Genomic DNA, 60,948 nt, shown 5'->3' with positions numbered 1-60,948 from the left:
TATGTTAAATAATGGCTTATCCATAGCAAATTTTCTTTTGGTCTTTATATACAATATTATTTTTTATTGTTTTTTTGTATTCATTTTATTGTTATTTTGTAGTCATTCTTTTTTTATTCAGATCCTCTCCTATTCTTCTTCCAATCTCTCATTCAAAACACTGTATAGTTGATATGGTATACTGAACCCTAGCAACCAGATAGCTGGTGAAATTCCAGACTAGAAAGCTACTGAACTAAAAGCTAAATAATTAAAAAAACATAAAAGATAAAAATCAATTGCAAATAGTCTTTAAATATGGACGTCTATGTTAGTGATATGCGATAGAGTCCTGCACGGGTCCATTTTTCGGGACCCATATCCGCAACCCCAATCCTTACCCGCTTGGAACCGCTACCCGACCCTACACGCAAGTACCTTATCCACAACCCGCGACCTGCTGACCATCAAGAATCAGGAAGTGCTGTCGTAAACCAGAAGTGACATCATCGGAAGTAGCTGTGACCAGAAAAAAGGAGTAAATATCGCAATTGAGAAGACCCGCGGGCCAACCCGCAAGCCCTCAGAACCACCGACCCGCGTCTTTACCTGCACCCAGAACTTCTCCCCGCAAGGTACCGTAGGTTTTTGCGGGTACCCGACCCGCTGCAGGACCCTGTGTGGGACTATAAATACAGAGGCTTGCTGGGTTAGGGTCAGGTGAGGTTAATAAATGGGTAGGTTAGGGTGCAGGTGGACATTTCACTAGTCTATATCATACCAATAGTTTATTTAAAGGTGTATCACTCCTTGTACTATATGACAAATATTTCCTATTTGATGAAGATTTCTAGTTACGTCAGGGCACAACCATGGGAAGTAGTGTTGCACCTACTTTTGCTAGAGTGGCTGATTTTACATAAACTTGTATATGTCAATATTTGCAGGATATTACTTATTTTATAATCACTATATCAACAATGTGACTTTGGTATGGAATGTGACATTCTAGGTATATGAACATCGCACTACTCTAGTATTGCAGTTTGCTTTATGTTACCTATGTAAAGATACAGAAAAAGGTCACTGCTTGGTATAGGAACAATTTGCTTAATTTTATCTCTTGGGTACTTCCTTGGTTAGGGTAAAAACAATTGTAACTCTTACTTGTCTACGTATAAAAGAAAAATGTACTTGTATAAGTCCCTAAGTGCGCTAGTACTATTTACTATTCCTGTTGTATTGCTAGTTTGTGACTTTGTTCCTTACTATTCTGCACAGTCAGTCTTCCTCTTTATTCCTGACTTCTAGCTAAAAAAGGCCTTTTGGCTTTGACACATGGGACTTGATAGGGACTATACACCTACAGTGGTGTGAAAAACTATTTGCCCCCTTCCAGATTTCTTATTCTTTTGCATGTTTGTCACACAAAATGTTTCTGATCATCAAACACATTTAACTATTAGTCAAAGATAACACAAGTAAACACAAAATGCAGTTTTTAAATGAGGGTTTTTATTATTTAGGGAGAAAAGAAATCCAAACCTGTGTGAAAAAGTAATTGCCCCCTGAACCTAATAACTGGTTGGGCCACCCTTAGCAGCAATAACTGCAATCAAGCGTTTGCGATAACTTGCTTTTACAGCGCTCTGGAGGAATTTTGGCCCACTCATCTTTGCAGAATTGTTGTAATTCAGCTTTATTTGAGGGTTTTCTAGCATGAACCGCCTTTTTAAGGTCATGCCACAACATCTCAATAGGATTCAGGTCAGGACTTTGACTAGGCCACTCCAAAGTCTTCATTTTGTTTTTCTTCAGCCATTCAGAGGTGGATTTGCTGGTGTGTTTTGGGTCATTGTCCTGCTGCAGCACCCAAGATCGCTTCAGCTTGAGTTGACGAACAGATGTCCGGACATTCTCCTTCAGGATTTTTTGGGAGACAGTAGAATTCATGGTTCCATCTATCACAGCAAGTCTTCCAGGTCCTGAAGCAGCAAAACAACCCCAGACCATCACACTACCACCACCATATTTTACTGTTGGTATGATGTTCTTTTTCTGAAATGCTGTGTTACTTTTATGCCAGATGTAACGGGACGCGCACCTTCCAAAAAGTTCAACTTTTGTCTCATCGGTCCACAAGGTATTTTCCCAAAAGTCTTGGCAATCATTGAGATGTTTTTTAGCAAAACTGAGACAAGCCTTAATGTTCTTTTTGCTTAAAAGTGGTTTGCGCCTTGGAAATCTGCCATGCAGGCCGTTTTTGCCCAGTCTCTTTCTTATGGTGGAGTCGTGAACACTGACCTTAATTGAGGCAAGTGAGGCCTGCAGTTCTTTAGATGTTGTCCTGGGGTCTTTTGTGGCCTCTCGGATGAGTTGTCTCTGCGCTCTTGGGGTGATTTTGGTCGGCCGGCCACTCCTGGGAAGGTTCACCACTGTTCAATGTTTTTGCCATTTGTGGATAATGGCTCTCACTGTGGTTCGCTGGAGTCCCAAAGCTTTAGAAATGGCTTTATAACCTTTGAAATTGAACTCAGGTGTGATAAACCACAGTTAAGTTATTTTTTAACAAGGGGGGCAATCACTTTTTCACACAGGCCCATGTAAATTTGGAGTTTTTTTTCTCCCTTAATAACGTAAACCTTCATTTAAAAACTGCATTTTGTGTTCAATTATGTTATCTTTGACTAATAGTTAACGGTTTTCGATGAGCAGAAACATTTTAGTGTGACAAACATGCAAAAGAATAAGAAATCAGGAAGGGGGCAAATAGTTTTTCACACCACTGTATTGTAGACAATGCCTATGATTAAGGGATTGAATCCCAACACGCATAGGGCGTGAGATCCCTGTGGGATTTGTAATAAACCTGCCTTTTTCTTGAACGGAGTGCCGTCTCCCTTTTTTGGTTCTGGTGTGATAAAAGCGGTGGGGATGCTGCGGACAGACCATCCAACAAGGAACACACGGAGCAGCAAATGGAGGGTAAGCTTTAGCTATTTCATGTGAGAGAAATATCAATGCTGGCTTTTATTTATACAGGTATCTGAGGGCCATCTGCTCAAGCTGCCTTTGGAGGCCTATATAGAAAATACTACCCTAGTTCTCACGATGCTTCTTCAGTGGTACTCTAGTTTTCTCCCATACTCAAAACCAGGTTTATTTTCTCCTATATGTAATAGGGACTTTAGATTGTAAACTGGGGAAGGGTCTGATGTAAATGATATATAATCTCTTTAAAGCACTGTGCAATATATTGGTTAAATATGAGTAGAAATATTAAAACAACAGTCCTAGTATTTATAAAGGTGCACACTTTTTGACTATCTGATCCAGAAGTTTGTTACAGTTGTGTGAAGGTGACCATAGATTTTACAATTGCGATCTTTCCTGGAAAATATCTTTTCAGGAAAGATCATTTGTTTCAATACACATGCGTAGAGCTAAATTGTCAGATAATCAGGTAGAAACAATAGAATTCTACCTGTATCTGACGATTCAGCAATGTCCGACGCTGGTCTCCCGCCATACATGCACCGAATATTGTACGAAAATTTGTTTCATACAATGTTATCAGTTATCAGTGCATCTATGGGCACCTTGAGATCCTTCTCAAGGTGCCCATAGACAGGATTGTACACAAAATACAAAAAAAAAGCCTTCTCTATGCCACCATATTTTTGTGGCATTAAATAAAGCAATAAATATGCTGTCTAATAAAAAAACAAGAGACATTTTAACATGGGGCCATTATGCATCAAGGTTGTGAATACTATAGGCCTCCCGATATTGTACTATTCTGCCTTCCGTATGCTCCCTGTGTGTGCCCTTTGTGCTATGCTCTGCTGGTGTGTGACATACTCTGCCTGTGGAACATAAGCCTGGTATTTGTTCTGGGGGTTTGTTAGCATTTGAAAATAAATGATTGTTAGGGGCCCCTAAGGTGTTTAATCATGTGCTAGGGGTGCTGTGTTATCCAAGGGGAAGAGGAGGCATATGAATTTAAGGGTATGTCTTAATATGACAACTTTTTTCACATATAAGTGATATCCAAGCAGTGAGCACCAACCATTTGGTTTTTTGGTGTACTACCACAATTAATGTGGACATGATCTTGTGGTAACATGGGTGTGGTTTAAAAACAGGGAGTGGTCAACACCGGCCGACGCAGTCGGGTTGTGACAGGTGTCGGGGCTATGACTCGCCGATTGACCGATCGTCCTGTCATGCATGGAGAATCCTGCCGGTTTTCCTAATTTGGAAAACCAGACAGGTGGCAAATGGGAGGTCCAGAAAAGCAATTTGTGCAGGGTAAGGGTCTGCAGAGTTTATACCCAATTTTGTGTGGCTGACAAGTGAAAGTGCAGGTAACAAATGTCTGCTTGATCCTGAGGAAAAATTCCATGTAGGAGCCAGTGGTATATTCATCTCTCCTGATACCCCCCCTGTATATTACACTGTGGGACAGGATACAACCAGTGACTTAACTAGTTATTTATTTCTCAATACACTCCTCCATAAAACATTTCCCTTTGTTATTTTCTCATTTTGCATAGAGTGCTAACCCTAGGGTTGCCACCTGGCCGGTATTTTAACGGCCTGCCCGGTAAAAATGATGGTTGATCCCAATGTTATTATAGGGAAAAAAGATAAATATATAGGAAGGCTGGTATTTTTTTCCAGAAAAGGTGGATGTCAGTGCTTATATACATATTGTGTGATAGAATAGTAGTTCATGTGCAGGTTGTGTGGCAGCTTTAGTATTTAAGACACTGTGTTTTACAGTCCACATAGAAACATGAACAGGGGGCTGTTTCTGTAAATGTACAGGAACCACAAATATTACACGTTCTTTGAGGCACAGCATTTTATTTATATCACTGCACCTTTAAGATAAACTCCTCCCTTTATGACTAATAGCAGACAATGTATAAGCACACTGTATCAGGCTCCACGCCCCCTCAGTTACGTCACCACTAGGAAACAGTATATCAGCCCTGAGACGGGAGACGCCACAGTGTGAGATCCCTGGAAGCTGAATCGGAGCTGTGAAGAGGCACAAACTGAAATCACAAGAAGCACAAACTGAAATCACAAGAAGCACAAACTGAAATCACAAGAAGCACAAACTGAAATCACAAAAACCACAGACATGACTTTCCTCCCAGACTTCTCTATGGAAACATGGACCCTGCTTGTCCTGCTGCTGACACTCCTTGCTTAGTAAGTGAATTGTTGTTGTTGGGTGAATGCCAGCTTTCTGTGGCCCAGCCCTGTATGAGTATGGGATCCTGGAAACATATTCTCTGTGTACATTCTCTGTAGAACACTGCCGATACTTTTATCCTACTTATCCTACTTACAGATTCATAAAGAGGGGTTCTTGAGTTGTTTTTAGTAATAACAATGTGTTATGTAGCAGTACCTTTATTTAGTATAAATAAATATGGGTAGCGAATACCATGTGCCGCATAGGGTTAACAGAATATCCAGCCATCAGTAGGTTTTTATTAGCAATCAACTCTCCTGCCAACATATTGTAAAATGGCTGTATTAATATATGGTATTTTACATCCAAGTTCAAATGACCAGATGTGTTAAAAGAACAGCACCCATAAAATCATACACACCCACTTTTATTAGGCGTTATATATCAATAACATGTTACACAGCTCTACATCATTTACATCAGTCCTTGCCCCACTGGAACTTACAATCTAAAGCTGGCCATAGATGCAAAGATCCGATCGTTCGAATCCTCGAACGATCGGACTTCCCCATCTCCCGACCTGCCACTAACCATTCAGATAAAATAAAGTAGTAAAAGAACAGATCAGCCGATGTTCTGCCCCTGACAGCAATCGTACGAAAGTACACAGACCATGCAGTCCATGTCCCCCGGGCCACGGAGTCTGCTTATATCAGTTACACCACTGTCTCCCAGTATTTTCTTGAAACTTGACATGTCAATGTATTATCTACTTGAATTTATGACGTCTTGCTGTTTCTTCAACAGTTATGCAATCTGGCCATATAGATTATTCAAAAGACATGGGATTCCTGGCCCTACCCCCATTCCATTTATTGGAACTTTCCTTGGAAACAGAAATGTAAGTATTTTACTTGTATATATGGTAACTCCCCTGGCCTGGGATTCGTCTTGGGGGCACAATGGCGCAATCCTCTTCTTCTGCTTCTTCTTTCTTCAAAATCCCAGATCAACGCATGCACAGTAGAGTGAAAAAGGAGGCTTTTTTGGGGTTTTTTCTCTACTGTGTATGTCCCCCCCCACCTTCACAAAGGAAGAAGAAGCAGGGAGATGATTGCTCCATGTGCTCCCTAAAGGTGGCCATACCCTGAGAGATCCGCTCGTTTGGCAATGTCACCAAACGAGCGGATCGCTCCCCAATATGCCCACCTTGAGGTGGGCAATATCGGGTTGATCCGGGCCCAACAATCACATCATAGCGAAGATTAATGGGTGGTCGGATCGTGGGACCACATCAACTAACAGATGCGCCCACAATCCGACGGGATTTTTAGTCCTGTCCGATCTACATCTGGCCGACTTTCGGCAAGATATCGATCAGGGAAGCCCATCTGAGGGCCCCATACGCGGGCCAGTAAGCTGCCAAGTCGGTCTGTTGGCAGCTTTTATTGGCCCGTGTATGGCCACCTTAAGAAGAACCCTGAACCTTTGCCGTTTTCTGCTAACATAAGCAGCAGCCTGGGGTATCAGGTAAGTATCAGATTACAATCACTGGGGGGTGACTAACATTTGGTGATTAACCCTTTCCTTCTCTTTTAAAAATATAACTGCAGCTTCATAGCTGTGTACTCAACAGACCACTTAATCTGGCCATACGTGGTCAGTAGCGTATTGGAGTATGAGGGCGCCAAAGTGATGGCCAACCCGCATATTATATGGCCAAGGATCAGTCTGGAGATGTGGCCCTCTCTTGAGAAGGCCTGAAACAAGGGCTAAATGATTGGCTCCATTTTCCCAGCATGTGGGTGGCAAAAACAGACAAAGCTCCAGTGCAGATCTTGCTATGTATGGCTAGCTTTACACTCAGAGGCATGGCATACACACATATGCACCAAGCCAAGAAACTAAGCACACCTTCCAGTTCTCCCAATATTTGTCAATACATCCAGACCAGTGTAAACAGAACAAAATAGTACTGAACGCTACCTTTTACGCTAGACTTCCTTCGCCACCTCAGACCAGGCGAAGCGCAATAGAGTTGATAGGGATTGCTCCAAAAAAAGTTCAAATTTTTTCTAAATCCCAAAAAACGCTGGAGTTTTTTCTATATTATGGGTGATAGGCTGAAAAAGATCGAAACATTTTTTGGGGCTCCCCTCCTTCCCCCCTACATTTCCTAAGTCAAATGTCAAAGGCATCTGTGGATAAACTATATATCAACTGTACTTCATTTTGAAACAATTACCTTTTTCAGGGCATTATGGAATTTGACATGGAGTGCTTCAAGAAATATGGAAATGTTTGGGGGTGAGTTTATTACCTGTCTCTTGTTTAATCACCATATAATGGTATTGCTGTTATGCCATTTCATAGACCTAATATGTTTAAATCAAAAATCCAGGGGATCATTAGGGCACATCAATGGATTTCTAGGACCCCTACCTAGGCCCTATGGTATGGTTTATGTCATGTATTTTAATAATAGACTGGCTCCAACCATGTGGTATGTTGGAGTATTCCAGTGTTGTACAATGGGTACAAACCAAAGGCATGCATTTAATAGGGAAGCACTGAATCCTTTGTGGAAGATTTAGACTAATACTGAACTCTGAAGCCTAATTTGCATATGTAAATTAGAGAAAAGAGAAGGAAAGAGAACTGTGCACTCAGCACGCGGTTAAAAACACTTTCATGTTTCTGTGATGCAAAGTCACGTGATTCAGTTTTGCCAGGCGCTTGGATTTGGCTGAATCCGAATCCTGCTGAAAAAAGGCCAGTCTTGCCCGAATCCCAAACCGAATCCTGGATTCGGTGCATACCTAGTATAAACATAAAAAAGAACATGTATATGCCAAATGGGTTGGAATGTACAGTTATTAGGCAGTGCTCTGTGCCACTGTAAGTGGGAAACTGTACAGTTCAACTGCAATGACATTTGTACATTGTAGTCTTATGGGAAAAGCCATTATGTAGGAGTATAGGAGCTGTTCTCTTCAACTGCACAATATAGTGTACATTTCTTAAAGTTTGAAGGAAAATGGGGAAAAAAAATATTTACAGAATCACAAATACTTTCAAAACAGAAGCTAGCGTAAATCTGCTCTACCACAGGCAACTAGCCTCCTGAAAATGCTGTGAACCAATAGTGGGAAAACAAATGCACTGCATAGTAGCCCGAAGTTGATTACACAAAGCATAGGTGGCTCCGTATGTTTTCCCACTGGTGTCCCTTGCAAAGAATTAGACTTGTACATGTGCAGGAGTGTAAAAACAGATGTCAGATCTACTGCACAAGTGCAAGTCCAAGTCTAGATAGGGACACCAAGAGGAGAGACACAGCAAAGATGGTGGTGTCTCTGTGTATTTTTTACCAAATGGCTCACTGGCCTGGTAGAAAAGCTTAAAAGGATTTTTATGGTTTATTTCTAAATTAAACTATTTACATTGCAAATAATGTACTCTACCATTTAAAATGTTATTCTTGGACCAACATGTATTTTTTTAGCTGTAATATTGGTGTGTCGGCAGCCATCTCAGTGCATTGTGTCTGATTCTGAGCTTTGAGAAGGAGCTAGCACTTCAGGATGCAACTGCTTTGAGACAGCTATTTTTTCTCCACTTCCCATTGTCTTTTACCACAACCTAGGTTGTGATATAGCCATATGAGAATAGCACCCAAGCAGAATAAAGAGGTTTTTTCCTGCATTGGTGCTTTTTTCCTTTAGCAGTGTAAACAAATCCTTCAGATGTCAGGTGGCTTCTATCTTATTAGCTGCCCATTGTTCTGATTATAGGCTGCTGATCGGCTGCTGTGGAGGGAAGGAGGGGTGATATCACTCCAACTTGTAGTGTAGCAGTAAAAAGTGACTGAAGTTTATCAGAGCACAAGTCACATGACATGAGGGCACCTAGGAAACTGACAATATGTCTAGCCCCATACAAATTACAAAATTAAATTAAAAAACTGTGTTCTTTTAAAATAAAGGATTTCAGTGCTGAATTCTGCTGATGCATTTTAAACAAAAAATATGTTTTCCCGCAACAGTATCCCTTTAACTATTTCATTTACTGAGGTAGCTAACATTTTGACACCCCTTCCATAGTAAGTGAGGTAAATTAGTTTAAAATTGCAGAGATCTATATAGAAAAATGAGGAAATAACAGTGTTACGCAGCTAACTAGGTTAGAAACAGAATTTTAATTGGTTTAAGCAATAAACTGGTTTAAGGATAAGCAGAAGCTTTCCGCGTTAGAATTTAAACTGAAAATTAATTTCACCTGTGACTGCACCTTATGGCAGGAAGGTGCAGTCATAAGGAAAGAAGGAGTTGAGTACCTGTGTCTTGTGTACGGATGGATGTGATATTGAGATGGATGTGGCAGGACAGTAATGGTACCAAAATATAAAGTCTTGGCACTGATATATATATATATCTAGTGTCTTGGCACTGACAGTTTAACTTTATAAAGGAAACATGTCCATGCAGTAGGTGTGTAAAAGAACCATAAATGACATTGTGACTCTTGCTTATCACTGCTTGTTGAAACTATTGTATATTCCCATACAACTTACCTGTTATCTGCTGTGCGAATGTTGGCCGTAGCCTGATTGGAGCTTGAATAGCAGACTACATAACAGTTTGTTTAAATATCCTATATTAGACATTCTTAAGCAAAGACACCATTTTAGTACTGTTTACTACTTTGGTTCACTTTTATGGTTACTGTTAAAACAGAAAATGGTTCAGTACCATTTTGCCTCCTGGATTCTGTTTATTCTGATAAATTGGCATGGAATGCAGGTGCCCATTCATAACACCATACAAACATAACACAAGTATGAAAGAGAGAACGAACGGGAAACATACATATTAAACATTCATTTTGGTTTTTACACACGTTTTTTGGCTGAAATGTTTTATACGTGTTATTACTCCTACAATGTTCACCTCTCTTATCTGTACATGTGCACTGTTACTTATTTTGGGAAACAATCCAAGAAATAAAGATAAGTGTGGCCCAGCATAAATCCAAGGTACATGACACATGGTGACCCAGATTAGCTACCTTGTTACATAGCGTGTTAAACATTTCTGCAGCGGTAGCAATATATTTGTCAAAGTGCATAAAATGATAGAGGAAGGCCGGAATTTGAACAAGGCCATTTAACATAGAATGAATGCCAGCAAAATTTAAATGGCATCTTAGTTTTTGCTGAAAGTGCTAAATTGCATCTTAGTATTTGCTGAATGTGCTACTTTGGATGCATTGATGCTAAATAAAGTATGTCTGAAGACTCTCTACAGAGAGTTATATGTTTTCCCTCAATCTGCGTAGGTTTCCTCCAACCTCACCAAAACTTACAGACAGATAATTGTGTAAATGTGATAGGGAACCTAGATTGTAAATTCCACTGGGGCATAAGCAAATGTAATTGATAAACATTCTCTTAGGCTACGGCCAGATGAGTTGGATCTCGGCCTGTGGAGAAACACAAGCCAAGAATCTGCTCTTCCGCTGCTGCCCTTCTGCACGCTGTGCTTGCACCCGGAAACATTACCTCTGCTCGGTGCAGGCAGACGCCAAGGATTTTGGCACAAAATGCAAAATCTTGAGTTATGACGCCAAAATCCACTGTGTCTGCCTGCATTTATTTCTGGGTACAGGCACAATGGGCAGAAGGGCAGCAACTTCTCCGCAAGTCCTCCGTCACACACGTGCCTCCTTTATTTCTACCGGAGCAGCTCTGGAATCAAGGAAATTATTCGTGCAGCATGGGGCCTTTGAGGCCTTGCCCAAATCTAGGCCTGTAAACAGCAAGGCATTGTAGGGGAGATTTGTCGCTGTAGTAGCAATTTTTCTAGGAGGGCAACAAATCTCCCTGCGTGTCATTGCCCTTAAAGTGCTGTGTAAACATGTCAGCACAATATAAACACAGGATAATAATAATATTTCTTTTTGTTTTATTCATCAGGTTACTGAATTTTCTGAGTGCCTGGGGGAGCCATTACCGGGGAAAGTCTAAGCGTCTCAGTAAGTTCCTGAGTGCCTAGTTCCGGGTTTGGACCCCACGAAGCATCTCAGTAGCTTCTACAATATCATCATAAATCTTTCTCTTATTACAGTTTGAGTGAGGCAAGAAATGTGTGCAACGTTCCTTGCATGTAAATGATGTATATGGTTCAGTAAGCAAGTAAGTTCCTGAGAGTCTGAAATACTGAAACTGAGTGGGCCAAACAGAGAAGGCCATTGTGAAAAGGCAGATAAGAAGTGAGGACTGAAGGCTTTTGTGGAATGAGAGGTAGAAGATGAGTTTTAGGAAAGAAGAGACTAGAGCAATAATTTGGCAATTTAAATGGGATAAATGTTCAAGGGCATCAGAAAGCAAAGAAACCTGGCACAGCAGAGGGCACTGAACACACGGGACAAATGGATGAAGGCAGAGACGGAAAATAACATATAGTTTGATTTTTAAAAGAGTAAATCAATTCCTTAAGTTTACATCAGACTTGTTTCAAGACATTATCCTAAATGTCCTTTGTGCTAATGTATTCCGCACTGTATCATCTTCTAGAGTTCATGGGAGTTTTGATTAGCGGACTATCTTTCTGGTCTCTTTCTTCAGGTTTTATGATGGGCCTAAGCCTTTACTTGCTATAGTGGATCCTGTGATAATTAAAAACATCATGATCAAGGAATGCTACACCAATTTCACCAATAGAAGGGTATGTTTCATCACATCAGGGTTGTTTATTTTATTCAAATGTATACCTATCTAGAATGCTACACAGTATAAATTAAACTTTTGCAATTTATTTGTGAATTTGTTAATAGTGCACTAGCTGTGGTTATGAAACAGGATGTTAAATCATTTTCTCACTGAGATCAAGGAAGCTGCCTTGTCATGAGCCCCCCCATAACACCTGAGCTATTACTTTTCCATGGCACTTAGGATTTTGGTTTAAGCGGGCCCTTGAAGTCTTCTGTCCTTATTTCCAAAGATGAGCAGTGGAAAAGGATCCGCACAGTGCTTTCACCTACTTTTACCAGTGGAAAATTAAAACAGGTACGATCCTTTATCATGTTAAGAAATGGTTTATTTGAATAATATTTTTTTTAAATTCCCATCAATTCAAAATATAGGTAGTTAGCTAACACTCCAAGGATGACCCAGTGTGAAAGCTAAAGTCCCATTTGTGGTGTTGTATAGGGGACCATTTTGCATTACTTTGAAGGAGGCTATAGACAGACGGATCCTATACAAGATCCACCTGTCTGAGAGATTGAACATGGGTTCATACATGGTATCTCCCTTCACTTCTTCATTGTTCAATGCACCATGCACCAAGGTGCATCAGCAGTCTAACTTTATGAAGTATGGCGGATTGAACCGCCCAATATTTATAGTACATGGATTTTGGCCGGTATCATTAAGCCAGCATACAGGTACCTAAAACTGTATGAAACTATTGATACTTTTATAGCCAACTTAAGCCAAGGTCTCTAAGCCCGACCCGCACATCACTAGTCACTATTTGTAAGTAATACGTTTTTTTCATGTATATCCTCTTTTGATGAACAATGGGTAAGCTAAAAAAACATTCTTGGGATTCTTATAAACATATTTTTTTGTAAAATTTGCTGTACTGAGGCTTTAAAAGAGTCTAATATAGGGCTAACTAATTTTATATTTCAGCACCTTTAAAAACAAAAATAATTCTCACATTACCCAATATTTCCATCTGCTTATGACATTTTTGGTTTCTTTCATATTTTGTGTTTGAGTTACCTACACTAAATAATTTGCCCATTTTTAGATGTTCCCTGTAATGAAACACTATGGAGAGCTTTTGGTGAAGAATATCCAAAAGAAAATAGATAACAAGGAGCCTCTAGACATGAAGTAGTAAGTTTCAGTTACCCCTTCTCGTGGGTCATTTATTTCTAATACTGCCTTTACTGTTCTTGGTGCAAACTCCAATGATCCACTTAATAGAAAAGGTGTGACTATTTCAGTGCCCAATGAAAAGGATATTGGGAAATACTTTGCTTCAGTTACTGCAGGCTTTAAGTCTGTGCCACTGCACTGCCACTACTAATGTCTGTATAGGGAGGCAGCAGCCAGACATTAGTAATGGGGTGAGTTTAAGACTATGCTAATGACTTTCTGGGAGTTGGTACCCTCTGGTTTCTGCTTGTGAGTTGTACAAATACATATATGGACTGAGTATCAATCATGTCAATGAGAACAGAAGAGAAAACTAGAAGTTATAGGGCTCCATGTGAACATGGTTTTAACCTTGCTCCTTCCAAAAGTTAAACATACATTGACTTTGCTCATTAGTGAAGGCTCTGCTGGGTCCTCTACACTACCGAGCCATGTAGCAGTTGCAGGGTCTGCTTCTGCTATTTTCATGCCCTTAACTGAGCAAACTTAAGTATAAACAGTTTTTTATAAAAGGCACAAAACTTCTTACCACTGATGTTTTATATTTGTGCAGTATTTTTGGAAGTTACAGCATGGACACGATCCTAAGCACATCATTCAGCGTCAATGTGGATTCCATGAATAACCCCAACGATCCATTTGTCACCAACGCCAGGAATCTCTTCACATTCTCTTTCTTCAATCCCCTGTTTCTGCTTACAAGTGAGCTTTATTTGTTTCTTACTGTGTTAATCAGCGTTTTGGAATTAAATGCACATAAGAAAATAAAAAGATAATTATTCCTTACAGTCAGAGACGTGTCCCTCACTGCTTGCTAATAATACAGTAGTGATCTATGCTGATGAATTCTAATGTCTTTCAGATCAGCTTTGCACTAACTTGTGTTTTCATTTTACTTCCAGTTTTATGTCCCTTCCTTGTTCCTGTTTTGGACAAAATGAACTTTTGTTTTCTCTCTTTGAAAATCCTAAACTTTTTCAAAGACGCAGTCGCAAGCATCAAGAAAAAAAGGCAAAAGGATATTCATGAGGTACAAACTAACAACTGGGTACTGGGAGACTTGGTCATGTATCTTTTTAAAATAGATTGCTTCGCCATTGATTTATGATTTTGGGAACTACATCCACATCTGCTGATGATGGAGGACGTTTTACTTGCTTTTGTAGTGGAATGTTTTCCACTATAAATTTACATGGCTTGCATTCTTTTCACTCCATATTAAAGGAGAAGGAAAGCTACAGAGGCATTTTATTGCCAATAGATAATCTGCAACAGTGCAAGCTAGAATGCTATATTTATGCTGTAGAATATTTTACCATATCTGAGTAAAAAGCTCTAGAAGCTCTCTGTTTGTTTAGGATAGCAGCTGCAGTATTAGCTTGGTGTGACATCACTTCCTGCTGGAGTCTCTCCCTGCTCACTTATAGCTCTGGGCTCAGATTACAGCAAAGAAAAGTAGGGGGAGAGGAACAAACTGAGCATGCTCACGCCCGGGGCTTGGAGGTTTAAGCTGAAGCTGATACAGAAACCCATGTATACGCAATAGAAGGAAAGAAATGCAGAGGACTCAGAGCAGCACTACTTTGAGGGTTTACTGGTATATTTAGGTGGGCCTTTCTGATAAGGTTTACTTAGTTTTAACCTTTCCTTCTCCTTTAAGCTGAAATTTGCTATGTAAATTGATGGGTGCAGGAACCTGAAGTGCTGTATAAGAAACACTTGTTTAGAGATAAGCCACACATGGGTGTATACTTCCACATTAGTCAATCCTGCAGCTCATCTAAAAACACTGGGCAAATTTGCACCTGGGCAGTAACCCACAGCAGCCAATTTGTGACTGGCTTTTTTTCAAGCAGCTGCAGGTCAACAATAAAATCAAACATTTGATAGGTTGCCCTGGGTTACTGCTCTGATGCAAACATGGACAGTGTTTATAAATGAGGAAAGAGCCAAACCCCATATGTAATAAAAGGCTCTAAATGTGCCCAGGTATTTGTATTGTAGACAAATGATATTTGTATTGTAGACAAATGATATTTGTATTGTAGACAGATGACCAGTAAATGATTACTGCTAATCGGTGGCTATTAGTGAAAATACACAAATGATGTGTATTTAGGACACAATATAAATATTGTGGATACAAACAATATGTGTGGTTTAGAATTCATTTGCTTTTAAGGATCAGCAACAAATGAGATGTTAAGAAGACTGAGATACCATTTATAATTTAATGCATTTCTTTAACTTAGTAAATGTTGTATCAAGATGACAGCCAGAGGTCTTACCCTGCTAAAGCTTTTCAATTATTTTTACAGGATAGAGTGGATTTCCTTCAGCTTATGGTTGATGCACAAAACAATGAAGGCGATTCAGTACCAGAAGGAGAAAAACAGAGATATAAAGGTAATAAATTGCAGTTTACAGTCCAAAGTACAGTTCAGATCGCAAATTCTGATATTGTTTGTTCCATTTGCTGATTACAATGACTTGCTGTACTAGATTAGAGTCTATTAGTCAAACTTACAGAGTAAACAGCAGCGCCGGAGCTGGCTACACCCATTTCCGATATTATATACTCAATTTCTCATCTGTTTGTTTAGTTCCCCTAAGAGAAAAAACTTCTCCTGTGCACGTCTTCACTTTGAGAGATATTCTCTGGGTATTTGGTTCAAGAAACCAAAGAATAAGACATAATGGTGTATTGGTACACATGATTGTATTGCAGAATGGTTTCCTTTACTGATATTCAATCTGGCAAAAAATATTTACCAGATCTGTCCCCGACATTTCTTTAATGCCACATCTTTATTCACCCATGTTCAAGAAACCCACGCATTTGGGACTGTGCATTAATGCCCTTTTAGCTGCTGTTCGTGGATGTTTCAGTCTGAGCAACTACTATAATAATTTATTTGCTCTCATGTAACCAGTTTTAGTGTACCAAATGCAAAAGGAGTAGTTCACCCACTGCAGCGCATTTCTTCTAGACAATATATAGGTTAAATATATGTGAATAATCTATTGAGATGTTCCCATGTTTATGCACTTGCAGAGTTGTCAGATGATGAGATTCTCGCACAATCACTTATCTTCATAATGGCTGGATATGAAACTACAAGCACAACCCTCATGTTTCTGGCATATAACATAGCAATGCATCCGGATGTACAGAGCAGACTTGAAGAAGAGATTGATACTTTATTGCCTAACAAGGTAAACAATCAGAGAGTAATTATTGGCAGACTATTTATGACCTAATTGGTGTAAAGGATATACAGAGATCTGTCTGCAGAAATTATACCTTTGTCAATGATTCATTTTTAACATGTCAAAAAGTATGTTCTCAGATGTGTAAATTATACCCTACAATACAGTTTAGACAACACTCAATTACAAAATTAGAAAAGAGAAACCAATAATTAGCCCTGTAGGCACATTATAGCTGTTCAATACTACTATTTTGTAAAGATAAACATAAAGCCGGGGCTTTCCGTTAGTTTGTTATGGGCAATTAAAACCGTAAGTCAGATATAAAGTGGAAATTTAACATGATGATGATGATAAATTCTCTACAGGCACCACCAACCTATGAAGCACTTATGAAAATGGAATATATGGATATGGTGATTAATGAGACCATGAGATTGTTCCCGTCTGCTATACGAATTGACAGAGTATGTAAGAAAACAATGGAGATTAATGGAGTAACAATCCCAGCTGGAGTTGTCATTGTGGTGCCATTATTTGTTTTGCACCTCAATCCCGAGGTCTGGCCAGAACCAGAAAAATTCCAACCAGAAAGGTATCATAAATGAATGTAATGAAATGTGCATAGGGAATGAAATAATAAATAAAATAATATTTGTAACAACTGGTTATTAAAGGGACATTACCATCTAAAAAAAATTATAATCCATTATCGGGAAACCTGTTATCCAGAAAGCTTCGAATTATAGACTCCATTTTATCCAAATAATCCACATTTTAATAAAATGATTTCCCTTTTTTCTGTAATAATAAATCAGTAGCTTGTACTTGATCCCAACTAAGATATAATTAATTCTTATTTTAGGCAACCCCAGCCTATTGGGTTTATTTAATGTTTAAATGATTTCTAGTAGACTTAAAGGAGAAACAAACCCTTAATAAAAATAAAAAAACCTTACCCCCTACCCTACATAGACCCCCCTCCCTCCTCCTCCCAGCCTAGCTGCCCCCCCAGGGAAATGCCCTTAACTCTTTGCTTAACCCTCCGTGCAGATTTTATCCAGCAGAGTTCACGGGTGTCATCTTCAGACGCTTTGGTAATCTTCGGAATGGGACCGGCGAGTTTTGATGCATGCGCAGTTGTCGCAAAATGGAAAATATCTCCCAACTGCGCATGCACAGCTTCGCAGGTCTCATTCAGAAGGTTACCGAAGAGAAGAAGATGGCTGCCATGAACTCTGCTGGACAGAATCTGCATGGAGGGGTAAGTAAAGCGTTAGGGGCATTTACCGGGGGGGGGGGAAACTAGGCTGGGGGGGAGGAGGGGGGTCTATGTAGGGTAGGGTTTTTTTTATTAAGGTTTTGTTTCTCCTTTAAGGTTTGAAAATCCAAATGATAGAAAGATCCCTTTTCTGAAAAACCTCAGGTCCTGAGCATTCTAGATAACAGGTCCCATACCTGTACCATTTAGTAATTGTTGTGTAGACTAAAGAGATTGGAAAAGGTAAATGTTTTTGTTTACTTTGCAGCATGTTGTCCCCTGCAAGTTATATAGCATGTACTTCTCACAAACTGATGCCATCCCTCCCCTCACCAAGATACATATATTGGCATATCTTCTTAAGTACTTATATGTTATACATGGGTTTATATAAATATGAATACGTTTAGGGGTTCTGCCACTGATGGCTTAGTATTGACCACTCCCCGAGACACAGGACAAGCTGCCCAAACACATTTTAACAGCACTCTTATTTCTAAACAGTAGGTGGGAATATTTTGCCTGACCAAGAAATATTATACTTGCGCCCAGATTAGTGTTATTTAGCAATACATTAAGTGTTCACAGGGCGTGAGGGAACCCTGGTGCTACAGCCTGGTTCAGAAGTAGCAGTAGATCCAGGGTTCCTCTGCATCAATAAGGGTAACAATGCTCGGTTTGGAACAGGTAGGCAACAGTTGTGAGCTCAAGTATACAGAAGTGAAAGGGGTGCATTTTTCTGCAAGTACCTTTAAAGAATGGGGTTTATGTGCAGCTGACTGCGGGAAAATTCATACAAATGGAACTGCGATTATGGTCATAAATGAGCCCTGGAGTACTATAAATATTCCCACATCGCTTGTACTATTGTAAGGGGGGGATTAAGCCTCTTGTCATATTTCTTTCTGTATTTTTAGATTTAGTAAAGAGAATCAAAAGAACCAGGACCCCTACAGCTTTCTGCCTTTTGGAACTGGTCCCAGAAACTGCATTGGAATGAGATTTGCCTTAGTAAATATGAAACTGGCCCTCACCCTCTTGTTGCAGAATTTCAGATTTGAGAAATGCGAAGACACCCCAGTAAGTAGCAGCCAAAATCCACATACACCTTCTCTACTGAATTTGATACAAACATTAATCCAAATAAATCTATTTACAATGTTTCATGTATGTAATTAAAAGGTGCAAGAATATAAATTGTGTTGCTGAGCATTTGCTGTTAAAAGTCAGATATAGTCAGATATAATCAGATATTAGTGCAGTTTCACCAGACAGGTGAGTGGCCAAATTGCATCAGTTCATCACATCATACAATTATGATTGCGCCAAAGTTTTATTGGCCAAATCATTTCCAGTGGAAACCAACACATGCTATGAGAATCACAGAATAGAAACTGTTGCTAAAATCAGTACTTGTAGCTTGAGATAACATCACCAAATTACTTGAAATGTCAGAACTAGTTTTCATATTTGAAATGTTCTCTGTGTTTATAGAATATCACCAGAGAAAGCTGTAGCTTCACATTAAATACCTGAAATTAAATATTAGTATGGTTGTGCTATAGGATATTCAACTAGAGGCCTACTAGCTGGCTTATCTACATGAGGACAGGAGTTTTTTAAACCTTTTCTTCTTCTAGATATGAAGCTCTACCTTGGTTTGGAATGCTATGCTTAAAGGACCAGTAACATAATTGTTTTAAAAAAAATTGATGTTACTGGTCCATTAATGATTTTGTTGGTCTGACATAATGAATGTGCAGCTACACAAACATGTCCCAACCTCTTGTAATCAAACAATATCTATACATTTAAGATGTTACCTTGTTAAAAACAATGTTTATTTTTTTTATTTTTTAGGATCCACTGAACATTTGTACCAAGGGATACCTGAAGCCCACGAAACCTATTATTCTGAAACTCGTTCCTAAAACTGCGCAAACAATGAAAGAATAGAGACCGGAAAACCCAGATCTTACTCTTTTTAGATGTAATGGTTGAAAAAAAAAGTGTAAATATGGATCACATCTCTTTTTTTGCTTATATTTTTGGAAAAATGCTCAAAATAAAGCAGCAGTGATGATGAAACCGAGTATAGAGTTTTTCTGGTGGGATATATTATTGTGATCACTAACAATATAGGCATACAGTATATCAAACCATAGAAATAGAACATACTGAAGCTTCTTTTTCATACTGCAGTGATTGTAAGTAGCAGGCATTAGTAGGCTTTCGCACTGAATCCGGGATTAGTTATTGGACAAATCCAAGTGACTGGCCCTGGCCATACTGAATCCGAAGCATTAAAATCACATGACTTTTTGTCACACAAACAATGAAATAGCATGTTTTTCACCTGCGTATGTGGTTATTTTCAACTCTTCCTTGGGTTTGGATTTGGTTCAGGATTCAGCCAAATCCCAAAGCAGTGGATTCAATGCAGGGGTGTAACTACAGAGGAAGCAGACCCTGCAGTTGCGGGGGGGGGGGGGTAGTGAAGGGGGTACAGTGAAGTCCTAACTACCAAACAATTTTAACTTATTTTGGTAAAATAGGTCAACTTATCAATATTTTGAGGCCCTAAATTGAATTTGCTGTGGGGCCCAGTGACATCTAGTTACTCCACTGATTCAGTGAATCCCTATTACACAGGCTTCAGTTCCCCAGTTGTAAAAGAACTACAGGTTCCAGCATACACTTTTGCTTTCAGATCTGGACGTGTGATGCTGATTTTGTAACTCATGCCGGGTTCATAATAAAGTACCAAAAGTTTACTATAGACTGAAAAATGAAAAATAAAGTAGTGCTGTGGTGCTGGTACTGTGTGTCCCTGATATTATTTGTTTACAATGGATGTAGAAGAGATATCTAACTGCTGCCTCGTTAAAGGGGTTGTTCACCTTTAAGTCAACTTTTATTATGATTTAGAGAATGATATTCTAAGACAATTTGCACTTTATTTTGTATAATTTATTAAGTAGCTCTCTAGACTGCAATTTCAGCAATCTGATTGCTGAGGTTCAAATTACCATAGAAACCATGCATTGATTTGAATAAGAGACTGGAATATGAATAGGTGAGGCCTGAATAGAAACATGAGTAATAAAAGGTAGCAATAACAATAAAATTTGTAGCCTTACAGAGCATTTGTTTTGTTTTTTTTAATGGGGTCAGTGACACCTATTTGAAAGCTGAATAATTAAAGGCAAATAATTAAAAAACTATAAAAAAGAAAATAAAAAAAAACCACTTCAAAAGTTGCTTAGAATTGGCCATTTATAACATACTAAAAGTTAACTGAAAGGTGAACCATCCATTTAATGATTTGCACATCCCTTTAGAATTACTGACACAGATTAAAGCCAGGTATGTGAAAAGCTGCACCTCTTGTTGTTATTTGACAAAAACATTGACACTATTAGGGCAAAAATATTACTAAATATGTCAGTCACTTTTTAGGAAAAGCATCAGAGAGAAAGGGCCCATGATATTTTGAAAATCAGTAAGATATCAAAACAGATGTAGGTCCATAGACTTTATTTCGCACACATTCTTTTTCTTCCACCAGCACACTGGTTAGATTTGAAAAATCTTTGTATAAAATCAGCATGTTCTGGTGCATACTGGGACATTTCCAATCAACTTTTATTTACTGTCAACTGTACATGAAAGACTTGACTGAAATCCATTGCTAACATTGCGGTAAGTTGTTTTGTCTGAATAGTATCACAGCAGTGGTGGCACAAATTTGGCTCAGTAGTTCCATCCTACAGGAATAATGTGACTATTCTTTTATACTTTTCCGTTCTCTCTGCCTTTTCAGTTTGAGTCTCCTTTTTTCTGATGACATTGACTTTTTCATTTTCTCATCCGTTGTTGCGCTCTGCCTTCTCTTATTTTCTGCTCTCTTCAGAGCATTTTTCTCATGTCTTCCTTTTCTTACACCTCATCTATAATTGTCTCTTGTGCACTCTCCTTTGACTGATTTCTGTACTGCTTCTTCATATATTGGGAATTTCGTCACGTTTTGCACTGAGAAAACGAAATTCCAGTGTAACATTTGTTAGTAATTGAGGATATTGGTGAAGGGTCTGAATATTTTTACAATGAAAACTCCTCCCCGTGGAGGTCAAACTATTTTGCATTTGTTACTTGAATGTGTGACTTTTGTATCATATAATTTTTTAAATTTCCCCTTTGGATTTGCACAATGTGGAATTAAGACACCATGGGGTATATTTATCAAAAAGTGAAGTTAGAGATGGCCACAGTCATCTAGAGTGAAATTCCGCTGCTCTCCATTAATTTTTATGGGATTTTGAAAGGCGTATTTATAAGGATAAACTTTCATTTTCACCCATTGATAAATACTCTTTTAAAAATACTATAGAAATGAATGCAGAGTGGTGGAATTTCACTGTGGAGGACTGTGGCAACCTCTAACTTCACCATGGCCGCCATCAGGGGGTACAACTGTCCCGGGCATGAAAGGGGGCCGGCAGTGCTGCACTTTTGAAAGAGCTGGGCCCCCCTTGAGAGCAGCAAAACTTTGTGCCCATTTTTGAAGTCACGAACAGCAGAAATGCGGAAGTACCGAACAGCCGAAGTTGTGAAAAGACCCGTAGCCGCGGAAACAGCCGAAGTCCCGAAGCGGCAAAAAGACCTGAAGCCACGAAAATAGCGATGCTGAAGAGCTGAAAATTGTTGTACGGGGCCCCGTGATTTCTAATGGCGGCCCTGAACTGCGTTCTTTGATAAATATAACCCCATGAGTCCACTGGAGACTCTGATGTCAAGGACCATCAATCATAGCAGGACCACCAATTATATATCCTATTTATCTATCCCAACAAGATTGCTTTGCATTACTGGCAGATTTTCAATATGCATGGAGCTCTGCAATAGATCTACTGGGAAAACTCTAAAGTTCCGTACATTGGGTATTTTATAGCCAATACAATGAGAACTGGTCTGGCATCTTTATCTGTGCCTATCAGGTTCCATAAATGTACATAACCCCCATAAATCGTGGTTGATGTTTTGCAAAGTGACAGTCAACATTAAATGGCACCAATACTAAAATGTCACAGAGACTCCCAGCCTGTTTATTGGCCAGGGGCAGTATACACATATATACATAACATTTCAATATGAGCAATAATAAAAAAGTAGACCTTATGCAAACAACACATTCTGCCTATTTTCATTTAAAAAATAGGATTTTTCAATTACATTAGTGCTGCAGAATTGCTTTGGTTTTTGACACTTACTACGTCCCCTGTAATTAACTGAATTATGTATATAATGTGTTCTGTTTTAAAAAGAAAAAAAACCACTGCTTTGCTGTGACGACTTGGGTTAGTCTTTTGGGATGAACTTCATCCACCTGCAAATGTGTATTTTCAGGCCAAAATCAGCCCTGTGTGAGTCCTCAGAATGAGACGCAGTTCCTATTAATGCCCCCACAACACTGGTGAGATGGAGGCAGACTGAAGTTTTTACCAGAGGGGAAACAGTTACCAGTGGCATTAGCTTTACAGATAAGCAGAATCCTTAAAGGAGAACTAAAGCCTAGCTAAAGAAGTAGCTATAAATGTCGATTATGTTTTGGGCTTCTTTACCAGCCCAAGGCAACCACAGCCCTTTAGCAGGGGAGATCTGTGTCTCCAAAGATGCCCAAGTAGCTCTCCATCTTCTTTTCTGTGGATTCACTGCACATGCTCTGTCACTTACTGAGCTTAAGCATCAATTTAGATTTAATATCTAAAAGAACCAGAATTCAGAAACATGGTGTACATTCAGCTTCACTGTTTACCCTGCTCAAGAAATAACAAAATACATTTTTCTTTTAACAATACGCAACAAAAATATGTTGAAGGGGTTGTTCACCTTTTAGTATGATTTAGAGAATGATATTCTGAGACAATGTTTTAATTTTTCATTATTTGTGGTTTTTAAATTATTTGGCTTTTTATTCAGCAGCTCTCCAGTTTGCAGTTTTAGCAATCCAGTTGCTAGGGTCCAAATTAGCCTAGCAACAATGGTCTGATTTGAATAAGAGACTGGAATATGAATATGAGAGGACCTGAATAGAAAGATGAGTAATAAAAAGTAGCAATAACAATAAATGTGTAGCTTAAAAGAGTATTTGTTTTTAGATTGGGGTCAGTGACCCCCATTTGAAAGCTGAGAAGAATACAAAGAAAAAGGCAAATAACTCAGAAACTATAAATAATGAAGACCAATTATAAAGTTGCTTAGAATTCTATTCTATAACATACTAAAAGTTAGCTAAAAGGTGAACCACCCCTTTAAGCATATACTGCCCCTTAAAATGGCACAAAAACTGACAGTTAGGGGCACATTTACCTAGAGTCGAATATAGAGGGTTAATTAACCCTCGATATTCGACTGTCAAAGTAAAATCCTTCGAAGGATTTTGCGCTATTCCTACGATCGTACGATCGAAGGAATAATCGTTCGATCGTACGATTCGAAGGATTTTAATCCATCGATCGAAGGATATTCCTTCGATCAGGAAATTGTTAGGAAGCCTATGGGGACCTTTCCTATAGGCTAACATTGGCCTCAGTAGGTTTTAGGTGGCGAACTAGGGGGTCGAAGAATTTTTTAAAGAGACAGTAATTCGACTATCGAATGGTCGAATAGTCGAACGATTTTTAGTTCGAATGGTTCAATTTGAAGGTCGAAGTAGCCATATTCGAACCATTCGAAATTCTAACTTTTTTTCCTCTATTCCTTCACTCGAACTAAGTAAATGGGCCCCTTATTGTTATTTTACTAGTTTTCTTTCTATTTAGGCACTCTCATAGTCATATTACTCTCATTCACACCACTTCCTGGTTACTAGGGTGACTTGGTCCCAGCAACCAGAGAGCTGCTAAAATTCCAAACTACAGAGTTTCTAAACAAAAAGCTAGATAATTAAAAATAAAACAACTGCAAATAGTCTTAGAATAGCAGTCTTCATTATACTAAAGGCAATATACAGTAAATAAAGAGGGTATAATACAATAGCTGAGCTTTGCCCAGGGAGAGTAGCAAATATGCACAACACTATGTAATGCTGGTGAACCCTCAAGGCATTTGGGACTGCATTCATGCAAGATAAAAGGTCAGATTTATCAAAATCCGAGTTTGTGAAAAATAAATGAGGACAAGAAAAAAAACGCTGAAAAAACTCATTCAACTTTTTTTCTTGAATGCTGGCTTATTTAAGAAAAAATTACAACTTGACAAATTATTCCCGTGCACGTTTTTCTGTGGGGAAAAAAGTCACATGCCAGTGAGAATTTCATTGTCCTGTTCATTTTTAATGTGGCTGAAAATCTTGAATGTTTTAATAAACTGGGAAAATAAATAAATAAAGATGTCAGAGAACAGAGAGCTTGTACCTGGCAAGTTTTTTTCTTGTGACTTTTTCATGGTTTTATTCTTTAATACAGTGAAACCTCGATTTTAAGTACCCTGATTTTAAGTTTTCTCGCATTTTACATTTTTTATTTCTGATTCCACAAATATATTTGCATTTCCTGATTTTAAGTAATTTTTTCCCGGATTTTACATCAAAATCTTGTCCTGATGTTCCCCAAAACTGCCTTTTTTCCCTCTATGAACTATTTGTGAAATAAAAAGGTTTAGAATGCTAACCAGATGTATATTTTGCCATGGTTCTGCCTGTAAATGGTCAATTCCAATTAGTCTGCCCCTTATACAGTCCTGCACCAATCACTTATTGCTTCTGGTTGTGTATGTGACTGACAGAGAGTCTTGCACATGCCCCCCATAGTGTAACATTAACACTACAATGTTTAACCCTTATTATTATTAACACAGTAAATATTGTATCTCAAAGTAAAACGGACTCCTGTGCTTATATCCTTTCAGTACTTGAAGAAAAAGTTACTTTAAAGGAGAAGAAAAGGTTCGGTGCACTTGGGGTGCCAAATGTTAGGCACTCCCAAGTGATTGTATTGACTCACCTGAAACCCCAGGCCGGTGCTTCTATCAGCAGAAAACTGGGTTATACCAGTGAGCACCACAGAGCGATCTTCTTCCTCTTTCTTCACACGGCTGCACATGCGGAGTAGAACGAAAAGCCGAACTTTAACTAAAAAGTCAGCTATTTCATGCAATTGTGCATGCATCTGCCCTGGGAAATTTGAAGAAAGAAGAAGCCGGAAGAGGATAGATCCGTGGTGCTCGCTGGTATAACCCCGGTCCGGTGCAGTTTTCTGCTGATAGGAGCACTAGCCCGGGGTTTCAGGTAAGTCAATACAATCACTTGGGGGTGCCTAATATTTGGCACCCCCAAGTGCACCAAGCCTTTCCTTCTCCTTTAACACATTTCCCAGATTTTACATAATTTTTTCCTGGTCCCCTGAAAAAGGTAAAAGGGGAGTTCTACTGTATATGGTGACTGTTCGAGGTTACAAAGAATACTATCAAACTATATCTCATCTACAGTCAGTGGTGGTCCATGAGTGAGAAGTGTAAACAAGGCTCCAGGGCCTGATGGCATACACCCCCAGGTTCTAAGAGAGCTTAGTTCAGTTTTAGACCAGCCCCTATTTCTGTTTTTCACAGATTCGCTTTCATCTGGTATGGTACCTATGGATTGGAGAAAAGCTGATGTTATTCCAATATTTAAAAAGGGATTACGATCTCAGCCTGGCAATTATAGGCCAGTAAGTTTGACATCTGTGGTGGGAAAATTATTTGAAGTCTTGTTAAGGGATCACATTCAAAATGTTGCCTAGTGAATGGCATTATGAAGGATAGGTCATGTCAGACAAATCTGTTTGCTTTTTATGATGAGGTAAGTAAGATGCTGGACAGTGGGAGGGCAGTAGATCTATTTTGCCAAAGTGTTTGATAAAGTGCCCCAGAAACGACTGCTTTCTAAAACTTTCTGTTGGGCTTAATGAAGCCGTTTGCACATGGATAGGAAACTGGCTACAGGATCGGCTACAGAGGGTGGTTGTTAATGGTACATTCTGTACTTGGAGTAAGGTTCTTAGTGGGGTCCCCCAGGGCTCTGTATTGGGTCCACTTTTATTTAACTTGTTCATCAATGACTTAGGGGAGGGTATTGTAAGTAATGTATCAGTGTTGCAGATGACACAAAACTATCCAGCCCAATTAATTCCATCCAGGATGTGACATCCTTGCAACACGATCTTGACAAACTAGCAATCTGGGCAGCTAAGTGGCAAATGAGATTCAATGTTGATAAATGTAAAGTCATGCACCTGGGATGTAAAAATATCCAAGCCACTTATACCCTTAATGGGACTGCACTAGGCAAATCCATTATGGAAAAGGACCTTGGAGTCCTTGTAGATGATAAACTTGGCTGTAGCAAGCAATGGCAGTCAGCAGCATCAAGGGCAAATAAGGTCTTGAGCTGTATTGATTGTGCATTGATTCATGGGAGGAGGGGGGTCATTCTTCCACTTTATAGAGCACTTGTAAGGCCCCATCTAGAATATGCCGTACAGTTTTGGTCTCCATCACTCAAACAGGACATTATTGTATTAGAGAGGGTACAGAGAAGGGCAACTAAGCTGGTCAAAGGTATGGAAAATCTTAGCTATGAGGAAAGACTGGCCAAATTGGGGATATTCACGCTGGAGAAGAGGAGCTTAAGGGGTGATATGATAACTATGTATAAATATATAAGGGGATCATATAATAATCTCTATAATGCTTTATTTACCAGTAGGTCTTTCCAGCTGACACAAGGTCACCCATTCCGATTAGAAGAAAAGAGGTTCCGCCTAAATATTCGGAAGGGGTTTTTTACAGTGAGAGCCGTGAAGATGTGGAATTCTCTCCCTGAATCAGTTGTACAGGCTGATACATTAGATAGCTTTAAGAAGTGGTTGGATAACTTTTTAGCCAGTGAGGGAATACAGGGTTATGGGAGATAGCTCATAGTACAAGTTGATCCAGGGACTAGTCCGATTGCCATTTTGGAGTCAGGAAGGAATTGTTTCCCCCTCTGAGGCAAATCGGAGAGGCTTCAAATGGGGTTTTTTGCCTTCCTCTAGATCAACTGCCAGTTAGGCAGGTTTAAAAAAGTAAAAAGATTGAACTTGATGGACATGTGTCTTTTTTCAACCTAACTTACTATGTTACTGTGAACTGGCTGCAGGACAGGTGCCAATATAAACAATGGAGCTGCAAGACCCGCCAGGACTGGGGCCTGGGAATTATCTTATTGGATGCTATGGGTTATTACCCCCAGGAAAACCACTTGCTTTTCATTCCAGCCTGGGTCACAGGGGTATAGATTTAACAAGAGAAAACCCACCAAACTACAATCCTGTGTACAAATGAGATCTGATGTAATAAACTCTCTCCCAACAACAACCCCGACGTTACGTGTTTCATTAACACCCATAATCACTTAGCACCCGAGTATTTCCCTCACAAATCATTCTAGGGTGTAAGGGAAAGTAGCACGTAACTCGCACTCTGTTATGTTGCCAAGAAGCTGCTAACACTCACACACAAAGCGAATTCCGCTCTCATTGGTCGGTAGCACACGCCCCTCATAACATATAGGTGATTGGTAGAGTAGGGCAAAGCTACAACCAATCGCCGCGGTTAGATTGTGACAGATGGCAATCGAGCGTTCGGCAATCTACTATTTGGGACTGGAGAATTGCTTGGTAGATGATTCGGCCTTCCTGTCCTTTGCATTCTGGTAAGGTACAATCACCAGTTGTTTACCAAGACTAAAGGTGACTGCACACCCGTAAGGTCCAGCGCAAAAAGTGTAACCATGGCAACGCGCTGTCGCTCCCTGGATCGCAATTGTTACCTCGCCAGTGTGTTAATCTTTTGTATTCCCAGGAGAGTAGCGCTGGTGTCACGTTCCATATTCATGGCATATTTATTGCGCCTGCTCATTTCTGCTCCTAAAATCACCGGAATTGTTCAGCGCAAAACCACAGAAGTTTCCAAGCAAAAACATTGTCAGAGAGCAAAAATGCAGAGAAAGTTGTATTAGCAGTGTTTCTGCTTCGAAAAACAAAGGGATTGTGAATGATATACATGTGTATTTAGGATTAAAGGGGAACTATCGCGAAAATGAAGATTTAATACAAGCGTCGGCATACTGAAATAAACTTTTTAAATACAATCAATTAAAAGTTCATCTTCACTATTCCTCTCTCAGCATCTGTTTCTCTTCATTCTCTCTTCATTCAGGAGTTGGGTGTCAGATGAATGATCCAATATATATTATAAGGGCTCCTTTTATCTAAAAGATGTATTAGAGCTTTCTTTATTAAAATCACCAGACATCATGTCTCTCTACATGCAGAATTTTTGCAAAAGGCAGTTCTTTTGTTAGATTTTGTTTGCACTGGAGTCAGTTATTTGAGTGAGCTCTAATTAATCCTATAAAATATATTGGCTCTAACTGTCAAAGACAATCTGACACCCATGAAGAAAGAATGAAGATTAATTAGAGCTCACTCAAATGGTTAATTCCAGTGCAAACAAAATCTAACAAAATAACTGCATTTTGCAAAAATTCTGCATGTAGAGAGACATGATGTCTGGTGATTTTAATAAAGAAAGCTCTAATACATCTTTTAGATAAAAGGAGCCCTTATAAGATATATTGGATCATTCATCTGACACCCAACTCCTGAATGAAGACAGAATGAAGAGAAACAGATGCTGAGAGAGGAATAGTGAATCATTATTCAGAAATGATGCAGAATATTTCTTTGATTGTATTTAGAAAGTTTCATATTTCCACGTTTCAATTTTAATTTTCGTGATAGTTTCCCTTTAAATAAATATATGCATATTTTCAAAGAACACATTTTCAAAAGTTACCTCTCTCAATTTACATAATTCATCAGATAGAGACTGTTTATGTTGGTTTAAAATGCAGTCATTTTTTTTAATCGATTATCGATATCAGGCCAAAAATCGGGCAGATATTGATTGGTCAAGTTTGATTTTTTATTTTTTTTTACGATCCAGGACCTTATCGGCTAGTTAATGCAGTCCTGTGACCCGACAGAGCCCATTCGTAGTATTGTAATCCGATCGTTTGGCCCCAGGGCCGAACGTTCGGATTCACCCTATATCGCCCAGCCGTTAATGGTCATATCGGGTCGCCAAACAAGCGGATCTTATAGTGAATGGCCACCTTTACTCTAGTACATGGGTGCCCAAAAAGGTAGATTGGGATCTACCAGTAGACCTTTAGCTGGTGATCAGTAGATCTCAAGACACTGTCAATAAACAAGCTTGTCTAAATCACCCTACTATTATACGCTTTTCATTCAGATATTAATTATGTTAACTTTACATTTATATTGTCTTATTTAACAGACAACTATTATGTTAACGTTACATAAGAAATAGCTGTTTAGTAGGGGCACTCCTGCTCTACTATCTCTCCTATGTATGCTGGGATTCAAATGCTTTAGATGTACCCTTTCTCCTCTACCTCTCATTAATATAGTAATTTCTCTCCATTGGTTGTACCTGAAGGTACTCGTTTGATTACTGCATGTTGGTCTTCACAGCAAAATTGTCATGTTTGGCTGCTGCAGAGCCACAAACAGGTAAGTTTACCCCTTCTAATGTTCTTTGGTAGAAAGGTGTTTAAAACTTTTTTTCTTTATTGTGGGATCTCAGGTTACTGATTGACTCTAATTTTGTATATTTCCTATACAGTTCTTCACCTACACATTGGGTAGAGTGGCCAATAGTGTGTTTCTCATTCAGCTTGATTCCTCTAAAAATAGATCAACTGTATCTCAAAAATCTGCACTCTCTTTCACTGGCATATTTTAGATACACACTGAAGACATATTCTTTAACAAAGAGGTATTTGTTGGCATTTTGTCACCCACCTGGGCGGCAATATCACGTGTTTCATAAGATTTACCCAATGAAGAAAAAACACACCAGGGCCTTCGGTAGGGCCTTAGTCTCGATTTAGAGAACACAGTGAAAGACATACTGTGCCTATTTTTTTCATTACTTTATTTATGGTGAATTTACTCCTATTTTCTTTCTTCTCTTTTCAGACTTCCTTGGGGGTCTCTGCTACAGAAATTTGTTTTTCAAGCCAGGCCGCTCTCGGGTGCAGATGCAGTAACTGCTCTAAGGCCTTTTTATTTTGCAGTCCACCCAGATTTTTTTGGGCAGCATCCAATGGAAAGAGTAAGTATTTTGATATGTGGTAATATTTTTCCTTTTACATTTTGTACTTCCAATTTCTTTGTGTCTGCTTTTTTTCTATATAATTTATAAAATAAAAGTTTTTATAACCATCGTCAAATCCGATATATTGTATTTGGTCATTGCAGCAGTGTCAGTGTTCCTTCACCCACTGAACTATGTCTGTCCTCATCCCTCAATGTTTCCTGTTTATCTTGAAATTAAGGGTTCCAGGCTATCACTGAAAGAAATAATACATATATGTAATGAACAATTCTGAGTGGTGCCCACACTCAAATAGGGCTTATAGTAAAATATTTAGCAGCACACTGCCAAACTCCTGGAAGAGATACAAGAATTGAAGAACTGCTGCAGCCAGTTTATTTGATGTGAGTAGCATGTAAATGTTATCTTAAAGGAATTCTGACATTCTGCTGTAATGTACATGTGATGTTTGCCTTATTATAGGAAGTAAATGAAAATTCCCTCAAAAGATTAAATGGCTACTTAACAAGTCTTCAGAAACCCAGTCAGAAGTCTCACAAACCAGCGCAGCTCACGTTTTATGTCCGAGAAACTGAGCCAAACACCATGAATGATCCAGACACAATTAAAACCACAGGTAAGTGTCATTACAGTCAACATAAATCTTCACACATCCTCAGCATACTGTAACAGTAGAGATTTTCCTTATATGAAACCTTGGAGTTAGAAGTGATGATGGGAAATAAAGCTAACACCTGCAGAATTGTTAGAACTTTTCTCCACAAAATTAGCAGTGCAACAACACAGGTGAACAGTATGATGCTCTTGCGCAGTTCACAACAATCTGTATTTATTTAGGTCTGCCCAAAATGGAAAGCGATTGGAGACAAAGCCATACATTTTTTCTCCACTATGTTTGCAGATAAAAGACATAGCTGCTAAATGCTGACACATCTCCTGGACTGACATTAGCCTAAACTGCCTCTCCCAGAGTGAGTTTCTTTCAAAGCTTACTGTCGGAAATCAATGGGACTGGTTGGAAAATCTTGTTGGACTGCATTGAACTGTCTACACAGTCCTGTTTTAATAGATTTTAGCTGTATTACCAAGATGTAACTATATGCAGTCATAAATAACTCACAAGATAAATATGTTCAGCACGCTATACATCATTTTAAAACGGGAGTTAGTAGTTATAGTAGTTTACTCTCCTAAATAAACATCTCGGCAGGCACTCCAATCTGTGATGCACACAATCATGGACACTTTTGCTCATAATTCAGTGGCCTGTGTTGTATGCTCAGGGCAGTGCATCCGGGCTTTTTTTTTTTTTTTGACTGCTGAGCTTACTTTTAAATCTATTTGGCATACTCTTGGAAAGATTGATTATTCTTGCTTTCCTGTCATGGTTATAAGAATCTGGACACCGGTCACTAATTCAGGGAAACCACTGTCAGGAGAGAAAAAAATAACCCCTGTAAAATCAGCAAATCAGCAGTTGGAGATTAGTGATTGCTGAAGATCAGAGCAAATGGGACATTGACATCTCACTCCTAGAAGAGGAAATGTGGGAAGGAGCAACACGTGAACTGTACACCTATCTAATCTCTACTAGAGACCGGCTGGTGCAATTCAGAATACTCCACAGAACATATATTACTCCATTGAAACAAAAAGCTATAGGCAACAACCCCAACACTACCTGTCCCAATTGCCAATCCCCTGATGCTGGCTTTTTCCACTTACTATGGGCATGCCCTACTATGTAAAGCTATTGGTTCGATGTGGTAAAATATCTTAAAGATCAAATTCTGTAAGCAGTTGTCCTAACCCCAAAGGTATGCTTTCTGGGTATAGTAGACGAATGATCCCCCTGAAACAAAACTAGACCGCTCCTCCGAACACTGTACTTTTATGCCAAAAAACTGGTAGGGATGAAGTGGATCAGCCCACAACCGCCCACTACCCGGCAATGGATACAGCTGGTAAATAACAAGCTTCCAGTTGTAAAACTAACTTACCTTGCAAAGCAATGTACACCAAAATTCAACAAAGTATGGAATCCATGGCCAGAGGCCTTTCCAGAGGCAGACCCCTTGGTGTGAATGTATCATTGAGTGGGAGTGCCTGCTGCTGCTGCTGGTGCTGCTGCTGGAAAAAAATGTAGTAGCTTATTCTTGCAATAAATCCTGGGATGATACATGTAAACAAAATAAGTGAAAGGACACTTATAAAAGACTACTAAGTAGCTAAATCACAGTTAGAAAGGAAGTTACACTGATCATATTAGGCTGCACATTAATGTTTTGTGGCAGTTATTAAAGTATCAGGTCAGGTACTCAGAACTTTCATGTGTGACATTTTAAAGCACCATGAGCTAACTATGAGTTCCAGAGAGGCCAAATAGACTATGTTCATTGCTTCATAGCAATCACAACAATATGTGCCAAATATACTGCATCAGCAAAGTAAAAAAGTGGTTCTCATATTGTGCTCACAGGGTTTTACAGACACCTAACAGGATAGTTGCTGTACTCCAGAGTTAGAAATGTCAATATAATTCAACAGGTACCTGTGTAACCATGATATATCTAATCATTTTAACATAACTTTGGCTTTATAGAAGGTACAACCACGAGGTTTATTTCCTGACACATCAATATATAGTAATATAGCCAGTATGGCAATACACACAGATCGTAGCAGTAGTCCAAGAAGAATCTGTTCTTAAGAAAGTAGACTTACTGCTTAGGTTCTGGATATTAGAAGATTATACAGTGATTCTCTTGTCTGTGCTCCCTTTGTGCTGTGGTCTTTCCAAAATATTCAAAAGTTGCAGAAAGAAGTCTTTTCTTCAGTGTAATTTTTGACATTTAAAGGGGATCTTCACTAAAGCTTTTTTTTTATTCTATGCATAATGAAAAAAATATAATTCTAAGCAACTTTCCATCACACTTTATTTCATGTGAAATCATTTTTTTTCATTTCAAAAAGTTATTTGAAAATGTACCTGCTTGTTGAAATTAGCTTTTGTTTATCATTCTCTCTTCTCTGTGTCTGACCCTTAAAACATTAGACCAGGAGTCAATTCCTAGGTAGTTTGATCAGCTGCCATGGAACATTGCTCCAGGATTCAGAGCCAACAGTGCAGATACCGTATATACTCGAGTATAAGCCGTCCTGAGTATAAGCCGAGGTACCTAATTTTACCTCCAAAAACTGGGAAAGCTTATTGACTCAAGTATATGCCTAGGGTGGGAAATGCAGCAGCTTCTGGTAAGTTTCAATCAAAAAAAATGAGGGTTTCTGCTCCCATTGGAGGTGCCGGCGTCTCGTTTTTGGATGCCGGCGACCATTCTTGGATGCCGGCGAATATTCTTGGAGACTATTCTTGGACGCCGGCGACTATTCTTGGACGCCGGCGACTATTCTTAGGCGCCGGCGACTATTCTTAGACGCCGGCGACCGTTCTTGCGCTTGACCCGAGTATAAGCCGAGATAGAGTTTTTCATCTTATTTTGGGGGCTGAAAAACTCGTCTTATACTCGAGTATATACGGTAATGTAAAGAGTAAATCGTTTATTGCTTTTTAACTGCAATCTCATTTTCAAATAATTTTAAAAGCATTGAAAAAAGTATGTAAGTATACTATACATTTGCTCAGAAGTATGTTTATCTTTTTTTTATTTTTTTTATGTTTTGGGTGAAGGACAACTTTAACCGTGTTTAAGCCATTTTTGCTGCTTAAAGCTCCAATGTTGTTATCTTATTGATAGCCATGCTGCAGCCATATTGTGTCTAAAAACAGTATATAAAAAAAACATCAGGTTGTATAGCTTTTCGGCTTACTTAGCATTTTTAGGTTTGGTGTTGATTTGAAAGCAAGGTCGTTTATGGCTCCTATTCTGTCTTTTGATCTATAGTGATGTTATGTGAAAAACATTTCTTACTTGCTTTTCTTGATAGGATTCCGGACCGTACATTTTACTTTGCAAACAAGGGACTTGCTAAGCACAGTGTTGGATATTCTGAATTCATGCAGCTTATCTACTGCACATGTGAATACTTCAGAAGTAGGTATGGAGTCAAAGCCTCACATGGGAACAAAAACAGCATTTGACAGGCCCATAAAATGGGACAAGACATATTATTCATTTACTGGTTTCAAGGACCCTGAAGAAGAGCTGGAGCAAGCCCAAAGAGTAGAGACAACAATTATGTATGTATGTAGAATTTCTTTTTTCTGTAATGCTATTTGTCCTAATGTTGGACTGTGTAGACTCAATTCTCCAGCTATTGCTGCACTGTGAATCTCATAAATGTATCTACAGATGATGGCAGGTGTGCATATGGTTGACTTGAATTAGAGTTATTCTTTTTCTGGACTTTTGATGTTTTGCGAAACCAATACTAAATATCTTACTACCTATATACAAGCACTGTGAAGGTCTTTGTGCATACAAGCCTATGCAGGTTGAGAGCAAAAGCAAACCTTTTAAGAGTCATGGAACAAGTATACATAATGCACAGCTTCTCTGGTTTGAGTGAAGCACATGGAATAAAGAAAGCAATGGCATTAAAGGATAAGTAAACCTTTAAAATAAGTGAATGTAAAATGGATGAGAGTGTCATTCTAAGCCTGTTTGTCATTTATATTCATTATTTATTTTGTTTTTATTCCAAGATATTAAGGGATACATGTGCTGTTAATATGAATGCATTTTGTTACAACAGTGCCACCTGCTGGTCAGTTTTCCACTAGTCTGACAACCAAGTAGTCAAGGAAGTTGTGAGGAGAAAGAAAGAGGCTGCTCTGATGTTCTTCTGCTTAGGAAAGATGTGAGGAAGGTTTCTAATTGTATTCCTAAGCAGAAGAACATCAGAGCAGCCTCTTTCTTTCTCCTGACAACTTCCTTGACTACTTGGTGGTCAGACTGGTGGGAAACTGACCAGCAGGTGGCGCTGTTGGAACAAAATTCATTCATATCAACAGCACATGTATCCCTTAATATCTTGGAATAAAAAGAAAATAAATAATGAATGTAAATGACAAAACTGCTTAGAATAGTCCCCTCATCGATTTACAGTACATTCACTTGTTTTAAAGGTTTACTTATCCTTTAAGACAGAATTATGTCAATGTGTAAAAAATTCCAATACTGGATTGCGCATCTATTTCACATTAGAGAGCTGTGGCCCATGTGTTTGTATGTATTTAGATGCATAGATAGGGAAGTCATACTTAGTGTACATTTTTCTCTAGTCCCTGGTTAGAAAACAATCAGTCACTGGCTAACAAGAAGTTGACAAAAAGTTTTCCATTACGGGAGGAGCTAGAGCGGTTAAAGAATGAACTGGCTGATCAACTCCAACTCTCTGATATCCGGTAAGGTGACTTGGTAACTTCAATGGTCTAACTATGTTATTTGCGTTGTTGTTTTTTGTTGCAAGCAGATAATAAATAAGTTTCTTTAGCCAGCTTTATATTTTCCATTAAAGGGAGTTGGTAAGATAAGTTCATATCTAAAAATGTTCCTGTAGGGCTATGAAACATGAGGTGTTTTAGTTGGTACTGTTTAGTATGGTCTTCTAAAGCCAGCAATACTCCCAGCATTGCTTTCAACCGACATGAATGAGAAGTGCTTTGGGTTAGCCTAGCCGGGTTACCATCATCTACAAAAAAAGACAATTGTCCCCTGTATAAGGCAACCATTCAAATCAAATGAAAGTGATGTATCATGGATAGTTGTAGTGGTTGATTGCCAGGGGTAGTCTTTGTGCAATACTTTTCCTCTTGACTTTTATGCACATAGGATTATATAACCCACAATACATCTGTGCGGTGCCTAAAATCCATTTAGCTCAGTTATACAGTGTCTAGTGCAGGGATCCCCAACCTTTTGAAGCTGTGAGCAACATTCAGAAGTAACAGGAGTTGGGGAGCAACACAAGCATGAATAATGTTCTCGGGGTGCCAAATAAGGGCTGTGATTGGTCATTTGGCAGCCCCTATGTGGCTTGTCAACCTACATTGAGACTCTGTTTGGCAGTGCACCTGGTTTTTATGAAACCAAAACTTGCCTCCAAGCCTGGAATTCAAATATAAGCACCTGCTGTGAGGCCACTGGGAGCAACATCCAAGGGGTCGGAGAGCAACGTGTTGCTCACGAGCTACTGGTTGGGGACCACTGGTCTAGTGTAACCTATGAATAATATTATGAGGGTTATTTGTATTTTTAATTGTTATTCAATTTTTCTTTTGGTATAGATGGCAGAGAAGCTGGGGTGTTGCTCATCGTTGCAGCCAACTGCATAGTTTAAGTCGTTTAATTCAGCAGAATCCTGAAACTCTAAAGATGGCGAAAGGTAAGTATTACTAAAAAATCTGCTCTACTGCCAATAGATGTCTCCATTTCTATGTATTCAGTAGACAATTCCTTATTGCAATAATTACATTGTACTTTCTATTCTTTTAGGGGTGTAGCTTTGGGCTTGATAAGAAGGAATTTAATAATTGTTTGTTTGCTTGGCCCCACCTTAGGCACATTTTGAGTATCTCTGTTGTAATTTACCCAAAGCCATGTAATCAGCAAATGTTACCTGGCGTCTCACTCCTCTTGAAGGGGCAGAAACATTATGAATTAAAAGGGGTTCAAAATGTACTATGTGCATTGTTCTTGTAAAAATGTTGTTGATTCAAAAGTTCTTAAAGGGATCCTGTCATCGGAAAACATGTTTTTTTCAAAACGCATCAGTTAATAGTGTTACTCCAGCAGAATTCAGCACTGAAATCCATTTCTCAAAAGAGCAAACAGATTTTTTTATATTCAATTTTGAAATCTGACATGGGGCTAGACATTTTGTCAATTTCCCAGCTGCCCCTGGTCATGTGACTTATGCCTGCACTTTGTTTTTGTATTTTGTTGAAAATGCTATTGGTTGAAGGTCATGGGCACAAGAGCAAATAGATTTTCAATTTTGGAAAGACTCATTTGATCTGTTAATATTCCCTTTTGTGCCTGGTACAAATGGTAGGGTGATAGGATGAAAGTAAGCCAAACTGCCCCAAATTAATATAGACATGTTTTACCATTATTATATAAAATAAGACTGTTGCTGCTAGCAAACATTTTAGCAGCTGTTAGACTGACAGGTAATATATAAATATAAATATATACATTTCTTTTTTTAACAATTGAGCCTTTAACAAATCCCTAGTTTGATGTGATGTGTAAATTAACCTCCAGCATTACAAGCACAGTTGATTGCATACATATATCTCTATGCTTTTCCATCTGAAATATCCCTGCTTTGGTAGGTCGCACATTACTGTTTACTGACGAAACTGGCATGAACGCTTCTGGTCATGTGATGTTGGGAACCATGGATGTACATCACCAATGGGCAAAGGTGAAAACTTCATTTTTTGTAATACTGATATGGTGTATAAATGATAAGAAACATGTTTTGCCTATATTGATTGCTCATAGTTAATCATACTAAAAGGGGACCTTTAGTATAGTGTTGTTTCTGTGAAATTAGAGTTGCCGCTGGTCCAGATTTCTGAATTTGGGTTTTGAATTGAATGGCACAGTGATCAGCTAATGATCGCCATGTTATAATCCTATCCCAGACATCATAGATCCACTCCCAAAATGTTACCGGCCACTGATGTCAACCACCTGCAATTCCAGCTGCAATATAGATGGCATCCCTATGTAAAAAGGAGCAAACTTGTAATAAAAGCTCAATGTACATCCATATTTTTTTTATCATTTTATGATGCAAAAATCCTGATCGCTCCTTTAAAAAATGAATTATGTTAACCTAGCACTAGTTTGCAATATGCTGAGTGGGTTATCCTATGTGTCTGAAGAATATATGCCCAACAGAGATAGAAGTCTGTAGCTGCAAATGTACCAGTGCAGGTGTGTGTGTGTGAGGGGGCAACAAAATAGGTCTGTGCCTTCAATCAGCAAAAACATAATGCAATATGAAAACCATTGCAAAAACATAATGCAAGCGAGCATTCCAAGACCTGTGCAGAATTATGTTTGTGTACAGTTTATCTGTAGTTGTGTGTGTATATATATATATATATATATATATATATATATATATATATATATATATATATATATATATACACAGTATACTTATTGCACAGAAATTTTGAAGACTACAGAAAGATTTATATTATCTTTTTTATGAAAAGTTTTTCGGTATTAAATCTCTGACTGCACATCTATATCCAACCCTCAGCCAGAGTGAATGCAGTATGAATCCAAGAATGCAATATTAAATGTGCTGTCAGTTCAGCTTATAATTCTCTAATCAATGTATTTACTTGCAGCATGCATAGCCTCAGTCCTGTCATCTTAATTTGGTTAAGCGTTGCCTTTACTTATTCTTCTGGAACTACTATGTAATCTACTTAACGATTCAGGCTTCCTGCTCTGAATGAATGTAGAAATACTCTGTATAGCCCTGAAGCAAGGGAACCACTTCATGCTGCAAACAGCTGCCGTTGATGTGCTTGTGAAATCGCTGTTATTCATATGCATATTATTAGTCAGCAACTTAAAGGCACACTAACATCAAAAAAAGTTATGTATCTGGGCTTAATAACCTTTTTTATTTCACAAGATATGTAATCAAGTGGCAGCAATACTGTTGTGACTAGTGATGATATCAGACAAGTCATATTGGTTGGAGATGTTAAGGTGGCCATAGATGCACTGATAATATTGTATGAAACAAATTTCCATATGATATTTGGTGCGTGTACGGTGGGAGATGAGCCTACCGATATCGACAGAAGACTTGGATATTGGTCTGCTCGTCGATCGGGCTAGCCAGAACATTTTTATTGGATGCCTTTGAAGGCACCCAAACATCGGCCATTTTTAGTGCTGAATCGTCAGATACAGTTTGTGTGTAATGAAGGGGGACACCTAGATGCTTTCCCCCGCCCTTCATTTATAGTGTGCTTCCTAAAATTGAAAGCTCTATTCAAGGTACTAGCCGCAGGTCTTTATGCTCTGAAATCAAGTGCAGAGGCCAGTGACAATTTCTAAAAATCAGTGCAGCACCCCTCATGATTAATTATAACGCTTTTCTTATAAAGAGATGGGGTATTAAAGGATATCGCAAATGAGAGATCACCTGCTTTTGTATACACATGTATCAGCTGATATATAAACTTGAGTTGTGCTTGTGTTCAAATTAGATTCACGATGATGATAGTGATATCTAAGCAATCCAATATGACAGATGGTGTAAAAAGTGAAATGGGCATCTTCTTTTGATAAACTGCTGAGTTGTTCTGTGCAGTGTTCAGGTTGTCAAATCAGATTAGAACATGCAAAAAATTGCCCGACCCAGCAAATCAAGAAAGATTATTTTGCCTGCCTCGCTGGCCTTTTGAGCCGACACATGCAATAAGACTCAAAGGGAAGAGTTTGGTTGGTATCTTACAATCTGATCACTGTAGGCCATGGAAAGATCTCTTTATTTTTATTATTGTGTTGTTTTCATTGGTATAAATTCCATGGAGCTTAGAGTAACTAATGTCCTTATTTATACCACCAGACTGCCTTGCACATACACAGAGTCTGCTCTCTAAACCTCTGTGTACACCCACAGTCCATGGATCTGTATAGAGAAACAGATATGTTTTATTGCAGTACAGTACAGGAGCATGTGACCAATCAGTAAGCAGCATTTGGTAGAGATCAAAGAAAATATAATCATTACAGCAGTAAATAATGTCAGAGCCCTACTAAGACTTGTAGCAGAGTAGGAGAGGTAAAAATAATAAACATCTTTTTCCTTAACAGAATATATGGGATATGCAGAAAGCAAATTACCATATAATATGTATATATGTATGTATGCTTCCAATAATGAAATTAAATGCATTATCATAGTGAAGGAAAAATAAAATTAAAGGGGTTACAAAACAGTGACATTTTACCTAATTATATATAAGTTATTTTGAATAATAGAATAATAGGGAATAGTTAAGAATAACTTAGATGCCCCTCTTATTTTACTGCCCCCCCCTCCCATGAATACAGCGCATTGAGCCTATTTTTTGCACTTTCACCCTGCATTGCTGTCTGTAAATGAGTCCTCTTAACTGTTACTGGTCCAGTGCAATTAAATAATGAAAGCAAACATCTCAAAGCAAACTAATATTTGTAAACATATTTGCATCTTTCTTTGCACAAAATGTGTCCCAGTTCTGCTGTAAAACTCTGGAGTCTACTTCAGCTTTACACATGTAAGGCTATAGTGAACCGAGCAGCACCATTACTCAAACTATTAACCTTACCCCTATATGTGCTTCAGATGAGATCTATTATTAGGTGTGGGCCCTCACAACGTGTGGAGGGAGGATTTGATGCAAATGTAATCAGTAATATTTCCGATAAATGGGCACCTATGGTTCTTAGAACATTAACCAGAACAATTTAGAACAATCCAAAAAGGAGAATATGGCAACAGTGGAAGGCACAGTCATTCCATAGCCTGTATACACTCACAAGCCAGAATAGGAACAGAGAACAGAGCAATACTCTCTAATAGTCCACGCAGAGTTTTCTCTTCTTCTTGGGAGGATTCCTCTTTAAGGGGAACGCCTGTGGGAATCTATCTAATCCCTATAAACTGTCTGCTGGTTCCTATTCTAGGCAACAATGCAAATGGGGGTCTAACTGCTTCTAACACTCCTTGGTGGAGCCAAGAGCTACTCATATAGGTAGCCCTGAACCTGGCTATCTCTCCTAGAGAGACCAGTGACAGGATCTAGCTGCCCATACTAAACACTAATAACGGCTCCACCTTTAACTCCCTTTCAACTAGGGGAGCCTTTGGCAAAAAGCCCTTTAGCCACATGGCTACCTTTTTTATATTGTTGCATCCTGCAACCTTGTGTCTGAACCAGGGAGGACTAGGGGTCATGCTTTGACCCAGGAAGGGGAGAACCACTCCCTCCATAGACTAAGGGTCCCTTTAGTGGCCAAACCTTAGAGGAATGCACAATAAATGAGGACACCATTTATCAGTCCTCTACACAAATATTATGTATGGGTCATTTTTGAAGCCTCATGTAGTGTGCAAAGTTTGCACTTTGCCCACATCGTGGGGCATTGTGCAGATATGTGCAGGCATCTGCGCTTTGTTTTGGAGAGCAGAGACCCGCAGAATACACTTTGAATGGAACACTGCCTGTGTTAGGCAGCGTTCCATTCAGTAGGGGTAGGCGGGTGAAGACATACAGTAGACCAGATTTTTACTCTGACATTGAGGGCCCATTAGTGCTCTTTCCCTTGCACCCCCAGAGGTCAGGAAATCACCCGATTGATTTTCACAATAAACAATAGATGTTCAAATAAAGGCATGGCCAGTACAGTGTAATTGTTTTACTCATTGTATATCATTATGTTTAACCATAAAAACATGTACCTTGTCATTATTGGTAACGGATACAAAAAGAACCAAACATTACTCCTAAAAATAAAAAGTTTATTTAAACCAGAATGTTAAAAAACGTATACAGAAACAGTAATACGCCTCCTTACATGCCTTTTGAGTTGCAGGATTTTTTTTGTTTTTGACTTAAATGTACCTCATAGCACTCAATTTTGAGTCTTGCTGTTATAGGCCATTATTTCTCCCTTTTCTGAGAACATTGTTCGTTTGATTATTTGTAACAGGACACAAAGTAATTGTAAGGATGTTGTCAACCACTGATTATTTTAATAAAGAGGAAATTCACCTTGAAGGGATATTACTACTTTTTTTTTTTTTATTAAAACAACAAACATTTTCTAGGACCTGATTTTCTGGGTATGCACAGCTATCTAGACTTTTAGGTCTGACTCACTGACATGATTAGCAATGATCACCACAAAAAGGTTAAACTCAAAGCATGTTGAATTTGTGTTTTTGTTTAAGCTCTTCGAAAGATTGTCCAGCTATACCTACCTTGAGAGGAAGCTATTGCACCTTCAGGACAGGATCAGCCATCTACTAGGAGGAATTGAAATAGTGCATATTGAGGAGCAACAGTCACTTTTAACAATAGAAGAATACTACAGAATGCTAGAAACATTTTACAACAAACTGCTGAGTAGCAGAATGCCAATCCATCCCCGCAGCCTTCGCTGCCTGAAGATGATACTTCAGAGGTAAGTGATGAGCAGTCCCCCTATTCACTGGAAAGTTGAGGGGTAGAACTTTTAGCAAACCCCTACAATGACAAAGTGCACCTACATAAAACTTTATGGGGGTGGCTTTTGTTGAACAACTTTTGTTATTGCCCATATGTAACACTGATCTACACAAATAAATCCATAATGTTAAAGTGCCACACATAATGGTTTCTAGAAGGCCCCAGAATAAACAGCATTATGAACACCAAGAAATTACCAAGACAATCTAGGATAAAGTTCTGGAGAAGCACCAAGTAGGCTTGGCTTATAGAAAAAATATGCCACATTTTGAACATCCCTTTGCATTCCTTTAAATCTATTGTTAAAAAATATAAAGATTATGACATAAACATGACTCTACACAGCGAAGTCCATCCACCAAAACATCATCATCAGTTAGGTATCTGAGAAGTAGTCAGATCTAGATACATCTATAGCTGAAAATGGAAGATTGAAGAAAATGAAGAAAGCAGGTCTTTCTGAAAGACTGGGGAGATCAAAGTCCATTTGGAATTTGCCAAAAAGAAGCATGTGGGAGAGACAAAAGATGTGGGAATAGTTTTTATTGTCTGAAGACACCAAAATGTAATTTTTTAACCTAATTAGAAAATTCTGTGTGCGGTTGAAATCATTGCTCATCACCCTGAACACACCATGGCAAAGGTGTAGCATTGCATTGTAGGGACACCTTCCATCAGCAAGGGCTTTGAAGCTGGTTAGGACTTAGAGCAAGATGGATGCAGACATAAAGGACAATCAGAAGTGAGACTGGAACAGAGGTTCAGATTCCAGCAGGATAATAACCCCAACCCCACAACCAAAACTACGCAGTTTAAAAAACAAGCATCTGAATGTTCCAGTCAAAGCCTTAACCCCAATTTAATTGAGAATTTGCAGTTTGCTGCTTGCTAACTGCTCCCATTCAACCTTACAGAAGAATGGGCAAAAGTGGAAGGATCTATATGTACAAAGCTAGTAGGAACTTAACCCCAAATGGCTCAAGCTGTAATTGCAGCTAAAAGCATAGCTAGCAAGTATGGTGGTTGGATACGTATGCAACACTTTCCTATACTATACCTCAGTGTGCATCAAATGTGATGATTCTTTTTATTCCTATTATGATTGACAAGTATGCCGCATGCTTCCCTTTTTATCCCATGATTTGCCCAAATTAAATGTTTGTGCACATAATTGTTGCAGCAAGAATAATGTTTGTGACATGGCATTGTCGTGCTTAAACTCTGGATATTACTGTGCTTTAAAATCGATTCCCCAATGGTCCTTTTACAGAGTAAATGGCAACTTAGTCTTAGATGGATAAATGCCATTGATCTTGTGCTTAACTCTATATTATGTAAAAAAGACGAATTTACATACTAAGTCTGCCTAATGTCTTTCATCTATAAAGTACTGGAATCTAGTTAAAGCTCAATTGTATCTAGAAGTTTAGTACAGTATACCAACAGGACCATTGCAGTCAAGAAAGAACACTGCATTCCAGATGCTTTCCCAAATAGAGGTCCCTAGCAGATAATTGTGATGCAATAAATTAAACCTTAAAAAAAAAATTGACAGCCAAACCCTTTAATGAAATGAAAAGTGTGTATAAGTATATGTGCTACATTGTTAAGGATAGCCATTCAAGCACAAGATGCATACACGTAGATTTAATTAGGGAGTTTTTACATCCGATTCCTAATTTGCATATGAAAATTAGGGGTAGGAAGGGGGAAACCTTTTTTCCTTCCAAGTTTTGTGACAAAAAAACACACAATTTGCCTCCGCCCCTAATTTGCATATGCAAATTCGGATTCGGTTCGGCCGGGCTGAAGGATTCGGCCGAATTTGAATCCTGCTGAAAAAGGCAGAATCCCGATCCGAATCCTGGATTCGGTGCATCCCTAGTTGCCTGAGCATTGATGTATGCATCTACATTTTCCTACTAGACTTGATTTAGACTCATGGTGGTGATCCATATCCCTTTCTTTGCAGTGATCGATTTGCACCTCGATTGCATGAGATGGGACATTATATCATCCCAACTCTTTGCGATCCTGCTTCATTACAGTGGTTTCTTTTGACTCACTCGCAACAAGCAAGGGAAAATCTGAAAAGAAAAGAAGAGTAAGTGTTCCTTCATTTCAGCAAATGTCTGTCATATTCACAGGGTAATCATTTATTGTGCATCTGTGGACTAGAAATATATAAAATAAATAAGATATATAAGATAAAAATGCACAACTGTGTGTGACAAATCTTCAAACCAGCAGTATTTGAAATCACTGGTGGTTAATGGAGAGCTGAAAAAAATGTGGTCTGTTCAAGCACGCCTATGAAACCAACTTTAAAGGAGAATTCAACCCTTAACTAAAAAAAACCCTACCCCCCCTACCCTACGTAGACGCCCCTCCCTCCTCCCCCCAGCATAGACACTACCCTGGGGGAAAAGCCCTTTACTTACCCCTCAATGCAGATTCAGGGATCGCAATTCGCGTCAGCTATCTTCCAGGTCTTCATGTCTTCTTCGGCACTTCAGCAATGTCCATCTATTTCAGCGCATTTGCAGTTGACGAGAACCGGGAAATTGCTCCAACTGCGCATGCGCCGATTCGCCAGTCTCAGATTACCAAAGACCTGGAAGATGGCTGCTTTACTTGGGACTTGTGTACTTGGGACTGTGTACTTGAGAGAGTAAATAGACATCCTTCACAAATCTTACCTTAACCGACCTTCACGCTGAGACCTCATGACAGTTCTCTAAACACCCCAAGTTGGCCTTCCCCATAGTTTGAAAGACACTGAGCTAGATAAATACTCTGTATGTACAGCTGTGAGATTCTTTATACTACGTACTTATAGATCTATGTTCAGCTGCTATATGAAAACAAAAAAGTACTTGAGCCTCTGATGAATACATATTACTATCAGCCTGTCTAAACGTACAGAACTTTGTTTCTGATGTGAGCCAAATCATGCTAGCAATTTCATAGCTCTATTGTAGACAGCTGAATTATCCCATGTTTGTTTTATTGCTTAGCTATCAATAACATTAAGTTAACAATGCTAGATAATGCATAATTATTTCCTTTGGAGTCCATTTGCCTTTAGAAGCAAGAATTGTCTGCTTAAACTTCTTGTGGGGATCTTTAACTTCCATGTGATGCTTCTCTTTGCTTCCTACACAGGTTAACATTTGTGGAGCAGGAACTTACCACATTATGTAAAGACAGATCCTCCCTGAGCAGGTTGTACAAGGAGCCCAGTATTTCTTGTGTGCAGATGATTGATTGTTGTAAAAGGTTGACAGAGGAACCTTTATTATGCTTGACAGGCATGCATCTGTGCATCTCCCATTACTACTCTGTGCTGCAGGATGGAGACTTATGTATTCCCTGGAATTGGAAGAGGTGAATCACAAAGCATTCTTCTACCACTGGGAATCACCTTTGCACAAGGGATTTGTCCACAAATGTAGGGTTTAGCAAATATCTGGTATCAATATAGTGGAATAGCAGTGGAACTGAGAATGTTCCAACTGAAAATTTCGAGTTATATGTGGTCTGGATGTTTTAATCTTCATATAGAAGAGTTTTGCTCATAAAGTTCCATTCAGTGCATATAAGGGCAAAGTTGCATGTGACAAATGCTGGATGTTTACTGCAATCCAATGCAAAATTCTTGCCTTTTCACTGGGATAAAGCAAGAAGTGCAGCGACAGCTAGCAATTCATTTTTGGAAAGTTCGAAATTTACTGGGGTATTAGTATTTATTTTTGGAACTGGGAGCACACATTTAATGGTACTGTTACAAACTTCCACTGTAACATTGCTTTCTGCTTGTATTTTTTTAATTAAATTTAAAATGAGAAAAAATATTTGTACAGTTCTGATATGTGTGTAAATATGTCTCCAGGCCATTGCGAAAAAATTGGAAATATTTTCAATGGATACCACAGCTATATTTTAATAGCATAATGGAAATACTACTGCATCAAAATGTAATTAATTCTGTAACCCTTCAAGCAAAGGAGACCTATCTAAATCTAATCAGTTTATCATTTATGAAATAATCAAGTTAATCACCAATATCCCCAACTCTACATGCAGATTGCTAAGTAATGGTACAGAATTTATTCAATGTCATTGATTATATGTGGAAATTTCTTATTCCATGAAATAAGAGTATATTACATTTCATTTTCACATTAGTTCCCCTTTAAACTAAGGATTCTTAGCCTAAGGAGCAGGACACAAGTATGGGTCCCTGTGCTGATTAGATTTAGTCTCCATGATCCCCATTAAATAATGTGATTTTTTTTTCCCAGCAAATAAAGATTGTTATTAAAATAAGGCAAATAAGTAGTTCTTAACCAATGTTTGGGGTGCTACGATGATTCTGAAACATAATTTGGGAGAAAAGAGTTGAGAAGCATTGCATTGTGCTGTGTTTACAGCATAACGACAAACAGAGATTTTGGTGCAGATATTGGATTTTTTATCTTTGCTATTGTACCCCCCTCCCCACTAAGGGGCAGATTCACTAAGCGACGAATTTATGCTAGCGTCCGATTCGTTTGCATCGCAACACTTCGCCAGTTGTAGATTCGCCAGGACAACGCTAATTCACTAAAATCCGAAGTTGCGTGCAGGGCGCCGAACGCTGGCGAAGTTGTGCTAGTGTTCCTGCAGCAAACGAAGCGAAGTTGCGATAGCGTTGGATAATTTGCAAACGTCGGGAAGTTAAAGTTGAATGGACGTATATGTTGCAGCAAATACATTACATTACACAAGCCCAGGGAACCTTAATAAAATAAAGTTGTTATATTGCCCTACCCATGAGCCCAGTGTATAGTTTATGTGCCTTATGTTAGGAAATGTAGGGTGGAAGCCGGGTACCCCAGAAAAAATTGACAGCCTATCACCCTGAAAAATGTAAAGTCACCATCTTTTTTGGGACTTTTGGGAAAAATTTTCAACTATTTTTTGAGGAACTCCTATCTACTCTATTGCACTTCGCCTGGTCTGAGGTGGTGAAGGCAAGTCTGGCACAAGACGTTACGTACAGTAAAATCCGCATCTTAGTGAATTTGCATAGTTACGTCCATCCAGTGCAACCGACCAGGCGTAAGGGAGCGAATTACCACTATAGTCTATCTCCTTTCGCTAGCAAAGTTACGCCTGCGCCCGGTAGTAAATCGGCGAAGTAACCAAATCACATAACACTGGCAAATTTTCACTAGCGTCAGTCGAAGTGACTGACGCTAGTGAAAATTTGCCAGTGTTATGTGATTTGGTTACTTCGCCGAAGTGCCCTTTAGTAAATCTGAACCTAAAAGAGATTCCAACTCACTGTAAAAGAGTTCCATGAAGAATATCTTTCAACTGGAAAATAATTTTAGGCATCAAAATAAGTCAGGCTTTAGGGGCATTCTTTGTATCTTAAGCTACTTTGTGTACTTTTTTTTCATTCCTATAGTTAAATGTACAATAATCATTTTTTATTTATTATTATTTAAAGTATAGATAGAGTTTGTACATCAGAACAAAGTAGGAATAATCACCCAAAAGCTAAGACTCATTCTCAATTGGAGGATTCATGTTCTCAGTAATTGGATGCCATAACTGGCTTAGTTTGATGATGGGTATTTCTTACATTGATCAAACTGCACATATTTTATATTGTATCCAGAAATCTCAGAATTACAGAAAGACCGTCTTCCATAGACTCAATTTTATCCAAATAATCCAACGTTTTCAAAATAATTTCCTTTTCTCTGTAATAATAAAACAATAGTACCTTGTACTTGATCCAAACTAATATAAAATGATTCCTTAGTGGAAGCAAAGCCAGCCTGTTTACTTGATTTTCTAGTAGACTAGTTGAAGATCCAGATTACGGAAAGATCTGGATAACAGGTCCCATACATGTATTTATGTTTTATTATTATTATACATTTACATGAATAACGTAGTTAGTAGTAGTAGGTTATCTTAACTGCCCAAATATGAATACTTGTTCCTAAGGGTCTTAATTATGACTTATGGTTTCAGAAGAGCCCATGTCAGGGTAAGGGTACCCTTGAGCAAGAGCTATTTAATCTACAGTTACAGCCTATATTTAGATGCTTTAGGAACACAAGGCAGCAGTTGCTACTTACTGAGTGTAAATAGGGTTAGTTCTCCAGATCAGTCATTTATCATTAGCTGTACCAGCTTCTTTGACTGGTGCAGGTTTTTACAGTTCTGCTGGGAGAAGGGGTATGATAGGGACACACCCTCAGCAAAATGATTTGCTCACAAGAAGGGATACCTACTAGGAAGGATTTGCCCTACTACTGAAAAATGTGTTGTCCAGGACCTTGGAGAGCAGACTGTGCCATGCTACTGTCTGAGATAGTGATAATCCTTGTCCAAATCATTCTGATTCTTTATTGACATAGTGCCAACAAAATTCTACAGTGCTTTACAGAGATTATACATCATTCACATCAGTCCCTGCCCCAGTGGAGCTTACAATCTAATGTTCCTATCACTTTCACACTAATTATGGTTAATTTTATCAGGAACCAAATAACTTGCCTTTATGTTTTTGGAGTTTAAGAGGAACACAGGGTACCCAGAGAAAACCCACAAAAGCACAGGGACAACATGCAAAATTAAACATTGGCTATCATCTGTCCAGCAAAATACAATACATACGTGAAACAGATTTACAGAAAACAGAGTAGGACTGGATTTTAAAGGTAATCCAAGAAATAGCTCCCTCATTCCAACAAATCACTTGGGCAGATCTTGCTGGATGTAACTCACTGATTTCTACCTGACAACAGCAAATCATTCATAGGTTTTTCTCATAGTGACCAAGAAGTCTCTCATGTACGACAGACTTGTATATGTTCACTACATGGCCCATTTATGATGCTTTGTAAAAAAAAACAAAAAAAAACATGGTGACAAAATTTGCTACACATCACCATATAAAAAACAGTGATCAAGCTTTCTACTGATTTTTGGCACTGTAAGCAGCCGCTTGAAAACTATATGGTTAAATATGGCTTTCATCCATCGCAACTTTTTACATGACTATTCCTAGTGCAACGTACTGTAGAATGCCCCTTTATGTATACATAGTTATTTAATCACACAGCAAACTTATACCAGTAATGAAAGTCTGTTCAGTTGAAGAAACTGAATATATGATAAAAAAGTGCTGCTTGTCATTCCCTGTTGAACCAGATGATGGCAGCAGAGAGCCACAATATAGTCACTCATGCATGGATCTAGCTGAGCCCTACTAACTGTAAATGAAGACATGGGAGTATACCCATCAAAGGGTGAAACAGTATTCTTATAGAGTTTATTGCGAAAAATGATCTTTATATATAAATATGGTGTCTCTTTTTAAAGTACATTCTTTTCCTTTAGTGGAAATTAATTTTGTCTTTAACATTCAGAAGAATATTTTAGGGAGCTTGCTGCATAGTTGGATTATAGTATAGCCATTGTAACCTGCATTGTGTGTTAGGGGGTTAACTAATAAATAACTCAGACTGGGATTGCTAAATTGTACATCATACTTCTATGTTTAACACATGTCTGTATTTGTTTACATTGGGGTACAGGTAGGGGACATGTTATCCAGAATCATCAGGACCTGTGTTTTTCCTGATAATGGATCTTTCTGTAATTTGGAGCTTCATACCTTGTGTCTGCTAAAAAAAAAACATTTAAACATTAAATAAACCCAATAAGCTGGTTTTCTTCCAATAAGGATTAATTATATCTTAGTTAGGATGAGGTATATGGTAGTGTTTTATTATTACAGATAAAAAGAAAATAGTTTTTAAAAATTTGGATAAAATGGAGTCTATGGGAGCCTTTCCGAATTCAGAGCTTTCTAGATATCGGGTTTACTGATAACGGATCCCATACCTGTATATTAATTGTTCTTATTATTTTAGAACTTACCACTAGATGGGGATATTTTCCATCATCTTAAAAAAGGGTGTGTTAACAGAGGGATATTAAAGGGGTTGTTCACCTTTTTCAGTTCAATTATTTTCAGATTATTCCCCAGAAATAAAGACTTTTTTCAGTTACTTTCCATTTTATATTTCTTACATTTTTTTTTTCAAAACCTAAGTTAAAGTTTAAAGGGGGTAGGGGCACACTGGGCGATTCGAGGAGATTTAGTCGCCTGGCGACCAATCTCCCCGAACGCCTTCCCTCTTGCGCCGGCTATAATGAAAAGTCACCTGCTTGTATTGCGATTAGCCCTGAATTATAGAATGAGTTGGGTGAATGAAATAGACCAATGAGGCTGTGTGGGGAACAAAGGCAGCACTGTATCCATGGGGGGCCTCTGTGCTCCAAAATAAAGTGCAGAGACCTTTGGCAATTCAGGAAGACATAAGAAAGCTGTGTGCAAAATGCAAAAAAATAGGGTGGAATATACCTTTATTTCCACTTTTCCCAACGGAGCCCATATATGTGTATAGCAGCACATGCCCAAGGAACAGACTATATGAATTAAAACAATTAACTTTTTAGTTGTACAAATTGTGGTTCCAATTGTCCTTCTTAAAGGCATATTATATAGATAGCTAATAGGCTATAGCAATGAGTCACATAGTAACATAGATACGTGTCATTATAGAAAAACTATATTGCTGAATTTCAAGATATCAGTTATAGAAAAATGTACAAAATCTGCATTTATTAAAAACTAGAATTCTAAAATGTGTTTTTCAGTCTGTCACAACTTGAACTCGGAATTCTCTGCTGATCTCCACACCACCCACGAGTCCAAGCTCTGGCAAAAGTTATGGGCTGAGTAAAGCTCAGAAGACTCTAGGTACCAGGATAAATCTCTGGATTTATTAAAGGATAAGTAAACCTTTAAAATAAGTGAATGTAAAATTGATGAGAGGGAAATTCTAAGCTATTTTGTCATTCACATTCATTATTTATTTTGTTTTTATTCCAAGATATTAAGGGATACATGTACTGTTAATATGAATGAATTTTGTTACAACAGCACCACCTGCTGGTCAGTTTCCCACCAGTCTGACCACCAAGTAGTCAAGGAAGTTGTCAGGAGAAAGAAAGAGGCTGATCTGATGTTCTTCTGCTTAGGAAAACAATTAGAAACCTCTCTCAAATCTTTCCTAAGCAGAAGAACATCAGTACAGCCTCTTTCCTTCTCCTGACAACTTCCTTGACTACTTGGTGGTCAGACTGGTGGGAAACTGACCAGCAGGTGGAGCTGTTGTAACAAAATTCATTCATATTAACAGTACATGTATCCCTTAATATCTTGGAATAAAAACAAAATAAATAATGAATGTAAATTACAAAAGTACTAAGAAGAGCACTCTCAATAATTTTACATTCACTTATTTTAAAGGTTTACTTATCCTTTAATCAGGGACATCAGGGTAATGGTAAAACACCAACAGGAAGGTGTTTGAAAGAACTTATCTTAACAGCACTTCTGTTCTGAAGCTGGGGCCACATAGGTAGTTGTGTTGCCTTGAGTGGCCCTATCTGATATAGCCATGTCTAGTAAGGACATACAAAGTAACAAACCTAACTCCACCCATACTTAAATAATTTCACACTAATACAGTCATTGGTTACTATTATTGTTTTGCACTGGGGTTAAAAGGCATGTAAAGGCTAAAAACTAAAATCCAATTTTTACTTTCTTTAATGAAAAAGAAACCTCCAATATACTTTTTATAAGAAACATGAAATTCTCTCTTCATTTACTTTCTTCATTTACTGCTGTGGATAGTACTGCTGGGCAGGGAAACAATCATACTTATGAACAGCAGGGGGAGCCCCGTCTTACTTCCCAGCCGTGCAGAACTCAAGCAGATTTGTTTGTTTCCCCCTAGAGCAGTCATTGACTGTGTAGAGATTTGTATTGGATTTTATTTTGGCTTTACAACCCCTTTAGGGCAGAGACACTCGCTGCTATTTCAGGAGATTAGTCGCCCAGCTACAAACCGCTGCTTCTTCTTCGGACGACTAATCTTCCTGAACTTCCTTCCCGCCAACTGGAATATAAATCACCGGCAGGATGGCACTCGAATAGATTCGGCTTACTCAAGTTGCCTGAAGTTTCCTTGTGAGGCAACTTTGAGCAACTTTGGAAAACTAAGCATTCCGAGTGCCATCTCGCCGGCGATTTACATTCTAGCCAGCAGGAAGGCAGTTCGGGGAGATTAGTCGCCCGTAGAAGCAATTTGTCGCTGAGCAACTAATCTCCCAAAATAGCAGCGTGTTTCTCTGACCTCACTGTTTCCAACTCCAGCTGCAGGGACAAAGATCATGGAGCCAGATTTAAACAGATAAACTGCGATTCTATTTGGAGGATTATTTTGCTGCAGCCACTGCTTCTGCAGAGTTGGAGAAAGTTTGTATTAAACAATACAAAAACTATAAAATCCACATTAGATTACATGACAACACAGGACCCAGTGCAGTCTGCGTATTATGATTATTAATCAGTCTTGCTGTATCGGCTTCTGGCAGATATTATTTGACTTGTGCTGTTTTGATAATTTATGATGATCCCTAAGCAGCCCAGACCACACTGAGCACGTGCGTAGTCTTGCAAAGATGTTTAACAAAGTTACAAGATGGTGACCCCCTGTGGCCAACTTTGAAAACATAAATCATTTGTTTGATTAGGCTTGTGGTGCAGTGAGTTCATTTTTGTTTAGTATACAAAATACAGAATGTCTAGCCTTATTCTACAGTATTTTAGACTTTACTTCCCCTTTAAGGTGTTAGATTCTGACAAGAGCACAGTCTGCAAGGAGTATGTATGTTTTACATTAACCTTCAGGTACTATGCTTCCCTTCCACACTGGCAATAAATAAAAAAGGTTAACTGGCTGCTGACAAAAATGGCTCTAGTGATTGAGTTTGCATTATTGACAGGGGAAATGAATGATTTGCAGTTTGTGCTAACATGTTGGTGCTATATAAATTAAGAATAATAATATATTTGCTTCACCCCTTTTCATGATAACATCCTTGTCATTTAAACCAACAATATGCATGACTAGACAGAGCAATGCAACACAATTCACCATCGTCAGTCCATAGTTACATAGTTACATAGTTAAATTGGGTTGAAAAAAGACAAAGTCCATCAAGTTCAACCCCTCCAAATGAAAACCCAGCATCCATACACACACCCCTCCCTATTTTCACATATATTCTATATACCCATACCTATACTAACTATAGAGTTTAGTATCACAATAGCCTTTGATATTATGTCTGTCCAAAAAATCATCCAAGCCTTTCTTAAAGGCATTAACTGAATCAGCCATCACAACATCACCTGGCAGTGCATTCCACAACCTCACTGTCCTGACTGTGAAGAACCCCCTACGTTGCTTCAAATGAAAGTTCTTTTCTTCTAGTCTAAAGGGGAGGCCTTTGGTACGGTGATCCTCTTAAGAGAAGAGATAGACAAGAAGATTTGGGGAGATTTAGTCGTCTGACGACAAATCACCTCTTCTTCTTTGGGTGATTAATCTCCCCAAACTGCCTCCCCGCCGGCTAGAATCTAAATCGCTAGTGGGATGGCACCCTGAGCTCTTCGTTTTCCGAAGTCGCCCAAAGTTTCCTTGTGAAATGACTTCGGAAAACTAAGCGCTTTGAGTGCCATCCCGCCAGTGATTTAGATTCTAGCCGGCAGGGAGACAGATCAGGGAGATTAGTCGCCCGAAGAAGAGGCAATTTGTCGCCAAGCGACTAAATCTCTCCGAATTTTCACATCTGTCTCTGCCCTTATGGGTAAAAATGTCCTCTAATGTACTTGTAAAGTGTAATCATGTCCCCACGCAAGCGCCTTTTTTCCAGAGAAAACAACCCCAACCGTGACAGTCTACCCTCATAATTTAAGTCTTCCGTCCCTCTAACCAATTTAGTTGCACGTCTCTGCACTCTCTCCAGCTCATTTATATCCCTCTTAAGGACTGGAGTCCAAAACTGCACTGCATACTCCAGATGAGGCCTTACCAGGGACCTATAAAGAGGCATAATTATGTTTTCATCACTTGAGTTAATGCCCTTTTTATGTAAGACAGAACTTTATTTGCTTAGTAGAACAACACAGGCCAGAATTAGACAACTTGTTATCTACAAAAACCTCCAGATCCTTTTCAGTTATAGAAACTCCAACACTGCCATTTAGTGTATAACTTGCCCAGTATAACATGAGGGGTTATTCCCTGTATCTAAGGTGACAATGCAAGAAAGGATCAGTGGGGTACAGTGGTTAGCACTGATAACTTGCAGCATTAGGGTCCTAGGTTTGATCATGTCTCTATCTGATAGAAGGCAACACAAGGGAAGGTTATAGGTACCAAGCTCTTACAGAGGATGCCAGGAGAGATGGAACATGATCTAGTTGTGAATCAGTGCCCATAGCAAAGCAGAGCTGTCAACTCCCCCTATTTTCTTGGGAGTTACCCATTTTAGATCCCCTCCCCTTGGCCTCCTGCCATACACTTGTTTTTTTTTTGTTTTTGTTTTTTCCTATCAAAGCTAGAACTGTGCATGTTTAGTAAGCATATAGATGGACAGCTTAGTGTTCCAGAGCCAGAAGCAAATGATACTTATTCTTACAAAGCTTATGGCTTTACCCAACTATTTGCCGTCATCATTACTGCAATGATAGGGTGCCCTGCCTGGAAGTTATGGAGACTTTCCTGAGGGGCTTAAACAGCAGGCTGAGGGGCAGATTTACTGAAGGGTAAAATGGGCTTTTTTTAGCTAAAACTCGCCAAATTGACAATTTGCAGGGACATTGGCAATTTACTAAAAGGCAAAGTGGACAATTCGGTAGCAAAAAAGCTCAGCGCTAGAAAAGTTCTGCGCTGTTTCGACTAGGGATGCACCGAATTCAGGATTCGGTTCGGGATTCGGCCAGGATTCAGCCTTTTTCGGCAGGATTCGGCCGAATCCTTCTGCCTGGCCGAACTGTATCCGAATTTGCATATGCAAATTAGGGGCGGGGAGGCAAATGACGTGACTTTTTGTCACAAAACAAGGAAGTAAAAAATGTTTTCCCCTTCCCACCCCTAATTTGCCTATTCAAATTAGGGTTCAAATTCGGTTCGGTATTCGGCTGAATCTTTTGCGAGGGATTCAGGGGTTCGGCCGAATCCAAAATAGTGGATTTGGTGCATCCCTAGTTTCGACCTGTATGTACCTGCCATATTTAAATTGTTGTAAGCGTAAGAATGTCAATGAAGTTTTGCAAGGAAGAAATTAACTCTACAGAAAATTTGATTAAAAACTTTTGTGCTGACTAAACTCTACATTTTGATAAATACGCGTATTCGCTGTGAAATAACATTTGACGAAGTTGCGCAAAGTATGGCGAAGTTTCCCGAAGTGAAAATTCTCTCTTTATTAAATTTGCCCCTAGAGGTGGCCATAGACACACAGATCCGATCGTACGAATCGAGCATTCGTACGATTTTCGGATCGTGTGTGGCGTGTGCCGACATCTTTCGTCCGGCGGAGATCGGTCGTTTGGTCGATCGGTCAGGGTTGATTTTGACCCGACTGATCCCGCCGGAGCCCACGGCACATCGTAATCTGATCGTTCAGCCATACGGCCGAACAATCAGATTACCCCCGATATAGCCATGCCTGTTAATGGCATATCGGGGAAAGATCCGCTCGTTTGGCAACATCGCCAAACGAGCGGATCTTTGCATCTATGGCCACCTTAAGTCTACTTCATGGAACCAAGCATTGGCCCCTAACTCTCTGTCTATTTTTTCTTTGCTGAATCAGTACTATAACATATTCTTTACACTGTTATGACCAAGTCAAGTAACACTGCAGAGGCCGCAGGCAGGAGCCTAGGGAAACTTGTGCGTAGTCTGGCTGCAGATGGGCAAAGTTAAAAAAAAGTTGAGGACAGCAATTTTTCTTCATTTACTTAGAACATATCCCCATTATTCCCTCTTTGTGTTTTTGTCTGTAAATAAAGCTTTGGGCCTGTGAACTCTCCATCCCTGTTGCCACTTACCTTTCCCCTGTTCACATTCACTTGTGCATTGAAATATGCTGCATCACAAAATCTATTTGTGAAGTCCTTGTGTTTTTATATATAATAAAGCATAATTAGGCCCACAGCAAGCCCCCGGCTTTATCTGCCCCACACACACACCACTCTGACCAGCAACTCTTTCTCTCCTCTGACCCCTTACCCCCAACTCACTACTCTTTCCCTCCTCCTCCCAGCCTGACACTGCTCCTTGCAACTCCTCTGCTCCACCTACCCTTAAGGCCAAGAGCATTGGCTTCGCTGCTGTCAGTCTGCATTTTTTTTAAGGCTGAGAGAAGTGGATCTGCTCCATGCCCCATCAACCTTGATTTGAATAAGATCAGCTTGCATGCAGTCACATGCAGTGGAGTGGAGGTCAACCCAAATACACAACAGCGGTATTTCAGGCCGACCCCAACTTCACTGTGTGGACTGCGCACAAGCAGGAGCCATTCAAATGAATCGAGGTGGGACATGGTGTGGACCCACTTCCACAGGGCCAGATGTAGGGGAGGCAGTATTGGTACGTTCCAAGGGTTTTAGTCTCTTCCCCCCCCCCCACACTGTTGCCCCAAGGACGTGCCTCTTTTGCCTACCCCTACCTAGTTCTGGCCCTGTAATAAAGTATATTTAAAAAAAATGGATATGTAGAGTATAATAACATAATAAAAACATATTAAAACATTAATGACATCTTCATTCAATTCAATAAAAAAAGTAAATTGTGCAGTATAATTAGTTTCCTATAAGTCCACTGCAGTGTAAAAATATCAAGAACAGGAAGAGCTGCCCACACTTTCATTGCTACAGAAGTTTGGTTTTGTTGCATCATATCAAACACATGTAAATACATATAGGCAATAAGGGACATGCAGCAGAGAAAAATGCAATAATATAGAAACATTTAAAAAACCTATACAAAATAATGATATTTGTACCTTGCAGCTAATAAAGAATGACAGAAAAGACAGCTGTACTTTATTCCCAGCGCCTGGCTAGTGTTAGTTAGAGAGAAATTGTTGCACTGTGTAAATCTATCTCCTACTTGTCTGTCTCCCACAGAAACACTGACTATATCAAAGGGATTAAATATTTCAGAATCAGGATGTGAGCTTAATAAAATAACTGGATTTAATTACACCCTGGGTTTAAACCTTTACGGTAAATCTAAAGAAGCTATTCCTGTAAGAATTTATTAGCTTTTCTCCAAAGGCTTGTCACACACCAATCCATCTGTTTGATGTCCCCTCCTTTCAAATATGGAACCAGAAAATAAATGACTACAGAAGGAAGTCACATTGAGACAATAAAAACAAATCCCCCAGTTGATTTCCAGGTGACAGGCTTGGTAACCTTCCTCTGAGTCTGATTCACGGGCTCATTTGCTCAGTGAGTCATTGTGACTCACCACAGATACTGGAAACCCAACTCCGTGCCATTTGTCTTCATCCTGCTCTGTTTAACATTTCACAGTATTCTTGGCAGGAGGTTTTCCTGGGCCCTATTGATTGGGCGCTTTCTTCCTCTCATAAGATATTCCTTCTAATGAGGCCTCTGCATTAAGGACAATTAGCTGTCTCACTGACACATCTGACATTCATGCACATGCAGCTTGCTGATCCACTTTCATCAGTATTTATTAGTCTTACCTACAGGGTGAGTCACCTCTAGTAACTGTGTGTTTCCAGCCATTCCTCGTAGTGATACTTTAGCTTCTGGGAACACAGTAGCTCTGAGACTGTAGCAACCTTTTCACAGACATACAATGGAGGCAGAATCATGGATTGGCAATGAGTCTGTACATCATTTGCCCTTGACTGGAGGCTTCGATAGCAACATGGTGCAAATATGGCTCAGCTTAGTAAACAATTGTAACTAATTTGAAATAAGTTTTTGTTAATACAGTTTAGATAGAATAATAAAAGACTTATTACTGTCTACTATAGAATACAGAACTAGGGCAAATCTTTTTTGTGTTGCTACCTATGTCCATTAATTTATATAGATGTACATTATTATCATTTACTGTATATAGATATACATTAGAAATTCAACATTTTACTAATAACTATGCTGGTCCTTTCATTTTCCTACAGTTGCTAAATTGCTTGTGTTATCTTTACTGCTTTTCCATGGAATAGTAGCAGCAACAAAATGTTGACAACTTTTCTTGACATTAGTCGATGCATGATAGGATTCCCATGGGGCAGTTTCCGTTTCAGTGAAGTCTATTTACAATGTCAGTATTGAGGTCTGTCTGCCTCCTTCACTGATCATTTAGCGGCAGCCTATATGACATGGCCTAGCAAAGCTATTTGATGGCTCAGTGGCATAACGACAGAGGTTAGAGTTTGGAAAGTAGGCCACATTCACACAAATAATATTACAAATTGAAAAAAATTGCAGTAAATTCACATTAAAATAAGTCAGGCTTAATGGATACAAGTGAGTGAGATGGGATAAAGAAAATGGTGGTTATTGGGGATTTGTGTATTTGGGTAATAAGTAAGGGGGCCTGCTGCTAAATTTAGCACAGTGATGTCAGGAACTCCCTAGTTTCGAACCAGTGACCTGTTGTATATTGGCCACTGCTCCTCCTGCTTTAGCCACAGGAGGCAGTGTGTCGTCAGCCTGATCCTGACAGAATGTCTGACTCTTCCTCGATGTCAATACTCCCTGGTCAATGTTCACATGCCGGCTGTGGGCAATTGTTCATTAAAGACCAATTTAAACCTTCTCCCCTGTCTCCCTGGGTCTGTATCATTGGCCATTCTGCCTAATCAAAGCCTTGTGTTCCTGTGTTCAAGTTGATCGCGTTTCTGATCCTGTTCCTGCAACTTGTCCCTGCACCTGAGATTCTGTTCCTGCCCAGTAAGTCCTGCTTCTGGCCTTGTTCCCACTGATCTGATTTCCTGGCTTGATCTTGGCCTGTTACCTGACTCGGTACATTTACTACCTGCTCCTGACCTTTGGCCCTTTTTCTGAATTTGAGTTGTCTGCCACACGCCCTTGACTTTTGGCCCATATTCAGGGCTTTGATACTTTGCTGCCAGCCCTGACCCTTGGCCTGTGTCAAGGACTTTGCTTTTTCTGTCCATCCCCACATTTGTAAGTAGTGCATTATTCAGCACATAGGCTCTGTAAAAACCAGTTTGCATACCTAACAAGTGGTCTAGCAATATGGCAATATATCAAAATCTAAACTTGGCTCCAAAACATATCTATACACAGTGTATGTGTGTGTGTGTGTGTGTGTGTATATACTGTATATATATATGCAAAAGTACAGGGAAGCCTGCACAGTTTCTTCCGAATGGTAAAATTACACTGGGCAGGTAACACTTCTCCCATCTTAGGGTAGGCAGCAAAATCATTATTATAAGGGAAATATTGAATAAGTCTTAACAATGTATGTAGATGATATCCTATACTCAGATCTTTATCATGGTTGATTGTCTATACAATAACATATGTTCAGGTGGCATCATTGTTTACACTGGTGTGTTAGTATTGAATCATTGTCTCTGGGCTGGTAATGGTAGAGCAGTGTAACCAACAGTGATCATTGGGCACAGACTAAATCAGTAATCAACGAGAAGAGGTTTCTTCCCTATAGGAAAACAATAATCCATTATGCTGTTCTCTATTATGAGCTGAAATAATACTTTATTTTCCAAGCTGTGTTTGAGATGCAAGAGTCATGTCACCACATAGCTTCTAAGTACTACCATCCCACAATTATGGTGGAGTATGCACTGGTTGGCTAAATCATTTCTATAAGCCAAGTACCAAACCCTGTCTGTGATGGCATATTGTGTACAAGTAGGAAATAACT

The 60,948-nt window shown here is 39.0% G+C and overlaps 2 protein-coding genes across 5 annotated transcripts; both read left to right on the top strand.

Moving 5' to 3' along the window:
* Window positions 1-4,981: 4,981 nt before the first annotated feature.
* cyp3a5.L (cytochrome P450 family 3 subfamily A member 5 L homeolog) lies at window positions 4,982-19,695 on the top strand. Of its 4 annotated transcripts, XM_041565543.1 has the most exons (14): window positions 4,982-5,047; window positions 5,092-5,202; window positions 5,996-6,089; window positions 7,443-7,495; window positions 11,814-11,913; window positions 12,141-12,254; window positions 13,006-13,094; window positions 13,690-13,838; window positions 14,039-14,166; window positions 15,455-15,542; window positions 16,192-16,352; window positions 16,715-16,941; window positions 18,525-18,687; window positions 19,468-19,695. In XM_041565543.1, exons 2-14 carry the CDS (start codon window positions 5,132-5,134, stop codon window positions 19,561-19,563), a joined length of 1,533 nt encoding a protein of 510 aa, XP_041421477.1. In that variant the 5' UTR covers window positions 4,982-5,047; window positions 5,092-5,131; the 3' UTR covers window positions 19,564-19,695.
* Window positions 19,696-28,218: 8,523 nt separating this feature from the next.
* On the top strand, window positions 28,219-47,377 carry tcaim.L (T cell activation inhibitor, mitochondrial L homeolog). The gene is made up of 11 exons (XM_018267480.2): window positions 28,219-28,339; window positions 30,151-30,224; window positions 30,693-30,828; window positions 31,294-31,447; window positions 34,777-35,029; window positions 36,074-36,196; window positions 37,079-37,176; window positions 38,129-38,220; window positions 42,772-43,004; window positions 45,021-45,152; window positions 46,214-47,377. Exons 2-11 carry the CDS (start codon window positions 30,196-30,198, stop codon window positions 46,437-46,439), a joined length of 1,476 nt encoding a protein of 491 aa, XP_018122969.1. The 5' UTR covers window positions 28,219-28,339; window positions 30,151-30,195; the 3' UTR covers window positions 46,440-47,377.
* Window positions 47,378-60,948: the final 13,571 nt, after the last annotated feature.

This window comes from Xenopus laevis, chromosome 6L, assembly GCF_017654675.1.
Source record: "Xenopus laevis strain J_2021 chromosome 6L, Xenopus_laevis_v10.1, whole genome shotgun sequence".
Taxonomy (NCBI): domain Eukaryota; kingdom Metazoa; phylum Chordata; class Amphibia; order Anura; family Pipidae; genus Xenopus; species Xenopus laevis.
Note: the sequence above shows the minus strand (reverse complement) of the source record. Positions and strands in the feature narration are given on the sequence as shown.

Coding starts and splice junctions, on each gene's coding strand:
- tcaim.L (XM_018267480.2), top strand. CDS start 30,196: ATGTTTGGCTGCTGCAGAGCCACAAACAG. Junction 30,829..31,293: donor GGCAGCATCCAATGGAAAGA/GTAAGTATTTTG, acceptor GCCTTATTATAG/GAAGTAAATGAAAATTCCCT. Junction 45,153..46,213: donor AATCTGAAAAGAAAAGAAGA/GTAAGTGTTCCT, acceptor CTTCCTACACAG/GTTAACATTTGTGGAGCAGG.
- cyp3a5.L (XM_041565543.1), top strand. CDS start 5,132: ATGACTTTCCTCCCAGACTTCTCTATGGAAACATGGACCCTGCTTGTC. Junction 11,914..12,140: donor CCAATTTCACCAATAGAAGG/GTATGTTTCATC, acceptor CATGGCACTTAG/GATTTTGGTTTAAGCGGGCC. Junction 14,167..15,454: donor GGCAAAAGGATATTCATGAG/GTACAAACTAAC, acceptor TTATTTTTACAG/GATAGAGTGGATTTCCTTCA.